Source organism: Chenopodium album, chromosome 15, assembly GCF_948465745.1.
Source record: "Chenopodium album chromosome 15, dcCheAlbu1.1, whole genome shotgun sequence".
Classification (NCBI taxonomy): domain Eukaryota; kingdom Viridiplantae; phylum Streptophyta; class Magnoliopsida; order Caryophyllales; family Amaranthaceae; genus Chenopodium; species Chenopodium album.
The window spans coordinates 52,545,936-52,601,674 of record NC_137848.1 but is presented as its reverse complement, the minus strand read 5'-3'; the positions used below and the strand labels follow the sequence as shown (position 1 = coordinate 52,601,674).

The window sequence follows — 55,739 nt, the reverse complement described above, 5'->3', positions numbered from 1 at the left end:
TGATGGACTATTAGCCGGGAGTCCGAGCATACTTCAATTTTGGTTGCCCCGGCCGCTTTACACATCCTTAGGCCGGCCAACAATGCTTCGTACTCAGCTTCATTGTTTGACGCTTGGAACTGAAACCTCAACGCGTACTCATACTTGTCTCCCTCAGGAGATTCACATATAATACCAGCGCCACACCCGGTCGCTGTTGCACTACCATCCACAAACACTTTCCAAACTCGGTCCCCGGCCGGCTGAAGATCAGGCCGTGTCATTTCAGCCAAAAAATCTGCAAAGGCTTGCCCCTTGATTGCCTTCCTTGGCTCAAATACAAGATCAAAACCTCTGAGCTCTAAGGCCCACCTGAGCATGCGGCCACTTGCCTCCAAAGTTGAGAACGGCTTCTTCAAGGGTTGGTCTGTATAGACCACGATTGAATGTGCTAAAAAGTATGGCCGCAGCTTCTTTGATGCCATGTACAAGGCCAGGCCAAATTTTTCAATTGGGGGGTACTTCAGCTCAGCATTGTGAAGTACGTGGCTGATAAAATACACTGGGACCTGATGGCCGTCTCTTTCAGCAAGAAGGACGGCACTTAGAGAGTGTTCAGAGATGGCAAGGTAGATGTATAGCTTCTCATTCTTGAGCGGACTGACGAGGCGAGGCAATGTATGCAAGTGATTTTTCAACTGTACGAATGCTTCCTCGGCCTCCTCTGTCCACTCGAACAGGGCTTTCTTCTTAATGGTTTGAAAAAAGTAACGGCACTTATCCCCTGATCTCGACAAAAATCTTCCAAGGGCTGCTAAACAGCCGGTCAGTCTTTGTACTTCCTTGATTGTTCTTGGAGACTTCATGTCAAGGACGGCTTGAATTTTTTCAGGGTTGGCCTCGATTCCACGTTGATCAATCAAAAATCCGAGAAACTTGCCGGACTCAACACCAAATACACACTTCTTTGGATTCAACATCATCTTATGCCGCCTGAGTTCGGCGAACGTTTCTCGTAGATCCTTGAGATGGTCGGCCGGCTCTTTTGACTTGACAATCATGTCATCAATATATGCCTCCATGTTCCGGCCGAGCTGGTCTCTGAAGACTGTATTAACAAGCCTCTGAAATGTAGCAGGGGCATTCTTGAGGCCGAATGGCATAACCTTGTAACAATACAACCCCTGCTCGGTCACAAACGCTGTTTTCTCTTGATCTTCTTCCCACAAAGGAATTTGATGGAATCCGGAGTATGCGTCCATGAAGCTCATAAGGGCGTGTCCGGCCGTAGAGTCAACCAAACGGTCGATCTTAGGCAAGGGGAAGCTATCCTTTGGACACGCCTTGTTCAAGTCCGTGTAATCCACGCACATCCTCCAAGTCCCATTCGGCTTTTTCACAAGAACTACATTGGCCACCCAATCTGGGTAAAAGCATTGCCGAATGAAACCGGCGTCCAGCAGCTTTTTTACCTCTGTTGCGGCCGCCTGATTCCTCTCTTCCCCGTGATTTCTCTTCTTCTGGCGGACAGGCTTTATCAAAGGATTCACGGCCAACTTGTGCGCGGCCAGGTCAGGACTTATTCCTGGCATTTCACCAACTTCAAATGCAAACACATCTTTGAATTCTCTTAACAGCCGCACTAACTCATCCCCAAGCAATTCCAAGGCTATAGTGCCGACACTAACCGTCCGTTCTGGGTGGTTGGAGTCAAGCACTATATCCTGGTGGCTGCCGGCCGGCTGGGGCCTCAACTCATCTGGCCGGCCGACAGTCATTAGTTGCTAGGCTTCCTCTGTCCTGGTCGCCTTACGCTTCTGGCCGACCTGGTATGCTGGGAGTGAGGTTCCTTCCTCCTTTACCTCGGACAACTTTGGGCCGCGTGCGGTTGGTTTCACGGCCAGCTGATTACATTCCTTGGCCATTTTCTGACTTCCTTGAATTGTTCCGATTTTTCCGTCTGACCTTTCAAACTTTAGCAACATCAAGTGGGGCACTATGACCGCCTTGGCTGCATTGAGAGTAGGGCGGCCAAGGATTACGTTGTACCCAGTCAACTCTTTTACCACAAGGAAACGGACGACCATGTCTCTTCCTTCCCCCTTCTGCCCGAAACGGATGGGAAGGTCAATCCGTCCGACGGGATGAATGATATTCCCCCCAAATCCTACTAAGGGATGAGTTATATCTTGGAGAGCATCTTCTGGGAAGCTTAAATTCCTCAAGGCAGAGAGACTTATGATATCGGCCGAACTTCCCGTATCAATCAATATCCGTCCCACCTTCAAATTTGCTATTTTCATTACAAAGACCATGGGGTCATTGTGCAAAGCTCTGACCTCGCCACGGTCAGCTTCACTTATGATCACTTCAGGAAATGGCTCGGCTTTAACAACGTCCATTTGCATCACATTTGACAGGTTTCGAGCGTCCTGCTTGATTCCTTTCATGGTAGGGCCGCCTGAGGCAAAGCCTCCTGATATGACGGCCACAAAACCTGAATCAGTGCTATTCCCATCATCTTCCTTGTCATTCTTCTTTTCGCTTTGTTGCTTTTTCTCGGACGTGTTGTCTGTCCGTTTGAAGGTGAATTTGGACTTGGTCACATAGGGTTTCAGCAGACCCTTGTCGGCCAACTTATCCAACAGTCTCTTCAAATTGATACACTCATTCGTGTCATGACCCACATCCTTGTGGTAATGACAATACTTGTTTTTGTTTCTGTACTGGGCTGAGCCTCTCAAAGGCTGAGGCTTCTCAAACTCAAACTTGTCTTTTATCTCCATCAAAATAGAGTACCCATCCTTGTTGAACTCATGCTGAGGCTCGTATGTCTTGGTTTTCTTTGACTTGGGTTGCTGGTCATCAGCTACCCAGATTTCTTTTCTTTTGTTTCTTTCTTTCTTTCGGCCGGCCGAGTCTTGCCGAGAAGATTGTTTCTTCTCAGCCCCCTTGGCCGGCTGTTCTGATTTGGTGAGCGAACAAAAATCCGCGGCCTCAATATAGGCTTCGGCCTCCCGCAATACACCTGCGTATGACCGAATCTTTTTCCTTACCAAATCAAACTTAAAACCATTATGCCTTAATCCCCGGAGAAATTCTGAGTAAGCCATTTCATCCGGAAGATTATGAATTTGGGCTTTTTCTTGGTTAAACCTTTGGACGTACGAGCGTAGTCCTTCATTCTTTTCTTGGACAATTGTAGCCAAGTTGAGACTTGTCTTTCTTGGTGGGATGTTGTATGAGAAGTTTCCCACAAACAACAAACTGAGGGTGGTAAAGCAATTGATGCATCCGGCTGGGAGGTTGTTAAACCAATCCTGAGCTACCCCTTTGAGAGTGGCCGGAAAGCATCTACACCATGTAGCATCATCTACACTTTGCAAGTACATCAGATTCCTATACGAGGTAACATGCTCTTCTGGGTTGCCCGTACCATCATAGGCACCCACTAGTACACTCTTCACTTTTGCTGGTTGAGGAGACGCTAATATGCCTTGCGAAAACGGAGGCGGCTTATCTCCCAAATTCAACAAACGCATCTGCCAATCAATGGGCTGAGGCTGAACGGACGTTCCAGCCAGGTAGGGAGTCTGGCCGAACATCTGACCATACGGCCCATTTTGCCCAAAAACTTGGGGAGTTGGTTGCATCCACCCATTGAGTACCTGAGGGGGCTGATATGGCAACGGCTGAATTGGTCGGGGAGTAATAGTATGACTCTTGCTAGAAGCAGCCGTGTTGGTGTATTGGGAGAAAGATTGGTTGGAGACTCCCTCCGGCATGGTTGGGGTAGAGGCCGTGTCAGAGTATGCGGCCCTCTCCCTTTGTTTGTGCCGAATGTAGTCCCTTGCATCCTTAAAACGCTGGGACGGTTCAGCCTCTACTCTTTTTGGCTGTCTGCCCTTCCCCCCAGCCGACTGTGTTTTCGCCAGCAGGTCAGAGAAATTGGTCCGAGGGACTCGGGGAGACCTTCCGTGCGGACGACGGAATGGGGTATTACCAGCATCGGTTGCATTGGTCTTGTTGTTGGCTTTCTTAGAGGTGCTTCCTCCCCCTTTGTGCTGGACAGCCGCTAACTCCTTGCGAAGCTTAGTCAGCTCGGCCATTAAGGCAGCTGGGGAAGGTTGTTCGGCCTCTTCAAATGAGGCAGTCAAAGGATTGCTTGAGTGTATGGTAGTACATATGTCCTCTACATATCCATCCTCGCCTGGACGAGGTCCAGGATTAGGTGCCTGACCGTCTATTGCCATAACGGACGAGTATCCCCACAGACGGCGCCAAATGTTTCGGGGTTTTTTGTGATTCCCTCGGATACTGGTCACGCTCTGCTGGCAATGAGACTCGGACACCTGCAAAATAACGAATATTCCGGTGTACGGAATATTCGCCTCCGACGCTCAAGTTAGTGAACGGAAACGGAAAAGGCTAGAGAGAGAAAGTAGAGAGAAGTTGGAGCTTTTTAATGCTCTATATTTATGTTATGTCGCCAACCATCCCCCTCCCATCATAAATGATTGGGGTATTTATAGGGGTGAGAACATGTACCCCTCTAGGGTTTATTACCCTAGAATTTCGTGACATGATTGGCTGCGCAATCAGAAGTCGCCACGTGTCGTAGGGGGCGCCGTTTTACGGCTTTCAAGGTTTTCTCGGGATTTGGGCCTGAGGTCATCAGGGCCCTTTTCTCTTTCTGATTTCAGCATTGGGGCATTTAGAGATGGCTGACATGTGTCACTATGACAAGTGGACACGTGTCACATTCTCATAGGGCCACGTGTCACCTGTTTATTGGGCCACGTGTCACTATGAGATTGGGCCACGTACCTGGGGTATTTTTACCCTAAACATAAAAGACAAAAAAAAAAAAAAAAAAAAAAAAAAAAAAACTTGATCACCAAAACCGTTAAATCTAACCTTTTTTAAAAAATTTCTTTGATTTTCATGCCAAAACATGTTCTCTAGAAGATTTAGGGGCCATTTTTGCTTAAAGCCCGGGTCCGATTTGAACTCAAAATTGACAAATACTCCCTCCGTTCTTTTATTAGAGTCCACTATTCCTTTTTTGGCAAATCAAAATTAAAATCTCATTGTTAGAATATTTCCCCTTTTAGTAAGTGATTCTTTACAATGTTGACCTTAGTCTCCTAATTTAATTCCCAAATTATCCTCAATTTTTACTGATTTTTTGTACCAAATATTTTTAATCCTCAATTTTCACTGATTTTTTGTGCTAAATACTAATGAGCACACTATTTATTCTCTTTTTGTTCTTTTTCTCTCACTTGTTATTTAATGCACTTAGGGCCTGTTCACTTCAGCTTCAGTTCAGTTCACTTCAGCTTTTAATTTCCTTCTTTCATAAAATATTCATTTCAACTTTATTCAGTTCAGTTCCAATCAATTCAGTTCAGTTCAGTTCAGCTCAGTTAATTAATGTGAACAAGCCTTTAATGTATTTTGGTACTTCCAATCACATGGTTTAAGCAATCCAAAAAAACCTTAATTCCCGTGAAAAATGAGAAATGGGACTCTAATAAAAGGACGGAGGGAGTAACTAACAAAAATGCCTCATTTTGTGTGTATCATGCAGATCGATGTATCAGTTAGTACCAAAACAAGGCATTTTCAATCATTTTTTGTAAATTTTGATTTCAATCGATCTAGAGCACAAAAATGACCCCCAAAACATCTATAGAACATGTTTTTGGCTTGAAAATCGATTTTTTTTAAAATGTTAAACTCAATGGTTTTTTAAACGAAAAGTGGTAAAATCTAATTATTTTTTTACTTTTATGGGTGGAAATTTAAAATAATTTTTTTTAGTGAAAATTCAAAAACTGGATCATTTTTGGGTGGTAAAATACAAATTTTTCTTACTTTAATCAATACGGTAATATTTAAAATTATTAGTAAATATATATTTTAAAAAGTTGATATTTGAAATATATATAGTGAGACAATTTTAACAAGTACCAATATGACTTATCTGTAAAGCACTAGTATTGGTCAAGTAATGTGCGTTAATATATGATCAAAAATCAAACTAGGCGTTTATAATAAATGGTGGGACTCGTGTAAGTATTGTTAATTTGTTATACTTCCTCGGTTCATTTAAATTGAAAAGTTTTGAAATTTGGATGATATACACGTAAGTATTTGTTTCCTTTTGATATTTATATTGTACTTATATAGTTTCGTATCAGTGTGCATATTTCAAAAACAACTAGACCAGTAGACCTGGTAATTTTGACCCCGACTCGATGACCCGACCCATGACCCGAAAATAGTGACCCGAAATTGACCCAAAACCCAAATCAACCCGACCCGAAATGGAATTGACCCGACCAGGACCCGAAACGACCCGACCCGAAGTTGACCCGAGACTCAAAGTTGACCCGACTCGAAGTTGACCCGATACCCAAAGTGATCCGACCTGTAACTTGAATTAATTGACCCAAATAGACTCGAAACCAAAGTGACCCGAACCAAAACTATCTTATACCTTAAATGACTAGATCTATATAAGCTAAAGACTTGACCTCAGCAAACCGACGCGAAATAGAAAAAAACGGCAATCAAACTGACTTAATTTTTTTTTTTTTTATTAATTTGTAATGTGTAACATTGTAAGTAATTTACATATTTTGAGCATTACTTTTCTCGATTTCTTCGGCCTTTTATCTCTACAAGTTATTAAAAATTTGTAAAAAGATTGAAATTTAACGATTATTCTACGGAGTTTGTTCATAAGATTAAAAAATTAACTAAAACTCGAAATAAAAGTCACAATTCTAGAAAAAAAAATAGTACAATAATAATGCATACATAATATAATGTTCAATACCAAATGAAATTACAAAATATTCTATAGTCAAACAATTACTATGTTCCATGAAAAAAGTTGTCTTAATAAATATAGTGAGTTTCTCATCAAAAAATAAATATATATACAGAGTTGAATTTAACCCAATGCATCGACCCGAATACCCGACCCGAAGTTGACCCGAAAATTGGACCCAAAGATTGACCCGACCCGAACTAACCTGCCCCGAAAATTGACCCGACCCGAACTGACTCGACCCAAACTCGACCTGACCCAAACTCGTCCCAAAATGTTGACTCGATACCCGACCTGACCCGATTATCAGTTGACCCAAAATCAACCCAAAACCCAAAGTGACGTGATCCGAACTTGACCTGATAACTTTTTGACCCGACCCGAAATGACCCAACTCATACCCGATCCGAATGACCCATTTGGCAGGTCTAAACACAAACCCCCCCCCCCCCCCTCTTTTTTTTCCCCTTACTGATTATTGGAAATATTTATGTTTGGTACCATGTATAATTGTACAAGTTATGTTTCAAGTAAAAGCTCAAATCATGCATGGCTGCACATTGATTTTATACTATGTAAATAAAAATTCATAACAGAGTAAGAGACCTAATTAAACATAAACTCTTAGGTTAGGCACTTAGGCGGCTAAATTTAGGAAATTCTTTTTTTTTACCCATAAGTTGACTAAAGATAAAGTATTGAAGTAAATTGGTGTTGATTAATAGTCGACCTAATAAACAAGTAGCCACGTACGGGCGTACGGCTACCCAATACTTATTCTAATTAAGAAGTGATTTCATTTATAAATGCTTTTCCTACTATAATTATACACCTTATGAATGGTTATTAGATCTATCAATTCATTCTTGATCCAAGCCGATTTTACTGAGAGAAACCCAACCCAACCCAAATGACTTAAAATAGACTCGACTTGACCCATTTATCATAATTCGTAATGATCCAAGCAATTCAAATCGCTCGAACCAAACAATTGTTAAATACAGGTCTGAGCCGTACCCGTCACAAGAGAGTGCAAGTCCACCACTTTACAAGACCAAGGAGGTTCCACCTCAAAACCATATGGCAATGAGGAGAGTAGCCCCTTAACTTTATATTGTGGTGGTAACTCTTGAATTCTTTTAATGTGGGATTCCATTACCACTACACTCCCTCTTTAGTTATTTAGCGTGGGACAAGAGAATGCTCACATGTGGGTTGTTCCTAGGCTCAACACTCCCCCTCACATGTGAGGGATCCATAATTTTTGGCCCAATATACTTTAGCCATTAAGGCCTCAATCGTGAGATCGTGGGCCTGACTCTAATACCATGTTAAATACGGGTCTGGGCCGCACCTGTCACGAGAGAGTGCAAGTCCACCACTTTAAAAGACCAAAGAGGTTCCACCTCAAAACCATATGGCAACGAGGGGAGTGCCCCTTAGCCTTATATTGTGGTGGTAACTCTTGAATTCTTTCAATGTGGGATTCCATTACCACTACACTCCCTCTTTAGTCTTTTAGTGTGGGACAAGATAATGCTCACATGTGGGTTGTTCATGGGTTCAACAACAACCAAAACAATCCGAATAATTGACAGGTTAGGTTAATGGTTATGCATAACATAATTGGACCTACAAAATAGTACCTAATACAACTATACAAGTAGTTCGTATGTAAGTGCGTCACGAGTGTTTACGTGAGACATGAGGAAAAGTATGCATGCATGGACAAATTATTGTGATGAATGTCACAGGCATACATTTGTTTTTTGTCACATACATTGTCGATATATGGAAGATGGGTCGTCTAGATGTGTCTTTCTCACCTAGTATCGCCTGCCCTACCTTAGCCTTTCTCAAGTTACCTCCATCCATAAAATTCTGGATTTATCGCCGTTTCATATACATTTATACTGTTTTATCCGAAAAGATAGATGCTTAATTATGTTATCCGCCTACTTTACTTTCTAAAAACAAATATATATATACGGAGTATAATGAAATGTCAAATAACTAATACTTGTACAACTAATTAATAGTTATTGTTAGTAGTTATAGTCGAGATTGGTTTTTATATTTTCATCATGCTCACTTGCATAAAAGTCTTCGAGACTTGAAGTTCTTATTGTAAATGAAGCATGATTCCCCTTAGCTTATACATAAGGCTATATATAGATTATAATAGCACAATTAACCTGTGTTGTCACTGTTGTGTAATTTCCTTGTCACGCATTAGCTCTGACATCATATCGTCCATCACGCACTCCAACTATGATATATATGTTAGTTATATGATATGATATATAGTCTCACACTTCACCGTCTTTTATGTACAATAGATGAAGATAATTATGCTTATATGTTTTAAAAAACTTATACTACATACAAAAAATGTGATATACTCCATAATTAATTAATAACAATACGATCATTTGAAATTTAGAAACTAAGAGAATAGTAAAGCCGCAATTTGAACAAGTCCACAAATAAAAATTTATTAATTGATTTGTAACATGTCATATTATGAATTTTATGATATATTAAGCACATGGTTTGTACCTTAAATGTTGGAACAACAAAAAAGTAATGACATGACTTTTTTTTTTTTTTTTTTTTGAAGGAAATAATGACATGACTTTTATTAATACGGAGTAACACAATTTTTCCCAATAATGTGATAAGAAAAGAATCAAAGATATCATGTTATGTTATATAATTTCTTTTTTTTTTTGAAAGAGACAATGTTATACTAGTTTTGTGTCCGTGCAATGCCCGGATTGTTTATTGAATTTTAAGATAAATTTTTAATCTATATGTCAAATTTTAAAATATATTATTGATACAAACTTAGTTATGAATTGATGTGCTTTTGTGACGATTTGCTATCTAGTAGGCATGTAATGATTAATAATAATGTTGGTGGAAATGTTCAATTTAATTTAATACATTAAAAAATATTAGCAAAAAATAAATTAAATAAAATAAATATTCAAAGCCCGTTGGGTTGACTCGAACCCAAAACTTAGGGCAAGGGTTGAACATTTCTTGACTCATAACCTAAAGTGACCCAATTCGAGATGACTCATGACGCGACCCTAATTGACAGATCTACAGAGTAATAAAATTCTATTATATTGTGAAGTATATTATTTTAACCGATTAGTATATATTATAAATGGATGTTTTACGCTTTAAACTACTTCGTTCGCTCAAAAAATATTATGATATATACTTGGCGAAAAGTTGTAACGCCAATTGTCGCTGCCTCGTTACCTGGCTAAAAGTTTAGCTTTATATATTAGTTATATGATAGTTTCGGCTGAGTGCCAAATAATTAAACAAAACATGTGGCAAAAAAAATCCAAATATGCCCCATTTAATGTTTCGTCAAAAAAATTATTAAGAAAAAAATTTGAGTAATATACTAGAATAATCACAATCAAGCTAAGCTTGGCTAATACATCCGACCATCCGTGTAACTTTGTTATGCATTTTGATAGGCTTATGTAGTTTTGTTACGTTTCAATCTTTAAGTCCATGAGATCGACATATATGAATATGATAACGTTATTTGTAATCCAAAACTTTATACCATTCACAATCCTTAATATAGGGGCTCACCCTCACCCTCCCCATCAATCCATTATCAAAATTAAATCAAATCAATGAAGGGATTATATATTTTAAGATTATATATGAAAATTTTGGACCATAATTATATTGTTGAGTTTAAATGAATTCTCACAAAATGGTCATGGTCATAAATTTAGCATGCAACATATATATATATATATATATATATATATATATATATATATATATATATATATATATATATATATATATATATATATATATATATATATATATATATATATATATATATATATATATATATATATACGGTTTAAAAAAATAAATAAATAAAATAAAAAAAAAGGTTGAGGACTTGAGATTTTGAGTCCACCTATTAGCTTCCCCTAAACTACTAGCTTCCCCTAATTGGAGCTTATGTGTGTCTATAAGATAAGAGTAACTTTTGTATACATCCGGTGTATATTAATTTACTGTACATCGAGGGTCATTTTTATCAAATTTAAGATCACTTTTACAAATTTTTGAGTAACTTTTATGAATAAAGCATAAATATTTCGTAATTTTCATTTATATCAGGGTAACTTTTATTCATATTAGTGTAACTTTTTCTCATTTTAAGATAACGTTATAACATATATACAATATTTTATTCTACATCCGATTTATTTAAAAGTTTGTCTTAAGATATATAGAGTGCAAGACTGGGAGTTGAGGGTTGGAATCAAACTAGCTAGGTTTTCACCCTCAATTAGTCATCCCAATATAATTAAAAATTAAAAAACGCATCAATGCATGTACAAGTAAAGTAATACTCCCTTTTTTTTTTTTGGGGGGGGGGGGGGGGTGTGTGGTGAGGAGGGCTCGAAACCCTCTTATAGGTCCTCTCAGCGCACTTTGGGAGGGGGGAATAAGGGAATCCCACCTCAAATTGCCTTTAGTGGGGTTTGATCCCACAAGCTCATGATTGTGAGATGTAAATCTTATCACTAGACCAAGCTATGCTTGGTATTATTAAGACATGCTTGTTAGGCAAATAATAAGCTTGTATTGGAGAAAAGTATGACATAATGCACAAGTCTCATAAGTTTCAATTTCAAATCTTATTAGTATACTTTGTAATATAAATGGAAAAATCCACCAAATTTATATCATAGTAACTGATTTCGCTTACATATGTGTAATTCATTTTATTGTTTATGCTATGTTATTATGCATGGTTAATTGGTTAGGTTATCTCTACAAACTTCTAAATTGCCTTAGCTGGTATGACAATAGATGTATGAGTAGCGTGTGGTCACATAAACAGCATCAAGATGAATATAAATCCGACACTCAACGTTCTTTGATTTTAGGCTTCAGCAAATTTAAACCATTTTTGCCCCCAAAACTTACAACAAAAGGGGATATGTTATTATCTTATTATAATTATGATACATGTAGTTTATGAGGACAACTCCATTTCTTTAAATCAGTAAAGTTACCAAGGAGGCAAGGAGTCAAGGATCACGTTAAAACCTACTCGTACAAATATAATGCGGAGTACTTCGTATAATCATATCATGTAATCTGTGTTATATGTTGTTGTATATATGTCGTATGATCTTTTATTTATTGATAGATTTGAATCAAATGTTAAATCTTCTTTAATTGTAATCTCTAATTGCTACACACATTCTTGATATGTTTTTGGAAGTCATTATTGACGATAAGTCAACAATTTTATATAAATAACTTCATCACTGATAAGAGAATAGTTAGATTATTATGATTTAGCTTAAAGTATTTTAATTAATTTAATTATCTGTTTAGTTTCTACATTCATTTCCTCAAATAAAATTAACTTGTTAAAAGCTATGTTATTGCAAAGTTACAACTTAATTCTAAGTATTTGAATACAGAAGAAGTACTCCATATTAGTTGGCTATATATGTTACTTTGTTCTTTTGTATTAATTTCTTCCCTCATATAATTATAATTTAATCGGAACTTGATGTAATAAAACAATCTTCCTTAATAGTAATTCCTCAAAAATAAAAACCTTTTTCTTATCTTCCGATTGCCTATTAGACAACTAATTACGTTCCATCTATCTATCTATAAAATTATACTAAAACAGAGGACACTCAACCTAAAACTGACACATGTCACTCTTACAATGAAAGTTTTCCTACCCAGTTACGAAGTACTACTTATGGTAATTTTAAAGTTTATTGCAGTATATTACTATGCAATCTAAGGGAATCTTTTTAGTTACTAATAATCACTAATCGATCTCATTAAATTGACAGTAAATAAATATATAGTCTATCTTATAGAACTAAATATGGTAGTATAAAGACTAAAAATATTTTATATCATATAAAATGATATCATAGATTTTAGTTAACAAAATTAGGCATTTGAAATGTATGTAAATTAAAAAGATTTCGAACAGTTATCTTATTAAAATAAGGGTTTTTTTGTCAAAAACTACCTAATTCATCCTAAAATTTGTGAGAAACTACCTAATAAAAAGAATGTTGTAAGAAACTACCTTATAAAAGGTAAAATGTTGTAATGTACTGCCTTTGGTTGAATTTCCACCGTTAATCTAATTTTAAGGCGTTGACCTACCTCAAAACACCCTCGAAACCACCACAGAGGTTGCTTTTCAAGGTGGTGAAGTTATTTTTGGGGTAGTTAGAAGATATTCCGAGTTGGCTAGGGTAATTTAATTTTGTGATTCGGGATGTTGATTTTTGGGGTTAGAGGTGGTGGTTTTGGGATTGGAGGGTGGTTTCGGCTTGGTGAAGGCAATTTCAACTAGGTTGTGTTGGTTTTGGGGTGAAAGCGGTGGTTTTGGGGGTGTTTTGAGGTGGGTCAATGGTGGATTTCCGGCGGAGGTAGTATTTTACAACAATTAACATTTTGTTAGGTAGTTTCTTACAACATTTTACCATATATTAGGTAGTTTTTTACAATATTTTTTTTATTAGGTAGTTTCTCACAAAATCTGGGCTTTATTAGGTAATTGTTGACAAAAAGTCCTTAAAATAATAGTAAATAATGTATATACTGTCATATATATCTAAATATATACAAGTATTATTGTATGATATTCTAATTTGCCGACTTTTGATTTTAGAATTTTTTTACAGAATATTCATTATTTGATTCGTCTAATATATATCTAAATATATACAAGTATTATTGTGTGATATTCGTATATACAAGTATTATTGTGTGATATTCGTCTAATAATATGTAGGGATATTATTAGGGATGACAATGGGTCGAAATTGACAAGACTCAGACTCGGATATTTAGAGGTGGATCTAGATCCGACCCAGATCCACTAGGTCTAAATAAAATATAAATCAGTCTCAAACCCAGATAAACTAGGTTTAGCAGGCTTCGATCTAACACGAGTCTTAATACGTCATTATGAATTTTTTAATCACTTATATTTTTTAAAATTTTATAAATATCCTATTACTTGTGTGACCTACATATAGATATATTAAACAATCTTGCTGCATAGTGCATATCAAAATAAACTTCATATAAATAAAGATACATTAAAAAAAATACTACTAAACATACAACAATCGACTTGATGAGAGTAGGAGCTATATATTAGGAGTCCGTTTGACTTGGAGCCCTTGGAGAAGTGGCGGCTATAGTTTGGAGTTAGGTTCTTTTGGTTTTTCTTTCATCTGATTCTTTAGATTAGATAACTTATGATTTATGTGATTTTATATATAAAAAAATATCTACAGGTTTATAGGTCAAATTTGAGTCGGGTTCTGAGTCTAAACATTTTAGACCCGGACCCATTGCACTTAGATTTAGATCTGACCCCGAATCCATTTGGGATTCATACCCTAAAATATGAGTTGGGTCTAACTGGCTCTAGGTCGGGTCCTAGACTCATTGCCATCCCTAGGTGATATATTAGATATATGAATGGGCATGACATGCATGAGTCATTCTTATTTAAAAGGTAAAAATATGTTAAGGCAATAAAACTTTTTATATGATTATATCTCTAACTTTAAATTTCAACATTGAATTAAAATTATGATACGCAATACAATGATATACATTATTGTTTTTTTTTTTTTTTTTGAAACCACTGATATACATTATTATAAATGAATAATAAAATAATATAAAAAATACAGAGTACCACTATTATGCGTTAAGCTAACTTTGGTTTATATCTTGTGAGATTTAATATTTGAAGTTTTGAACTATCAAAACCGTGCTAATATTTGAAGTTTTGAACTATTATGCGTTCATGATTTCATAATGAATCTTTGGATGCCAAAATGTTGGACGAGAAGCTAATGCTACTCGTGTTATTTTCTTGATTTTGCTGAAAGTGCTAAATACTTTAGTTAAACATACTTACACTTTTCACTTTCAATAATAAATAAACATACTTAAATATTTTCTAAAGCTAATGTTTTTGTTTTTGACACTCTATTGCTAATTAATGTTATTAAACATACTTTTATTAACAAGTAGATTATTACATTATTAACTATATATATCCCTTTTGAACATGATATCTATATTAGTCTAATTTTTTTTTTTTAATTTTTTTTAAGGGTATATTAGTCTACTTGTTCACTTCATCCTTAAAAAAAATAATATTAAGTAAAAATAAGTTCAGTTCAGTAAAAATAAGTTCAGTTCAATAAAATTAATTTCAGTTCAGTAAAAATAATTTCAGAAAAATAATTTCAGTTCTGTAAAAATAAGTTCAGTTCAATAAAATTCAGTTATCTTAAAGTAGAATTATAATAGAAAATCAATAAAAATAATTTCATTTCAGCAAAAATAATTTCAGTTCAGTAAAATTAATTTAAGTTCAGTAAAAATAATTTAAGTTCAGCAAATATAATTTTGTTTCAATAAAAATAATTTCACTTCAGCAAAAATAAGGTAAAGATAACGGGGCCTAATTCTTTCTAAGCCTAACACATTACACATAGCTTGTTCATATATAAATTGACGGCCCAACTTCGTACGTAAGACCTTACGTTTGAAATTCATGCATATTATTGACTAATTGCCCCACTTAACTTTCCAAATATAATTTGACCCACTTAATTAATTTAATTATAACACCTATTATTCATATGTAGTGAAATTGACATATATTGAATCTAGTCATGCATGATAACTGCAGATCCCAAATTTTAACTTATATTGAATCTTCAATGGCAAACTTATCGTCAAATTAACTTTTGATGTCAGGTATAGCTAATTTTCTTTGTAACTAGTTTGTGTCACAATGATTATTAAATTAACTCCACTTTTTAAAACTAGTTTTTAAAAATTAATTTTATTAATTACTAATCTCTCATCTTTTGGAAATTTTTTTCAGAAGGCAAATTGATTTGCTTGACCAAACTAATTGTATATATTAGCTCGCAAGTCCAATGGTCAATCTATAGAGACACTTAAAAATTACAAGCAAGTCTCAAGCTATATTCATTGGAGTTGCTCCATATACTTTCAATCGCAAAATCAATTTTTATTTTTTTATTTTTTATTTTTTTAAATCTACTTACAATCAACCAATTTTCTTTATCAAATTATGCATTAGTTTCTATTTACTTAATTTGACTCGAAATAAAGTATATGTTTGAGGGGTATTTATATTTTTTTTTTTTTTGTAGCTGTGAGTTTTTTTTCTCACACACACCTATATATTCGATTATAATTTTATTAGTGACTATATAATATTAGGTACTTTTCAATTCATTTAATATATAGCCGAATCCTTAAAAGTTAAAAGGGTTTAAGTGAACCATAACATCATTTAGAACTTTAGAAAAGATTTTTATTTTGGAGTTGATTGGTAAATGGCTTTTAATCATCAAGTATTTTTTTTTTTTTTTAAATTTTCAGTTGGTCAAACAGTCAAACAACTGAAATAAGTGTTCGGTAACTGACTTTTATGAAAGCTATAAAAAAAAGCCGATTTTTCCACGGAGAGCGAGATTGGCTTTTGACAATTCATTCTTAACATTACTTTTTTTTATCCTTTTGTTTCAATAACTAATTAGTAATAAAGCGCTTTCTGTGTGCCTAGCCATATTGTGTGGTCATCCAACCTGTAATTAAATAAATAAAAGGAGTAATGCTAGCTATAAGACTAAAAGAGTAAACTCTATATATGTTGACAGAGTAACCCCAACATTCATACAATACCAACATAGTAACCCCTATTATACTGACAGATTAATCCCTACAACACTAATAGAGTAATCTCTATTATACTGACAGAACCTCTATACTATTAATTAAGTATTTTTGTTTTGAAGAAATATTAATTAAGTAATTAACTCCTATATCAATAACAAAGTAACCCCATGGTGGCTGGCATTGTTTGTGAATTTTTAATAATTACTCGGTAATAATCAACAATTAATAACTAATGAATAATTAATACCTATGAAGTAATTAATGATTAATAATTGATATATAAAATACAGTATGTAACTAATAATTATTGTAATTATTATGGTAATAATGTTAATAGCTAATTATGGTAATAACTAATAATGGTAAAACTAATTACAGTATAATTACCACAATAGTGTTAATAATTATGATGGTTATTATACTATGGCAAAAGCTAACGAACGCCCCGGGGGCGTTGGATTAGCTAGTTAAAAGTAGAAAGATTAAATTAAAATAAACATTAATTACACCGATCGACGCGTGATTTTGTCATACTTTTCCAAATTAATACCACTTTAGGTAATATTTTTAAATTCTTATGCAACGCCCCGGAGGCGTTCGTTAGCAAGATCCTACTATTATGGTTAATGGTAATAATATTAATTATTGTTATGGTGATATTATTGTTGATATTTTATTAATAATTATTATTTCCCTATTATAGAAGTAAAAACCACAACTCATGATCAAATAAAAATATTCAAATACAATGTAAAAGTTTGAATGGTACCAGTATCAATAACTAGGGGAAGTAACGATTTTTAAACAAGAGAAAATATCCAAATGATAATAATAATATTAGTATTTCCAATCAATTTTATGTTGTATACTTGCTGTCAGCCACTCATCAAATAATATTTTATACATATATATATTTTTTATTTTTTTTATTTTTTTTTTGGACAAAGTTTTATACATATAATTATAATCACATACTCAGCTCGAGCGATTAGCTAGTACTCCCTCTGTTTTTAAATGCTTGCTCCATTTCTATTTTTTGCACTATTCATTTATTCTACTTTGACTAATATTTGTGATTTATACATAAGAAAAAATATAGTTTTGTGGGTACTTGTTGGAATTGTCACAATTAATAGATTATTAATTTTTAATTATTAGATTTTTTACTTACTGATAATTAAAGATATTATTGATAAAAGATTAGCATCGACATACGTGTCCAAGAGAAATGGAGCAAGTATTTAAAAACGGGAGATGCCTCGGAACTTGTTTGTTTGGATCCTTTCCACAAACTATCATAACTTTGACGAAATTAGACTTGATTTAATTTTTTAATAATATTGCTATCTTTTCTCTTAAAAAAAAAAGTATTTAAAAATGGAGAGAGTAGCAAAATGCAAAATAAATCCAATTTGCCAACCCTAAACATATCAATCATTTTACAATTACTTAATTCTGATAATTTGCCAACCCTTATGATTTTTCGTCACCACAAACGTCACTAGTCCAAGCATGTGCCTAATCACTAGATGTATATATATGTACCACATACTATAACTATCTACATCACATGCCAACAAAGTAACACATTCACTTACACTACAATCATTTTCCCAATCTCCAAGATTAGAGCACCACAACAAATTCATCACCTCATTATTTTCATACCTTCCAACTCTACTTGCCACACCAAAAATTTGTACACCACGAACTGCCTTTTATGGAGCAACAAAGGCCTCACTTCCTCCTAGTCACCTTCCCAGCGCAAGGCCACATCAACCCGGCCCTCCAATTTGTCAAGCGGCTCTTAAGGGCCGGGGCTGATGTCACCTTTGCCACCGCTGCCTCTGCCCACAAATGCCTTAAAAAGGCTACGGTCCCTGAGGGTATGACCTTGACCACTTTTTCTGACGGGTATGATGATGGTTATAAGCCTGGTGACGGAGATGCCTCCAACTATATGTCAACATTCCGCCAACGCGGGGTTGAGACATTATCGACACTCTTTGAGAAGAGTGTCGTCGAGGGTAAACCAATTACATGCTTGGTGTACACACTCCTCCTACCTTGGGCCGCCGAGGTAGCACGTAAGTTTCACGTGCCATCCGCGCTCCTTTGGATTCAACCTGCCACAGTTTTTAATATCTACTACTATTATTTTAATGAGTATCGTGAGGCTATAAATGAATGTGAGAAAGACCCTTCATGGTCGTTAGAATTACCAAACATGCCATTGAAGCTCAAAGCACGTGATCTCCCTTCATTCCTTCTCCCCTCCAACCCTTCCCTTTACACTTTCGTCCTCCCTACATTCCAAGATCAAATACAACAATTAGAGAATGAGGATAAACCAATAATCCTAGTGAATACCTTTGAAGCTTTAGAAGTTCATGCTTTAAAAGCTATTGAGAGGTTCACCTTAATTCCTATCGGCCCTATCCTTCCCTCCGCCTTCTTGAATGGAAAGGACCCCTCCGACAAATCCTTTGGAGGGGACCTCTTCCAAAAATCTAAGGAGGCGGATTACATGGAATGGCTAAACTCACAAGGAAAAAATTCTAAGGTGGTCTATGTGTCGTTTGGAAGCATCTCAGTGCTATCCAAGCCACAGATGGAGGAGTTAGCCAGAGCCCTAATACAGACCCACAGGCCGTTCCTGTGGGTCATTAGGGAAAAGGCGAGTCATGAAATAAATGAAGATAATAAAGAAGAAGATGAGTTGAGTTGCATGGAAGAGCTCAAACAACAAGGGTTAATAGTGCCATGGTGCTCCCAAGTGGAGGTGCTATCCCACCCCTCAGTAGGGTGCTTTGTGACACATTGTGGATGGAACTCGACTTTAGAGAGCCTAACATCAGGAGTCCCCATGGTCGGGTTTCCACAATGGACGGATCAAACAACGAATGCTAAATTGGTGGAGGATTTATGGAAGACCGGGGTAAGGGTTAATGTGAGTAAAGACGAAGAAGGTGGTGTATTAGTAAAGAGTGAAGAGATTAAGAGGTGTTTGGAGGAGGTTATGGAGAGTGAAGAGATTAAGGAGAATGCTAAGAAATGGAGAGGATTGGCGGTCGAAGCGGCCAACGAGGGTGGATCGTCTGATAACAACTTGAAGGATTTCATGGAAGAGTTGTTTAGTAATGTTAAAAGCAAAAAGATTCATGAATAATTAATAGTACGTCATATAATTATTGCATTATCATTTGTTAGCTTTTAATTAGCCCTTTATTACTAGATTAGTGATTTGAAGGAGTACCTACCGGATTATTAGCAAAATAGTCAACATAAATACTATACTATTTGTTTATTACTAATTTAATGTGCTTATTATATGCTAGTTAGCTGGTCTTTTGTATGTTGAAATGTTGAATGATGATTAATACTTGGTATCTAAGTCAACTAGTTGGTTTTCTGAAAGTAATGACAAATGATCAATTAAAATTACTAGTTTTAATTACATATATTTAATAATATATGTAGCCGTTTTTTTTTTAAAATGAATGTATGATTAATATCAATAACTAGTTGGTCTACTTTATTTTATTTTATTTTTTTATAATTTTTTATATATGTGCAAATTAGGCAAAAGATAACAAACAGTAAATTAGTAAGTATCATTAATTTATTATGGCATGAGACAGAGTAGTCTATTCCAAACAAAGTAGGACTAATATAGTACAAATTTGAAGATAAGAATCACTTGTATGTGAATGTGAATGAATATTCGAATACCGTCAATTATAGTGTTGGATGCAATTATTATTAATCGGTACCTCTTAAGATTTCATCAATAATAGACTAATGTAGTACTGTAAATTTTAACCCTTGTATAGGTTGGCTATATGTTGCTTTAGAATTTTCCAAAAGAAAATTGTCTGTCTAAAATAATTATCATTTGCTGAATCATTTTTTACGGAAGTTCATCTGATAAAATATGGAGGAAGTATATACTACGTATGCAAAAAGATTGAAAACGATGCTGCAAATATTGCCCACTTGTTTAAGCTTGGCAAAGCTATCAATTGTTCTAGTTTCTAACTTGCATAAAAGATTGCCCACTTGTTTTTACATGGCTAATATTGTATATGCCAGAAAATTTGGTAATATGTACAAATTTTAGGTATATGTACAAGTACTTGAGCTATGATTCAGTAATTGTCAGGTTGTAGCCTCATTACATTGATTGACAAGGAAGAATGTTCTATAATGACTCAAATGTGATAAACCCTCGGATATGTACCTTCCCACATGAATTGTTAAGAGGATCAAGATTACAGGTTATGAAGTTTTAGTATTGACAGGAAGTCATATTTGTGATCAGAGCATTCACTAGCAGAAGTTGTGGCCGGGTGCTAATCCAGGCCACTCGCTTATATGGTAACAAGGAAGAGTGAACCAGACTATTTATCTGTTCTGCTAGATATAAGCAGACAGGAAAAGTTATGCTACAAAAAATTGAAGTCGAGAAGATAATGAAGCTCACTTGCAGCAGCAAGCCAGCGATATGGTCACAACCAACGTCTGTTCAATTCTCTGGTTCTCTTAAGACAATCAAGAGTCTTAACTGTCCAAGGACCACGTTAAGGTAGCCTGTTAAAATCTAATTAGCACTTCAGTTGTTTGGCATGTATAATCTATCCATTTTCTGAGTATTAAACATGAAAATCGCAAATTCTGAGAGTTGCACTGCTGAAATACTTGAAATGAGGCATGTGAACACCATTACAATCTCATATTAACCAATGAAATTATATCAAATGTATGACTAAATTGCTAGCAGAAGCAGATTAGCACCAAGAATTTCTCATATAAACCTGTTTTATTAATTTGGGACAAGATTACAAAATAATATTCCAAAATTGATACAGAGTATCTCTTATTTTGACCTGTCTCACTAACATGAAGATAGCTGGTGGCAGCTCACCCGATTCCCTCACATGAATTCGGAGATCAAGCTCCTTTAAGCCAATATGAAACCATATTTCAGGGTCTTCCCAGCTAAAGTGACAGACTCTTGCCATTTTGGTATCTTTTCAGGCTATCCAAGCAGAGACTCTATCAACAGTACCATTTCTCCTGCTCTTGCAAGCTTGACTGATACCATACCAGCAAGTTTGACAACCTTGCGCAAGTTCAAAGAGATAATAAAACTCTCAAACAATGGCCTTAGAGGTGAAATCCCGAATTTTAAGTCCTCGGTGATTACCCTCACTACCAGCATCAGGCCATCAACTTCAAAACTTCTAGAGCGAGTGACCTAATAATATGACAGTTGTACTATAATATCCTTCTTACTACATATAATAATAAAAAAAAAAGACTCAATACACAATCATCTAAGGTTAAAAATTTAAATCTTATAATAAAAGTAGAATGTATACCAAAAATTAAATTAAAGGATATTTTGTGAAAAACTACTTTGTAAAGCATTTTTTTTGCGAGAAACTATCTAATAAAAAAAATGTTGTAAGAAACTACCTTATAGAAGGATAAGTGTTGTAAGAGACTACCCTTGGTCGAAAAGTTATCGTTTACTTTTATTTTCCGGCGTTGATCATATCACGCGCCAATTAGGAAAAAAGGAGGGAAAGGGTGAATTAAAAGTCACCCTTTACGCCAACAACTTTACGCCACATTTAAATTGAAGTTATTCTTCTTCTTCTTCACCATGAATGCCTTAATCCCATAAGTGGGATCGGGTACATGATCCAAAATGAGGACTTCCCAGAAGGTCACTGCCCTCCTCCTTTATCCAGGCTTAGACTGCTGGCGGAGTTATTTAAATTGAACTTATTCTATGTATGTAAAATTAATACTGAAGTAAGTCACAGACTAACCTTAGGAAAAACGAGAGTTTCTAAGACTGGTGAACGATTTAGAGATGCCAAAACGACTTTATCCCAGCAGTTACGATAAGAATAAGCCAGCTCTAGATATTTCAAATTATGAAACACTGGCAGCTTATCCTCTATACCACCAACATTTAGCTCCTTCAACCAAAGGTGCAATAAGTCAATCTCACATTACATAATATAAAATACATACTACATATTGTTTTTATATACTAACTCCTTTTGCAAATGAAATTTAATACTTCTAAAAAAAATAAAATTTTAAAATTCATGAGATCTTGTGCAAGATTCCTAATGAGACAATAAAAAAGAAATGGAGGGAGTATATAAATAAATAAGAAATCGGGGAGCAAAACTAGAAATTTAAACAAACCTCTGTCCAAATGCTGTGCAAAGATAAATGCTGAACATTATTGAGAACTTTGATAAGGCTAAGCAATACTTGTAGATCTTCAACTTGACCTAATGTCACAGTTGCAAAGGCTATTTGTGCTTCTACCAGCGGACTCATATTTGTAATAGAAAGCCGTATAGGTAGATTATCATGATAACCAAGGTACTCCAATTTAGGAGTATTGATAAGCACAAAATCAGTGTTGCTAAATTCATCATCAAGTTTATATATATTGCAGATGGTGTCATCATGAACAACTAGACTGGACCGTGGTTAATCAATCAGTTTGCATCGTCATTGTGGCGAGTTTGTTTATTGTAAGATTGGTTACAATGTTTCGGAATACATTGATTTGTAATTATATCTAGATAAGCCCTGTTCTTTTGTACTTGTGTGTGTGTGTTTTTTGCAAGCTTATTAGTTGGTTATGTGTACCTATGCTTGTTCTTTCCAATTTCCTTAAGTACCGATGCTTATTTGTCTTTAATTAACTTTTAACTGTCAGTTTTATAGTCAGGATCTTTATTTTATTTTTTGAATTGGATACTAGTATTATGATGAAATAATGTTCAACCCTTGGGAGTTGCAAACTTTTGTATTCTTACCTGCCTATGCGTGCAGAATTCCTCCTATGGAAGGTTAGCTGCTAGCTTGATTGGTAACTAAGTAGTATACCATGTATTACCATACAAAATCACCAATTAGCACATTAGTAATTAAATAATACAAGATATAAGTACATGTTGGCATAGTATATAGTAACGAAAATATGTTGTCTTGCTACCAATTGGTTGTTGGTGCAGTGGTGATTGAAACTGCACTTGGTAGGGAGAATCCATGTTCGATCCGCCGCAACAACAAATTGGGAGGGGGCTGGAACCTAACCACCCATAACTGATTTCCGAATTTGAATTAGCCTAAATGAAAACTTTCACTTATTTATTAAATATTAAAAAAAAAATGTGTTACAATATAAAACCTTATACGGAGTACTAGTATTACAGAAATATCTATCTTTTTCTTTTTTAACGCAAAAGAAAGATAATTATATTACTTGGCTAAAGCCATAACACTAATTACATCAAGCATCCTTAATTTGTACAATGAAAAATGATACTGTGCAAAATAAGGCCTTTGAGTAGGCAGAAATACATCCGTAAGAGTGCGGACTATAAAGTATAAACCCATGCTTAAACCCATGCTTATTTATACCAACCAAGACACCAAGTACTGCACATTGTTAACACTAGGTACCCCAAATGTATAATTCATCCATATCCAAAGAACTTCTCTAATTAGTTCCTAGCAATAGTTGCCACTCCCTCCAATTCTGATTCATATAAAGTTCTAACACATTTAGGAACTAAATAGTGGGTTTTATATCGCACTGCCATATCCTTTCCATAGACCGTGAGCTTATGTGCTAGTTCATTCTTCTCCCTAGGCACATGCTTAATGATAGCAACCTCAAACTTATGAAGCACTGCAACAACATCACAGACTGCTGTTGCAAGTTCGTGATGTTGATTGGGGCCTGAGGTCAATAACATTGTCTTTAGAGACTCTGCATCAGTTTCTATCTCAACCTTCTTTATTTGTAAGTCATCTGTTATTGATAGCCCATCGTTAAGAGCATATAATTCAGCAGCTAAGGGTGAGACAGCCTCGTACTTGCAAGAGAATTCAACATACCATGTGCTGATGTGCCATCAGACACCCTTATAACTCCCCCACCAGAAGAAATAGCAGAGTTCATCCAAGCTCCATCCATATTTATCTTGAGATAACCTTGCTTAGGAGCTTCCCAAATCATGCTTGAGGACTGACCAACATTCCTACCATCTCCTTGCTTTGGATCCTGCAAAACAGATTTATTAAATTGGTAACCCACAAAGAATTTAGTGAAGAGAGAAAGAGGAGCTATGCTTTTGTTCTCAAAGACCATTTCATTTCTCTGTAACCAAATGTGCCATATGGCTGTCAAAAAAAATCATTCTCCACTTCTTATCCAATCCTAAGTTGTAATTCCTCCAATTTGCATTCTTAAAAAATATAAAAATCAAATTTTGGAGGTTAATGGCATGTAAACAGAAAGAAATTCAGCAACTAGCAAAATAGAGTGAGCACAACTCCAACCAAACATTCGATGTTTAAAAGGAGCTTGAATCTTCCATAAGTTCGTCCATGAATTCAACTAAGTAGAGGGTATACAACACTCCTGTAACAAATGATGGTAAGCAGATTTTATAGTGAAATTTCCAGATTTACTTAATTTTCAAATTATGAAGTCCTCCATATCATGTCTTCTAGCCAAAGGAGTAGCCTTAATCATATGAATAACTGATAAAGGAAGTAGGTGTAAAAAATCATTTAAATACCACGTGCCATTTGTTCCTAATTATATAAGCTACATTCCAGTGACCCTTAGAATTTGGAACTTGACCATTAATAAGAAGAGTATACAAAGGAGCTTTCCCAATCCAATGATGATACCAAAGATTAATGGACCTCCCATTCCCAATTCCTATCCTTAAACCCAAAGCTAGTATGTGTCTTCCCTTTAAAATATCCTTCCATATTTGTGAATGAGAAACACTACTATTACAATTAAAAAAAAAGCAGTCCTCTTTAAATATTTTTCATTAAAAATTCGAACCCAAAGCTTAGAAGGATTAGTAAGCATGGTCCATCCTAATTTAGCCATAAATGACAAATTCCATAATTTTAGCCTCTTAATTCCTAATCCTCCCATTTCCATGGAATATTAGTTCGATCCACCTTATTCCATAAAAATTTTCTACATTGTTTCTCTATGTACCAGAATAGAACAAGGCAAACGACTTGTTTGCATTAAATATACCGGATATGAGGATAAAACAGATTTTACAAGAGTGAATATTTCGGCCATGTTATATAACTTTGATTGCCAACCTTTGATTTTATTAGAAATTTTGTCTAGAAGACCAAAGTAGCCTCATTTCTTCAACTTATTAGGATTAATTTCAACTCCTAAGTACCTACCAAAATAGATTATTTTTTAGTGTTAGAAATTGAATTTTTAATATTCTATACATGAAATTATTTATGAATTGTCGTTTTCCCATTGTTTATACTCCATGTAACGCTGTAAGTGATCAATGATGTAGCAAAACTTGATTTTATCTGTGCTCTTTATTGGCTCAGTCATTGGTCGACAAATATAAAAGCAATCCCACTTAATTACATACTCTACAAGTATCCACCTAACCTACGACCATATATAACTACCTTTAGTTGTATAATAAATATATGAGATTAGAATCATAACATCCCTCTACAAAATATTTTCCAAATGGAAGTAAGGCATCTTTTCTTCCTCCTACTCGCAATTTCTTCCGCGCAGTCCAGTATTGATGGTGAAGATAAGGAAGTCATGGAAGACCTTAAAAACTCAATACTCACAACCAACAACACCGGCTTCGGCTTCTCCTTCGCCGGAGATTATTGCTTCTGGTCTGGTATACAATGTAACAATGACAATAGGGTGTTATCCATCGACCTAACTTCGCGGTGTTGGAATATTTGCTTCAAATTGTTAGTGGTTAGTTAGCTCCTAATGTTAGTGGAGTCATAATAGTAGTGGGTTAGTTTAGTGGGGGTTAATGTTAGCATGATCAATGGTCATGGGATTATGTTCCTTATGTTTAATTATATTTTGCACTATATATATGTTGCAATGTAGTACAATTTTTAAATGGATCGAATACAACTTTTATTATTCTTTCCCTTCTCTCATCTCTATTTTATTATTTCAACATGGTATCAGAGCACTTAAACTTGACTTTGGAAGAGCTTGCAATCTTCCTCTTCAAATTTCATAACATCTTGCTAGATGTTTTAGTATTTTGTGATGCACATCTCATCACCCACACAATTTTGATGGTGCACATTATCACCAACATGATATTCTCGGAGCACTTCTCTCCGCACAACTAATCCTCGACATTTTTTTATTGATGCACTTCTCATCAATTACTTGATCTTGTTGATGCACATTATCATCAACTTACATTCAATGGAGCACATCTCTCCATTAACTCTCTTTGACATTGTCCTCCAATTGACCATGTCACCTTGATTACGACTTTCACACCTTCATGGGCTAAAAGTGAACCCATCAACACACCACACTAACCATTACTTCCATGGTTAAACACACAAAAAAACCACTAACTTATTATTCCTAATATTAAGCAAAGTCAAACTAACAACTTTGAAGCAAAACTTCCATTACTTATCCAACATAACCCCTTGATTCAAAGTTGCATACTCCCATTTGCAATCTGAAGTATTCATGTTTCCTGGAAGCAAGTGACTTAGTAAGTATGTCTGCTACCTGTTGATTTGTACTACAGAATTTCACTTCAATATTTTGTACTACAAATCGAATGTTCCCATTAGATGTGTCTACTGTAGAAAACCGAGCTCTTATTGTTAAGGAGTGTGGTGCCTCTGACTTATGGAATTTGCGTTATGGTCACTTACATCTTAATGGCTTAAAATTGTTGAGTAAAAAAGAGATGGTTTTGGGGTTGCCAAACATCACTACTTTGGAGTTTTGTGAGGGTTGTGTCTTGGGAAAACATAGCAAGAAGCCATTTCCGGTCGAGAATTCATGGAGAGCATATGAATGTCTTGAGCTAGTGCATGCTGACTTGTGTGGACCGATGAAAACAGATTCTTTGAATGGTAGTCGTTATTTTCTGCTGTTCACTGATGATTATACAAGGATGAGTTGGGTTTACTTCTTGACACTCAAGTCTGAAGCACTTGATATGTTTAAAACATTTAAAGCCTTTGTTGAGAAACAATCAGGTTGTTTCATAAAGAAGCTGCGCACAGACAATGGGGGTGAATTTTGCTCAAATGATTTTGATGCCTTTTGTGAAGAGCTTGGAATCTACAAGCAACTTACAGCACCCTATACCCCTGAGCAAAATGGCATGGCTGAACGGAAGAACCGAACCATTGTAGAAATGGCTAGAAGCGTGTTGAAGGCAAGAGGGCTTCCGAATCAATTTTGGGCAGAAGCAGTAGCTACAGCTGTGTATCTCCGCAACATCTCTCCTACAAAGGCAGTCATGAATCAGACTCCATATGAAGCATGGCATGATGTGAAGCCTCAGGTAAGCCACTTGAAAGTTTTTGGTTGTATTGCCTATGCTTTGGTAAAATCCACTCGTCATAAACTTGAAGATAAATCAGAAAAATGTATTTTTCTTGGTTATAGCTTGAAATCCAAAGCATATAGGCTTTATAATCCAATAAGTGGCAAATTCATTATCAGTCGTGATGTGTTGTTTAACGAGTCTGCTAGTTGGTCTTGGAGTTCTGATGAAGCAGGAAAACAGATTCCTTTTATTGATGATGGTGAAGTTCCTGCGAGTATTGTACCTAATGCTACACATGAAGGGGACAATACCACTACTCCTCCAGCAAGTCCAAACTCACAATCTGACAGCAACACAACCTCATCACCAGAGAGTACACCAGAATCCCGACGGAGGTTTCGTTCACTCGGAGAATTATATGAGACAACTAACTTTGCTCTCTCAGTGTCAGATCCTGTAAACTATGATGATGCTGCACAGGAACAAATATGGCAAGATGCAATGACAGAAGAAATGAGGTGCATACAGAAGAACAAAACATGGGAGTTAGTTGATCTTCCGGAAGGAAAAAATGCTATAGGCTTGAAATGGGTCTTTCGTACTAAATACCATGCTGATGGAAGGGTGCAAAAGCATAAGGCTCGATTGGTGGCTAAGGGCTACGCGCAAGAGCAAGGGGTTGATTATGATGAGACGTTCTCTCCCGTGGCTCGATTTGAAACGGTACGAACTTTTCTTGCTTTAGCAGTTCAGCTTGGTTGGCCTGTGTTTCAATTTGATGTTAAATCAGCTTTCCTAAATGGAGAGTTGAAGGAGGAAGTTTTTGTTGCTCAACCTGAAGGCTTTGTTGTTCAAAATAAGGAAAACAAAGTCTATAGGTTGCGGAAGGCATTGTATGGCCTTAAACAAGCCTCGCGTGCATGGTACAACAAAATTGATTCTTATTTTCTGGAGAAAGGCTTCGAAAGAAGTGAGAATGAGCCTACTCTTTATTTGAAGAAGCAAGGTACTGCAGATTTTTTAGTTGTTTGTTTGTACGTTGATGATATGATTTATATGGGGTCTTGTGAATCCATTGTTGCTGAATTTAAGTGTAGTATGATGAAGAAATTTGAGATGTCAGACATGGGGTTACTGCATTATTTTCTCGGATTAGAGGTGAAGCAAGAAGCTGACGGCATTTTTTTATCTCAAAGAAAATTTGCAGAAGACCTGCTGAAAAAATTCCAGATGACAGGGTGCACTCCAGCATGTACTCCTATGAATATTAATGAGAAATTATGTGCAAATGATGATACAGGTGCAGCAAATGCAAAGCTATATAGAAGCATGGTAGGTGGTTTGAACTATCTATCTCACACAAGACCGGACATTGCATATTCAGTTGGTCTTGTCTCTCGATTTATGCACAGTCCAACAAAGCATCATCTTGGAGCTGTGAAAAGAATATTGCACTACATAGCGGGTACATCCGAGTATGGAATCTGGTATAAGAAGGTTAATAAAATGAAGCTAGTCGGCTACTGTGACAGTGATTGGGCTGGTTCCATTGATGACAGAAAAAGCACATCTGGTTATGTCTTCACTCTTGGGTCTGGTGTTATTTCTTGGTCATCAAAAAAAACAAAGTACAGTGGCTTTATCTTCATCTGAAGCAGAGTATGCAGCCATAACTTCAGCAGCATGTCAAGCAATCTGGCTTAGGAGATTGTTAGCAGACTTCCTTCAAGAGCAACAAGGTGCTACTGAGTTATACAGTGACAACAAATCAGCAATTCATCTGACAAAAAATGCAGTTTTTCACAGTCGCACAAAGCATATTGACATCCGACACCACTTCATTCGTGACTTAGTAGCAAAAGGTGATATTGAAGTGAAATTCTGTAGTACAAATCAACAGGTAGCAGACATACTTACTAAGTCACTTGCTTCCAGGAAACATGAATACTTCAGATTGCAAATGTGAGTATGCAACTTTGAATCAAGGGGTTATGTTGGATAAGTAATGGAAGTTTTGCTTCAAAGTTGTTAGTTTGACTTTGCTTAATATTAGGAATAATAAGTTAGTGGTTTTTTTGTGTGTTTAACCATGGAAGTAATGGTTAGTGTGGTGTGTTGATGGGTTCACTTTTAGCCCATGAAGGTGTGAAAGTCGTAATCAAGGTGACATGGTCAATTGGAGGACAATGTCAAAGAGAGTTAATGGAGAGATGTGCTCCATTGAATGTAAGTTGATGATAATGTGCATCAACAAGATCAAGTAATTGATGAGAAGTGCATCAATAAAAAAATGTCGAGGATTAGTTGTGCGGAGAGAAGTGCTCCGAGAATATCATGTTGGTGATAATGTGCACCATCAAAATTGTGTGGGTGATGAGATGTGCATCACAAAATGCTGTAAAAGCAAAAGAAAATTTCGTCGAGATCAGGCATGAAAATCGAATAGTCATTGTAATCCAATTTGAAGCAAGGGGGTGTGTTGGAATATTTGCTTCAAATTGTTAGTGGTTAGTTAGCTCCTAATGTTAGTGGAGTCATAATAGTAGTGGGTTAGTTTAGTGGGGGTTAATGTTAGCATGATCAATGGTCATGGGATTATGTTCCTTATGTTTAGTTATATTTTGCACTATATATATGTTGCAATGTAGTACAATTTTTAAATGGATTGAATACAACTTTTATTATTCTTTCCCTTCTCTCATCTCTATTTTATTATTTCAACACGCGGTCATTATCTGGTCATCTCCCTCCGTCCATAAACTCACTTTCTTACCTCCAAACCCTATATCTTCATAATAACTCCTTCTATGGCTCCGTGCCTTCTCTGTCTAACCTCACTTCACTCACTGAAGTCGATTTCTCCGATAACAACTTCACCACCATCTCTCCCGGTATATTTTCTGGATTAACCTCGCTCCACCATCTTGCACTCTCCAATAACCCTAATCTGACTGCATGGGAACTACCTTCCGAGCTTATGGAATCCGTAAACTTGGTTACAATTTTTGCTCATGGTTGTAACCTTATGGGACGCATCCCGGATTTTCTTGGTTCCTTTAGATCGTTGCAGAATTTGAGCCTCTCCCACAACAATTTTACAGGTATGGTGTTTATGTTTTCTTACTTTTGTACCTTGTTTTTATTTTTGTCTGATAGCTTATCAATAGGGTTGTGGATCTATCTGATCACGTTAAGCTATTTGTAGATCTGATCATGTTACTACTTGCAGATCTGATCATGTTAAGCTATTTCTAGACCCGATCATCTTATCATTATTGCTTATCTGATTTCCAAATGCACTAGTATGCCATTAGTGTGGTCTGATCCGATATGATTTCCAATTTAGATCTGATCATGTTAGGTCCAGTCCAATTTTTTATGCCCAATCTTACTTTCAATAAATAATGATAATAAATAAATAGTTTTTCAAAAATAAATAAATAAATGATAAATTATACGGGTAATAATAAATAAAGATAAATATTAATGAACTATAAATTTGGGCTGGTAGTGCTTCTGTTGCGAAAACTGAGAGGTTTATTCATCAAAGCTTTTGCTGCTAACTACGGGGTGTGCTGTGCTTACAGAGCAGAATTTTTAGCTTTGGAAAGAGGTCTTCAGATGGCAAAAGATCTAGGCATCAGGAAGCTTTGGGTTCAACTGGATAATAAAGCATGTGTTGAGGCTATAACTGTTTTATTAGTTCGTCTGTTTCTTTTAATATTAGTCACTGTTTTAGGGAGGGAAATCGGGTAGCGAATAAGTTGGCTAAATTGGGAGTTAGTCTTGAAGATAGGGTGGTTTATTTCGATAATCCTCCAATTGAAGTAAAGCAATCTCTCTGGGAGGATGTTGTTGTGGTGGCCCTTCCTCGTTTTAGTTGTTTGTTTTTTGTTTTTTGTTTTGGGCTTTGCCCTCACTTGCGTAAAAAAAAAAAAATTAATCGAGTACGCTACTAACCATATATACATATACCTGTAATAATAATTTAATCTTACAATATTGGATAATGATTATCATACAAATGGTTGGTTTACTATTTTTTATTACTTTTGTGTTTTCAACATATCAAACTGTCTTTATTCTTAAATTCTTAAATGTAGCTATTTAGGTTGTTGTTTATAACTAATAACGTACATATTTATAAAAGTTAGTTTTATTATATTGCTAATGCCAAGCACATGCAATTATGCAAATACTATTTATTTATTTTTTATTTCTTTTGGCATACCCGAGTTCATTTTTGTTAAAAAAAAAAACCAAGGCCCATCAGAATGTCATATTCGGGCCTGGTTGGTTGGTGCTAGTGTGTTGTTTGATGGTTTCATAGAGAAGAGAGAAGGGTTTCTTTTTTTATTCCTCATTAAAAAACCAACAAAAATGAAAAAACTTTACCTTTCTCTTGCAGACCAGGACATCCGATCCATTCTAAAGATAAAATGATAAAATTACCCTCAATTTATTAAATGCCATGATTATATAACCTTTAGTTAGAAATTAATGACTAATTGCGTTGGTTTTTGTCATCTCTGATCCCCCATTCCCTTATCTCTTACCAAATGTCCCCTTATATCATTCTTTCCTTGATGCTGCAAGCAGGTACTATCCCTACTGTTTTGACTTCGTTACCCGACCTTGTCAATGTTGACATCTCCAGCAATAAACTTGAAGGTCAAATGCCATTGTTCCGTCCTGGAGTTACCGTGCTCGCATTCGGGAATAATCTTGAACCTGAGAAACATCATAGGGAGAAGAAGAGCAAACATGATAAAATTCTTCAATGGGTTCTGTTCTCTGCAGTAATATGTTTAATTATTTTGATGGTCTGTTTTTGTTTTGCCATGGCTAAGTGGTTCGAGAACAGACCTGTACACGATGTCGAATCTGTTGATGAGCTGCTAACCTGGACTGGCTCCCCAATCGAATATGACTTTGAAGTTTTGGAGAGAGCAACAGACAAATTTAACGAGCAGAAGGTGCTCGGGAGAGGCGGCTTTGGTGTAGTTTATAAAGGTGAATTACCAGATGGTACTTTGGTAGCAGTGAAGCGTTTAAGTGATTGTGGAAGCATATCCGAGGAATCCTTTGAATGTGAGGTTCATGCGCTATCTCGCACATGCCATCAGAATCTAGTAAAACTATATGGATATACTGCGTCACATGGTGGAATCCTCGTATACGAGTACATGAGCAAGGGATCTCTAGACAAGTGGATCTTCGAGTCAGATAATCGTAAAGGATTTCTCAAGTGGCCAATGAAGAAAAGAATTATGTTGGACGTTGCCAAGGGACTGTGTTATTTACACGAGGAATGTAATGATAAAGATAAAATATTGCATCGAGACATTAAACCATCGAACGTGGTTCTAGATGAGAGTTTAAATGCCAAATTGTGTGATTTTGGGCTAGCTAAGTTTCTAAGCAAAGATAAGAGTAGTACGGCAACTCAAGCAAGTGGTAGTTACGGCTACAAAGCACCTGAACTTGTTTATCAAGGGAGGTGAACAGAGAAGTCTGATGTATACAGTTATGGGGTTGTAGTACTAGAAACAGTGTTTGAGAAGAAAAATTTAGATCATCGTAATCGTAGCACTAGCCTCATTGCATTGATTAAATCCAAGGTTGATGTGGATCCGTTGTCTTTTATCGATCTCATTGATGACCTGCGTCATGATGATATGTTGAAAGAAACGCAACAAGTTCAAATGGTTGTGCAGCTTGCTTTATGGTGCTTGCAAATTGATCCAAAAACTCGACCTTCAATGTCAGAGGTAGTAAAAGTATTGGAAGACATGATTTGAGTAGTTTGATTACTCCATATACTAGAGTATACCTATAGCATCATCACATCAAGGTACACAATGTTCGGCTTCCATATTTACAATTTAAAAATTTATATATGTACTGTAGAGTGTTTATTACATAAAAAAATGGGAAGTACTTGAATTTCAATAACAAATAGTATAACAGTACAGTTTCACTTTTTTCATTGCCAAATAATATTTGAACCCCTGACTTCCCAACAATGTTTACTCGTCTTTACCAGTGAACCAAGGAAGTTATTGCAACATATCCTACTCAAAATATACTTATATCTAATTTTGGGGCCCCAAAAATTACAGGGCCCTGTGTGGTTGCTCAACATGCACCGCCCACCCGCCACCCCTGATTACATTTCATTAATGTTTACATTAACTAGTTGTGGTATTGTGCATGGGTTGAATACGCGGTTTATTTGTCCACTCTATGTGGTGCTTTCAACCCGATAATGAAATCTTTTTCTCCATATATATTCCTTTCTAACTCCTTTTGTGCATATTTGTAGTCCCTTTGGCTTTGTCGTCCTTTTGGTGTGCTTGTTAATCCTTGTAGGTACAATGGGAGAACTGAGGCTTGAGCATAGCAAAAACGAGTAAAAGAAGCCACCATCCCCTTGGAGCGGGTGCTACTCCCTGATGTTGTAGTTCTATCCATTTACTGCCCAAAGGACACTCCTACTGTATTCCTCGTCGTCTGCCTCCCCTAGTTTTAAAGGAGCGGGCATGCATTGGGCACTCCTCGCTCTTCAACTTTCTGCCGAGGAGCGGGCTTGCACTGAAGGAGGAGCAGGCACTCCTGGCCTCCCTGCTTCTTCAACTTTTTCCTCGGTTGAACTCCTGAGGAGCGGACACACACACAAGCCAAGGTGCTCCTGCTTGAAAACCTGGTTTTTAGGCGGATTTTACTATTGTAACTCTTTGGGGTTATAAATACCTCCCTTGACTTATTTTGTAATGATCTTCTTTCCCCTTAGCTTAATTGAACTTTAATAGAAGTTTGTTCTCTTAATTTCAACAACTTTCTCTAACTTTGAAGCTTAATTAAGTAACCTCTTTATCTCTTTAATTTTTGTTTTCACTTACTTTGAATCGTTAATTTCTCTCTTAATCTTGATTAATCATTGTTGCATGTTCAATCTATCTTTACCTTATCACTTCTCTCAACTTGTTAGATATTATTGTTAGGATGTTGTTTATCATGACTAGTGAGTAGTCCCTAAATTAGCTTGTATGTTCCCCTCGGATTGATCATTGGTTGTTAAAGAATTGCCGAATTGGTTTATTACACGTTAATATAATATAAGAATTGCTTTACTACACGTTAATAGATGACCAATTTTTGCTCATTTATTCACTACTACTTATACTTGCATTGAAAGACGAGGTTTAGTTATGAGCCTTTTCTTGTATGATTAAGCCAGAATTTTATCTTATCATGATAGTTGAGTTTGAGTGCTGTTCAAGAAGGCCATGTTGAATGCATGTCCATTCTATCACCCAATTTGTGTTTGTGTTCACCTATTTTATTGATCTATTGGTTTAATTGGTGTTGAATCTCGTTTCCCCCTAGCGTTTGTTTCTCATAGTTTATTCGTTAGCTTACTTTAGTTGTTATTTAGTTAGTTAATCAAAATTTCAATTTATGACCAAGCTTGTAGCGGTTTCATATTATTACACATTAATGTAATATATATATATCCTTAGTTATTGAAATTTTGTATTGAATAAATTGTCAAGCTACTTGAATCAAAAGTATTTTAATTGTAATTAGAAAGTGTAATTTTGTTATATGTTCAAGAAAGTGAATACTTCCTCTGTTTTTTTTATACTTGCAATACACCTTTTATCACGCTTTTCGATAAAGTGATTAAACTAGATAAATGAATGAATTAAGCTATGAAATTTAAACCGTAACAACTTAACCCTTTCTTCTTATAGGTGGTAAATAAATTAATTTATCTGTTTACATAGTCTAATATCTTCCTTAAAATGTGTGCCGAAAAAGTGTGTTGCAACTAAATAAAAACGGAGAAAGTATGTGATTTACTGTTCTCGTATGAGGGTAGAAATTTGAAATTTCTGAGACAAAAGGCAGGAATATTCCGTAAATCCAACCCATAAACATGCCGTATTTTTATACTCTTCAATGGCTGCGGCCCAAAATCACAAACAAATCATAGTAAAAGCCAAAATTATTATCTCCAACAATGAAAACTCGCGCCATTTTTCGGCAATGGCGGATTGAATCATACTGATCAAATAATCCCTAATCTTTACTTTCATCATACAAATTTATTCTTCATTAAAAATGCGATCTTTCCAATTCTATGTAGAATTTATCATCAAAATCAGCAATTTTAGGAGAGAGAAAGAGAGTTGAAGAAACTGCAAAGATGAGGGTACAACGTCACCATGGTTGGAATATTCGCCAGAATTCTTTCAGAAAATCAGTGAATAACTGTGGAATTCCATGAAATTTCTCCAATTTTGAGGAATTTTCTTATTTTTGGTTAGGTGATTTAGGGGTTTTGCTTTGCCTGTTACATGTTCGATGAAATGCCTCTGAGAATAGGGTGGAGCTTCTCAAGTATTAATTTTGAACCATACTTGGGTTTTTGATAAGAAATTTGTTGTAATTAGTAATGCTTGTTGTGATAGTGATGATTTGCTGTCCAAGGGGCTGCATCAAGGTGGGAAAGTGACGAGCTTCGAAGCTTCGAGGGTGAAGGAAAGGTGGTATTTGATGGTGTTAATCATGATTTAAAGTGATGTGACATTCTGAAATAATTGGGAGAATCATATAGTATTGATAACATCATAACAAGGAAGAGCAATCCTCATCATTGATGGTTGTTCATATTGTGGGGGTTGGCAAAGGTAATGGGAAATGGCTGGTGTTTGATGCATTTTCTAGGCAGCTTTACATGTTTATTCAAAGAACGCAATGCTTGGGTTTCAGGTTTCGGGTTTACGAGTGAAACGAAGGTGTGCAATTATGGGAAAAAGGGTTAACTATTAGGGAGACAATGTTATTTGTGGATATCAGTTTTTGTTTTAGTGCCTCAATATTGCGAATTTCACATGGTTTTCTTGAGCAGCATAAATGTGATTACGTAGATGATATAGACACTATTTTGTTAAAGAAGTCAGATGTTGGCACTGGTTGGCATGAACAGCTTGTCATAGTATAAGATAGCGGATTGATGTGCCACAAGACTTCTTGAGCTAGCTTATGGTATCATGTCTCCTTTTCAATCTGATTTGGTTTAATAAATTTTCGTCTGGGGGAACTTGCTAGTGATGTCAAATTGTGGTATAATAGCCTTAGGTTTCGCAAACTGATCAGGGTGCCACAAATATGGTCATACTGGTCGAATGAGATTGACAATTCTAGCATAATAAGTTGCCAAACTTGTAGAACCAGCCTACTTGTCAGGGTAGGTGCAAAAGGATGTGCACTGTCTTCTAAAGAGAGATTTGGAGGTGATTTATGTCTGAAAAGGCTCTGTATTGGACAGAAGTGAAGTTGTTCGAGGATGTACTTGGAGTAATGTGAGGTTGGAAAGTGGTTAAGGGCCAGAGAGATGGCTGCTCTGGCTCGGAGGGAGATTATGGCGAGCCAGAATAATTTTAGGACGGTAAGATAATAAATTTAACGGAACCATTGTTGTTGCAACTTAAGAGCAGAAGTCAATCTTTTTGTTATTGCTCCATCAGCTGTTGTTTAGAAAATAAGAAGATTGTGTATAGTTGTGGCTTTGCATACAATGAAACTCCAAGAGTTGCAGACTTATAAAGATGCTTTAATCTTTATATCCTAATTATACATGTTCTATTCTGTTACACAAGCTTAAAGAATCCTGCCTGATACTTTGTTGAATGGTTACTGGTCAGGTGATTAAATAAATGAATTAGAAGCCACAATTCTTGATTTTACACCCTACAGAGCTTCTTTTTAACAAAAAAAAAAAAAATGTTATTTTTATATATTGCATGTTGATATATTAAACAAATTCATGATGACTATGCAGAGTTGCAGATTGTGTCATCATGAACAACTAGTCTGGACCGTGCTTGGAGATAGACAAATCAATCAGTTCGCATCGTCATTGTGGTGAGTGTGTTTATTGTAAGATTGGTCACAATGCTTCGGAACACATTGATTTTTAGTTATATCTAGATAAAACCCTGTTCTTTTGTACTTGTATTTTTTTTTTGTTTGCTTGCTTGTTTGTTAGTTATGTCTACCTATGCTCGTTCTTTCCAATTTCCATAAGTACTGATGCTTATATGTCTTTAATTAACTTTGATATCTGTCAGTTTTGTAGTCAATATCTTTTTTTTTTTTTTGGAATTGGATACTAGAATAATGAGGAAATAATGTCCAATCCCCGGGAGTTGCAAACTTTTGTATTCTTACCTGCCTATGCGTGCAGAATTGCCTCCCATGGAAGGTTAGCTGCTAGCTTGATTGGTAACTAAGTAGTATACATCTAAGGTAAGCGTTTAGTGATGTAGTTTACACTATCTATAGCTTAGATATTGAAAGGGGAAAAAGGACCAGAGAGATGGTGAGCTGAGAGAGTGCCTTGGGATCATTTATATAAAGCCCCATACAATACGGCTTATTACTTCAGATTACAACTCTGATAACTACATGCTGGCATAGTATATTTGTAATAAAGATATGTTGACTTGCTGTTAGTGTGAACTAAAGACGAGCCTTGTACCTGACGAGATGTTTGGGCTTGGATCAAATGCTGTTGTGATCTGTATACTTGAGGCCTCAGTCAGTATTCCAACACACTATATAAAACTGGTAATGAGTCTGTGTCTAACGTTTAGGCAATGATGTAAAGCTAAGAAACAGATCAAAGATGTGATAGGATATTAGGATGGGCTCAGTATTTTCCGTCTGCCTGAATTCTGCAGTCCTACTAGTAACCGTGGCTAGAAGATCATAGTTTAGGAGCAGAAAACATCAATTATGTGCCTGGTCCATGGGTATTGTATTGCTTATAGGTTTTATTTTGAGTGTCAGGAGCCATCCAAATGAGCAAGAATAGCCTTGGGTACGTGATAATACATTCTCGTAGGCTGGACTAGGAAGTCATCGGTATGTGATATTCATTATTGCATGCTGTTTATAAAGTCTTCTAAAGGTATATTGTGTCCCGCCTAATTTGCTATAATGACCAGGCAATGTAAGGTCCCTTTCTACACGGTTTAATAATTGTAAGGACTAGCTTACTGATCAATCACAACAGCTTTATTTATGGTCAAGTCTTTAGTGTTCTTTGAGGGGCAAGTCGCAAGTTGCTCCAAGTACATAGCTAGTTAGTTACATATGTAAGAGATTTGCAATGCTTAGAATTTTGTATTTTTGGTCTCGCCATCTTGGATACTTCCCAAAACTTTACCAATACAGGGAAATATGCTTCCCAATCAATAGCAGTCGACCTATTAATTCTACTCAGTTACCAAGTCAACCCCATGCTTCTGTGTGTTAAAAAAGTAGCAATGGACGTTTGAAACACGTACTTTCTGGGTTACTTGACTTACTTCTCCCATTATATCCTCTTAATATCAGAATCGTAGAGAAAATTTACAAAGCATTACATAAATTACATACAAAAAAAATGGGTGCTCAAGCTCAATAGTTTATAGCATTAGTACTAGTGTTTATTTTGAATCTCAACACCTTATACTGTTTAAGTAGTCCGTTATTCCCCTACGAAGAAAGCCAACCCACCTACTACAAAGTGCTCGAAGCCATATGGCCCACACCCTATGTTACTCGGACACGCCATTTTTGGCCTCATACCCGGGTCAGTACGACCCGACACGGACCCGGGTATGAAATCCGTTCCGGACACTCCGTTTGGCTCTCGGGTATGGCATAGTTGTCTTGGAGCTTCAAAAATAGCAGGGAAGAGCTTCAAAAATAGCAGGGAAGAGCTTCAAAAATGGCGAACAGTAACACTCAACAGAGGAGAGAGGAGAGAGGAGAGAGAAATAAAAAATGAATGGTTGAGTCTTTTATTGGACCCACACTCCACTCTCTTTTTACAGAAATTTCAACATATGCTTTTAAAATTTGGCAGTATCAATAAGAGTTTTGGCAGTATTAGACTATTATATTAGGTACTTAGGTAGTAGACTAGTAGTAGTACTACTTTTCGTTAAAAAAAAAAATAGTATTACTATACAGAGTATATTATACAGTCTAATTTAAAATAAAAATTGCAAATTTTTTTATGGGGACTTGCTATGATTATCCTATTTTTTTTTTCTTTTATTGTCGTATCCGTACCCAAGTCCAAAGTAAAGACGGTGTCCCCGTGTCCTAAATTTTTGAAAATGACGTATCGGACACTCGGATCCGTACCAATATCGGATACCCGTACCCGTGTCAATGTAACATAGCCCACACCGTCAATCAAATGCGTGACAGACGAGGCCACTTGTGAGGCCGTAGCAGGTTATGTTACCCAGAGTAAAACTACACTAGGCAATATCGAATCCTTGTTTCAGGTGAAGAGCCTGAGCTCCCTCTTGCAGACTAACTTCCTGCCTCCTTCTACCCCTCGGAATTTTCTGATTTATGGAGGTCAGACGGTAAGGATCCCCTTCCCTTGTCGCTGTAAGAACGGAACAGGCCTCTCTGATGGCCTTCCTGTCCACACTGTTACCAAGGCTGAGAATGGTAAGGGCCTAGAATATCTGTCAGAAACCCTTTTTAGTCGTTTGACAACTATCCAACTAGTCAAGGACGTTAATAATATTGTAGATGCGAATGATGAGATTGAGGAGGGACAGAAGCTGTGGATTCCCCTGCCGTGCAGTTGTGACGATGTAGAGGGGCAAAAGGTGGTGCACTACGCACATGTTGCAGGATACTTCCAAGTTACGTACTCCGCCACACATGTAGAGGGGCAAGGTATGCACAGCAATGTGAAGGGGCAAGGGGAGGAGCAGTACGATGTTTCGGAGTTTACCCAAAACATGTTTCAATCAGGTATGCACAACAATGTCACGGAGCAAATAACGTTCTACAGCTACACACATGATGTTGAAAGGTCCAACCAAACCTTAATTTCAACAGGTATGTATAAATACAAAATAATTTGAAGTATACAAAATATAATAAGCACTGTGATACAATTCAAAATACTCCGTACTTGTTACAAAATACAAAGTATCACAATATAATTATAATGTCTGCCATTTGTCATTACTGAAATTAACAGCTTTAATTTCAACTTAAGGCTATGGATTTAAATTAAATACAAAGTATGATATCAGTGAGAAATTGAAATTTAGGGCAAAATCATGCATTTCTCGGTATTATTAAATGTTAAGCATTTTTAATACGGAGTATCAATTTTGGTTATGAGTTCCGAGAATTGGAACTTGGTGATCTAAACTAATCCTACTTTTTGATTTGCATACAGAATTATTTTTAGCAACAAACTGCTAAACTAACTTATTTTTGTAATTTGCAATTCACGTCATCCCTTTCATGGCTTTGCCACAGACGCTCATACAATTGCTGCTCAGTTTGGAATTAACCTCTGGACATTACAGAAACTCAACAACTTTTCTGTATCTTCAATAGCAGCAGGAAAAATTATTGATATTCGTCTTCAACCTCCGACTGCCCCTTCTCAAGGTATCTTTCTCACTCAAGTACTCAACGTATAGAGTTTTCTTAACACTTAAGTTGACATTGATAGAGTTTTCTATACATATATATGTATAGAGAATGTTGTATAGAGACATTGATGTTACTTCCCGTATTATTTACTTCCTTTGTTTTTTATTAGATGCATTATTCTTATAATTGCCAATCTTTAGAGTAGGGAGAGATAAGAGAGTAAAAATAAAGAGGAATTATGTGATAATGAGATATGAGAGAGATAGTGAAAATTTATTGACTTAAAGGGAGTGTGATGAATTTAAATTGAAACTTCAAGTGATGCATCTAATAAAAATGAAGTAGTATAATGTGGGCCATGTGATTGGTTCAAAAAGAAAATGCAGGCCCTTTGGTGGAGTAAGAAGGATAAAAGTGAGAATTTTCTTTGCGTTTCACTATTGATGCAACTCTTTCCGTGTTTTAGGATGTTATACAATATATTCATCCCTTATCTTTTAAGTTAATTATCATACGAAATATGCAAAATTATTCAGACAAATTGTTAGAAACTACCCACCTAAAGGTCATTTTGTTAATAATTACTCACTTAAAATTTTTTATAAAAAAATCACCCTCTAAATTTAAAAAGTTTGAATAGCACTACCCATTTTAGTTTTTCGAGAACAAAATTCGACAAGTGTGGGTAAATTTTATATTTTTCCTCCAGAACTTAAGCCTAAATGTTGTACTCCCTCCATCCTTAATTACATTCCTACTTCTCTCTATAATGTGAGGAATAAATGCTAGAAGTAGGAATGTAATTTAGGGACGAAGAGAGTATATAACAATTAACCTCATCTCCTTTACAACGACTCAATCTAAGACACAAAATTTTTAAAATTTCGCCAATTAAAGAAGGGAAAGTAATTGTGGTTTTAATTAAGAGATACGTAATGCTTCTAAATTGATGTTCAATTCACTTATTTTGGCTTCTTAATTGTGTGATTCACCATTTTGTGATTAAGTTTTGGAAAGAAGAACAAAAGTGAGCCCTACTTGCCGGATTTTATTGTCGAAAAACCAAAATGGGTAGTGTCAGTCAAACTTTTTAAATTTAGTGGGTAACTTTTTTGATAAAAATTTAAAGCGAGTAGTTGTTGACAAAATGACCTATTAAGCGGGTACTTCCTAAAAATATTTCCAAATTATTATGTTGCCCTCAATTTAAGGATCTGTTATCTTCATCTTAATTTCAGTTCAATTCACTTCATTTCCTAATTTCCTTCTCTCATAAACAATTCAGTGATGCTCTTTAGCTCAGCTCATTGCAGTTCCTAATTTCCTTCTCTCATAAACAATTCAGTTCAGCTAAGTAACCAAAACAGACCCTAAGTAAATCAAAACAGGCCCTAAGTGAAAACCAACTTCATAAAAAAAAAAAAAAAATTAAAAAAATATGGTGCGGACCAACTCCATTTTTATTTTACGGAGTACATGCTATGGTTAAGGTTAACACATGAACAATTATGTTAATATTATAAGTTAGCTGTGGCGCATAAGTAATCAACAGATACCCCAATACAAAATAAAAGGAAATGCAGTGGTGCATAAGTTAGCTCATGTGAGCAAATACTATGACTCTATGAGGAGATGAGAGTGTGGCTAGAAGAGTATCCTCCTTCTATATCTAATGATATTATGGTTGATTTACAAACCTTATAATTAATAAATTTTGGTTTACTTTGTAAAATTCATTTGTAGTGCAGATATGGTATGTAAGCCTATAGTCATGCTATAGTTGTACACAAAAACGCTCAATATTATTAGTAATAGGTATTGTGATCATTGCTCTACTCTAATTTTTCTGTTACCGTTGTTATTTTCTCAACAACAGTTGATGGAGCTGCAATGAAGAATCTGGCTTCCACACTGGGGCATCCATTTGGTTGGTCAGGTGCCAAGTTTTGCATGTGGCGGGGAGTAATCTGTGATAACGATGGCTTTGTAAAATCTATCAGTTATTCCTCCTCTAATCTAAGTGGTATTCTCTCTTCCAGTCTGAGCTCCCTCTCTCAGCTCAGTGGAATCTTTCTCCAACACAACCAACTCTCTGGTCCTCTCCCCTCCTTTAAGAACCTCAGATTTCTCCAAGAGATACACCTGGAATCCAACAATTTTATGTCTGTACCAATTGGTGCCTTTTCTGGCCTAAGCAGCCTCAGAATTCTGTCCTTGGACGACAACCTGAGCCTCCGTCCTTGGGGCTTCCCTGCTGAGTTGGTTAGCTCTCCTAATTTGGTGGGTTTTTTTGCTAGCAATGCCAATCTCATAGGTCCTATACCAGATATTTTCAGCTCCTTCACCAGTTTGCAGAACTTGAGGCTGTCATGTAACAACTTGACAGGGACACTCCCTTTTTCTTTTCATGGGAGTCGGATTCATAACTTGAGGCTCGATAATCAGCACATGGTTTATCTGGAACCCTTGATGTACTTGCACGGATGACCCACTTACATGAAGTCTGGCTACAAAAGAATTGTTTTACTGGTACCATCCCTGACCTTTCTAATTGCACTCTTCTCTCTAATCTAAGACTGGACAACAATTTATTGACCGGTCCTATACCAACATCATTATCCTTGTACTTAGAAAACATCACATTGCATAGCAACAAGCTCCAAGGCCCGTTTCCATCTTTTCTGAAACAATTGACAGGTATTCTAGAGAACAATTCATTCTGTAAGGATATTGCAGGGGAATGTGATCCATATGTATCGATATTACTAGAGGTTGCTGGAGCTTTGGGTTATCCCTTGAAGCTTGCTGAGGCTTGGCATGGTAATGATGTGTGTGACAAGTGGGAATTTGTGACTTGTGATGCCTCAAGGAATGTCACTGCAATTAATATTTCCAGGCAAGGATTCAGTGGTACCATTTCCCAAGCTCTTGTACAGTTGACATCTCTGCGTCAATTGTACTTGAATGATAACAATTTGACTGGTACTATACCAGATAGTTTAACAACCTTGTCCCAGTTGACAAAAATTGATGTCTCTAATAATGATCTTAGAGGGCAAGTGCCAAGCTTCCGATCCTCGGTGACTGTTTTGACCAGTGGGAATAGGAATATTAAGCCTATTACAAGTACTACCAATGGGACAACTCCGAACACCACTGCTGCAAGTGATAGATGATCTGGGAAGATGTCTAAGATTATACCAGGAGTACTTGTTCCCATGATTGCAATTGTTGGATTGGGGATTCTTGTATACATATATAAAAAGAAAACACACGAGGCAGAATCCAAAGAAGATCTAGAGCAATGGGAAAACTCGCAGCTGGCACCCGACTCTCAAATAAAGTTCACTTACAAAGCCTTAAAAATGGCTACCAACAATTTTGACATGCATAAGAAACTTGGAGGAGGTGGGTTTGATACTGTATTCGAGGGAAACTTAAGTGATGGATCCAAAGTTGCAGTTAAGCGTTTGGATCGTCTTGGGCAAGGAAGGAAGCAATTTTTGGCAGAGGTGCGGACTATAGGAAGCATACACCATCTCAACTTAGTGAAGTTGCTTGGGTTTTGTGTTGATAACTCGCATAGGCTTTTGGTGTATGAGTACATGTGCAAAGGGTCATTAGATAAATAGATCTTTGACATCAACTCGAGAGATAGCTTCACTTGGGATACCAAGAAAAAGATCATTGTCCACATTGCCAAGGGGCTCGCTTATTTACATGAGGAGTGCCACAAGAAGATTGTACATCTAGATGTAAAACCCCAAAATGTTCTTCTAGATGATGAGTTCAATGCCAAAATATCAGATTTTGGTCTAGCGAAGCTGATTGATAGAGATCAAAATTACGTAATGACTCAAATGAGAGGAACTCGAGGGTACCTGGCTCCTGAATGGTTAGGAAGGAAGATTACAGAGAAAGCAGATGTCTACAGCTATGGAGTTGTGGTGTTAGAAGTAATTTTCGGGAGGAAGAACTTGGACTGTTCACACCCTGAAGAAAGCACTCTAATAATGCAGGTGAAAAAGAAAGAGGAGGAGAGTCAGCTACTCGATCTGCTTGATACATGCAACGACGATATGCTTGACAACTATGAAGATATAGAGAAGATCATAAGACTTGCAATCCGGTGTTTGCACAGTGAACCAGCAGGGCGGCCTCCCATGTCAATGGTGGTGAAAATTTTAGAGGGTGTAATGATCCTCGAGGATATTGATAACTATTCTTTGACAAGCCCATTGATGACAGAAATTTCTGACTCTGTTCTATCAGGTCCAAGATGAGGTAGGCACTTGCCTAAATGTGTATCTTCCTTCTTGACAGCTTCTTGTCTAATGTTTGTGCTTGATTGAAGTGTATGATGAGATTCTATTAGTAGTGCCTATAAAATTCCAAAAGATATTCTAGGCTTTTTTTTTAGAACTTTTAAGAATATCAAGACTTTTACTCTTTTATTAGGCATAAAATAATGCATAATGTAGTTCCTTTACTAAAATATAATAAGGTGATTCAAACACCCAATCTCTTGTAAAAAAGGTGGTTATTTAAATATGAAAGTAAATGTATATAATTGAAAATCACAAGGACTAATAATATAAAAAGAAAAAAAAATACAAAAAATGTTAAATACAATCACAAAGTTTAATTAAAGTAACAACTCGATGCAACACCCAATTCACACAACCCAATTCACACACTGATTGTTATTTTAAATTCTTGTACAGTAATTTTATCATTGAAAAATTTCCGAGACAAAAGAAGTACTCCATAAGTAAATCTCATCCATATAAAAATAGAGGTTAACTATATCCAGTATCCACGAGACCACAACAATACTGTAATGGCTGATTGGTTGCGGCCCAAAATCACAAACAAAATTAAAACCCAAAATTATATTCTCCAACTATGAAAATGGGCGCCATTTTTTGCCAGCAATGGCGGATTGAATCATAGTGATCAAATGATCCCTAATCTTACATTTATCATACAAATTCAGCCTTCATAAAAATGGCAATATTTCAATTTTATCCTCAAAGTCAGCAATTTTAGGAGAGAGAAAGAGAGTTGAAGAAAAAACTGCAAAGATGAGGAGAGAAAGCAACCATAGCTGGGATTTTTGCCGGAGTTCTAACTAAAATTAATGAATAAATATAGAATTCCATGAAATTTCTCCAATTTTCTTATTTTTAGTGAGGTGATTTAGGGGTTTTGCTTTGCCGTTTACATGTTCGACGAAATGCCTCTGAGAATGGAGTTGAGCTTTTTAAGATTAATTTCGAACCATACTTCGGGTTTTGCTAAGAAAGTTGTTGTAATTAGTAATGCTTGTTGTGATAGTGATGATTTGTTGTCCAAGGGCCTGCATCGAGGTGGGAAAGTGACGAGCTTTGAAGTTTCGAGGGTGAAAGAGGTGGAGGGAAAGGTGGTATTTAATGGTGCTAATAATGATTCAAAGTGATATGACATTATGAAATACAAGGTAATATAATAGTGTTGATAACCAAGGAAGAGCTATCCTTATTGTTAATACAAGGTAGCGGATTAATGTGCCTCAAGACTTCTTGAGCTAGCTTATGGTATCATGTCTCCCTTTCAGTCTGCTTTGGTTTGTTGTATAAGCCTTAGGTTTCGCAAACTGATCAGGTGAAAATTTGGAGGCGATTAAGGCCTGAAAAGGCTTCATATTGGACAGATGTGATTATTTGTTGGAGGTTATACTCAAGTAATGTGAGCCTTGTGAGGTTGGAAAGGGATAAAGGACCGGAGATTGAGATGGTTCTCGAGGGAGGCTATGGTGAGCTGAGCTGAGAGAGACAGAGTTGAGATCAGAAGGGAGACAGCTAGTATTATGTCGAAATCATTATCGTTGCAAATTACCCCAGATCAGATGCAAAAATTAAAGCCTCATTGAGAGTGGAAGCAATCTTTTCTAATAGCCTCATCAGCTGTTGTTGAGACTTGAGAGGATAGGAGGAGAAAGAGAAATGACTTGAAATCGTCAGAACAGGTAAGCTGATAGTGTGCAGTTGTGAGTCCTTGGTTTTTTCCATCTAGAAATGCTCTGTTCTTGTTAGTTGATTATCTGCTTGTTTCTGTTCTTTTCTCAGGTACAGATGCTCTTTGTCTTTGCTAAGCAGTGGTATCTGTCGCTATTATAGTCTTCATATTATATATTGTTAATTGGTTATGTCGTCTTCAACTAATCGACTTGATAATTGTAAGGACTGTGAATCTATGATGGGTTTCACCACCATCTTTGACTCCTCAATGTTTTTCAAAGGGAAATTTGAGTCAATATACTGCACAATACACCAAATATTAGTCCAATTAATATACTTTTCAAAGTTGTCAGCTGAATGTAAAAAAAAAAAAATATATGTAGGTAGAATTTTCTATTCTTAAGTCCCTAAGATATTGCTAAACTGAAAACCACAACTCCACAACTAACGGTTCTAATATTGCAAAAATGAAGCAGATGGATGTTCCTGAGTGCTACATATCAATCTCTCTGATCCTATTCTTTGCTTCTGTATCCTTCGCCGCTCAACACTTAAATGATTCAGACTCATTGCCATCTTTCAAGTGCGTGACCAACAATGCTACATGTGAAGCCCTGGTAGGTTATGTCTCCCAGAACACCACTACACTTGCCCACATCCAATCCTTGTTTCAGGTGAAGGATCTGACCTCCCTACTAGGGGTCAATCTTCTCCCTCCTTCCACTCCTAAAGACTACAGCATAGTGGCTAATCAGACGGTCAAGGTTCCTTTCCCATGCAGATGCATCAACGGTACTGGTCTTTCAGACAGGATCCCCATCCACACTGTTGTTCGTGGTGATACTTTTTACTACTTAGCAACACAAGTTTACTCAGGATTGGTGGCAGCAAATGTGTCAAATCCTGAGCTTCTAGGATTGGTGACCTACCAGCAGATTAATGCTGTCAATCCAATGGATCCCTATAATATAACGATTGGGACGAAGCTGTGGATCCCACTTCCTTGCAGTTGTGATATTGTGGAGGGGCAGAAGGTGGTGCACTATGCACATGTGATGCCACCCGGGAGCACTCTGGATCAGGTTGCTGCGGAGTTTGGGATCACATCAGAAACTTTAGCTGGTGTAAACAACATAACTGAGCCTTCCAAGCTCCAAGCTGGTCAGGTCATTGATGTCCCTCTTAAAGGTCAAGTTCTCCAGAACCTTGCTACCCCTTCTGCAGGTGATTCTTTCAGTTTCCTATCTCTGTTAATAAAGAAGATAATGATCTAGTTTTTATTACTACTTGTTCAACAAAGCTAGCACCTCAAGAAATCAAGCCTAACAACTTAGTATGGTATAAGAATATTAAAGAATAATTATGAAATTTCAGAAAGATCAATACAGCATTTTCATGATATTGCTAATGAATTACTTAAACATCACTGCACAGTAGCTTGGCTTTATTTTAGCATTTCATTAGCAAAGGAAAAGTAGGTAGTGTTTGACAATTAATCATCTCAAAGAAACTTGATGAAGGAAAATTAGTTTCCAGTCATATTTTTCTTCTTCGGGGAAAGTATTAACAATACAAGTTTAGTCAATGTTTTTCCCAATAAACAGCTAGATCCTAGCTCTTGAAGTGTTCTTCCAAGATATTAAGGGGACACTTTACCGTAAGACCAAGTTTCTTTGTATCGATTATGGTTATTTAAAGAAATGTATCGATGTCTAATACTGGGTTGTTCATCATAATTTCTCAGCATATTTAGAGGACAAATTGGCCTCCTAGGACCATCTCTTCACAAAGCATATAAAATTGTTCTTGATCAAGAATCATAAAACAAAGGTCATCAGATTGTAATTTTGGCAGTTTTAGCAAGAATAAGACTGTATGTGTGACAAAATTGATGCATTCTTCTTGGTTTCCTAATCATAATTATTTGAGTGGTTTACATGTAAACGTAACAAATCACAGCTGCCCATTTAAAGTACTTTTTCTTACCAGTTCTAATTATTTATCTGTTTCCTTTCTTATTTTCTCATCTAAAGCCGATGGGGCAGTTCTGAAGAAATTGACTTCTACACTCAGTCCTGTATCAGGTTGGTATGGCTCCAACTTCTGCATCTGGTCTGGGATTATTTGCACCAGCAATGGCTTTGTCAAATCCATTAGCTTACCCTCCCGTAATATATCTGGTAGTCTTTCCCCTGATCTCAACTCCCTCTCTCAGCTCACCACAATCTATCTCCAAAACAACCAACTCTCCGGCCCTCTCCCATCCTTTGCCAACCTCAAATTACTCCGAGAGATACACCTTGACTCCAACAACTTCACTTCTGTCCCTAATGGCATTTTTTCAGGTCTTAAACAGCTTAAAACCCTCTCGTTAGATAATAATCCACATCTCAGTCCTTGGTCCTTCCCGGCTGAATTGACTGAGTCTACAATTTTGGTATCCTTCCAAGCTAGCAATGCCAATCTTATGGGACCTATACCAGATATTTTTGGCTCCCTCACCAGTTTCCAGAATCTGAGGCTATCATATAACAATTTGACAGGGTCATTGCCAGGTTCTCTTTATAAGACCCAGATGCAGAACTTGTGGCTTGAAAATCAGCGTAGGGGTCTATCTGGCTCCCTTGATGTTCTTGCAGAAATGAGCTTATTGAAGCAGGTCTGGCTTCAAGGAAATAAATTTACTGGCCCAATTCCTAACCTTTCAAACAGCACTGGTATTTTCGATCTACAACTGCAAAATAATTTATTAACTGGTGTTGTCCCAAATTCCTTGATGTCGTTGTCCGGATTAGTCAACATCTCATTGCAGAACAACAAACTCCAAGGCCCATTTCCAGCTTTCCCTGAAAGTGTCGATGTGACTCTTGGGACAACAAACCTATTCTGTAAAGATGTTCAAGGAAACTGTGATCCTCAAGTGACAACATTGCTAGAGGTTGCCGGAGCTCTGGGCTATCCTCTGAAGCTGGCTGAGGCTTGGCAGGGTAATGATGCATGCAATAAATGGCCATATGTAACCTGTGATGCCTCTGGAAACATCATTAGAGTAAACCTATCCAAGCAGGGATTCAGCGGTACCATATCTCCTGCTCTTGCAAACTTGATATCTCTAAGTGAGTTATACTTCGACAATAACAACTTGACTGGTACCATACCAGCAAGTTTAAAAACCTTGCACAGTCTCAAAGAAATAAACCTCTCAAACAACGATCTTAGAGGAGAAATCCCGAATTTTAATTCCACTGTGATTGCCCTCACTTATGGCAATAAGAATATTGGAAACAACACAAACAATAGCACTGTTAGTGCGAGTAAAAAAAACTCCTAAGAAGACTTCTAAGATACTACTAGCAGCATCAGCTTCAACTTTTTCAATTGTCTCATTCTGGGTTATGCTGTATGTATTAAAAAAAAGAAGGCATAACGCAAAACAGAAAGAAGATGTAGAGCAATGGGAGGGTTTCTTGCATCTAGCACCTGACTCTCCACTAAGGTTCTCTTATCACGCTTTGAAGACAGCAACTGATAACTTTAATGTGCTCCGAAAGCTTGGGGGAGGTGGCTTTGGGACTGTTTTTGAAGGAAACTTGAATAACAGGACCAAAATTGCAGTTAAGAGGTTGGATCGTCTTGGACAGGGAAGGAAGGAGTTTCTGGCGGAGGTACAGACTATAGGAAGCATACACCATGTCAACTTAGTGAAATTGGTTGGATTCTGTGCCGAAAAAGTACATAATTTACTAGTGTATGAGCACATGAGCAATGGTTCACTGGACAAATGGATTTTCAAGACTAATTCAAGAGATGTCCTTCCTTGGGATACTAAAAGAAAAATCATCCTGCATATTGCCAAGGGACTTGCTTATCTGCATGAGGACTGTCAAAAGCGTATAGCCCATCTAGATGTAAAGCCCCAAAATGTGCTTCTCGATCAGGAATTTAATGCAAAATTATCTGATTTTGGCCTAGCAAAACTAATGGATAAGGAACAAAGTTATGTTCTGACTCAAATGAGGGGAACTCGAGGTTATCTTGCCCCTGAATGGTTAGGCAGAAAGATCACGGAAAAGGTCGATGTCTACAGCTATGGAGTTGTGGTGCTAGAAGTAATTTTCGAGAGGAAGAATTTGGATTGCTCGCACCCTGAAGAAAGCACTCTAATCATGCAGGTTAAAAAGAAGATAGAGGAGAGTAAATTACTTGATCTACTTGATAAATGCTCTGAAGATATGCATCAAAACTTTGAAGATATAGAAATGGCAGTAAAACTTGCAATCTGGTGCTTGCAGAGTGAACCAGCAAGGCGGCCTTCTATGTCAACGGTGGTAAAAGTTCTGGAGGGCTCAATATTTCTCAAGAACACTGATGACTTTTCCTTGACAAGCCCAGTTACCTACGGAAACCCGACCTTGGAGCCTATAACAGAAATTTCTGATTCTGTTCTCTCTGGTCCGAGATGAGGCAGGTACTTGCCAACTGAGTGATCATTTATTTGTTGCATAAATGAAACCCTTCTGTAGGAAATAAGAAACGTTGTCAACACGGGCTTAATAGCTAGAGTAGCCGAAGTTTTTTCTTTTCAAATGGCAAGATACAGAATGCAACTCTGTAGGGAATTTAGTCATGCAAGCTCGCACACACACACACACACACAAACAGCTTTATCACATATTTACATGTTTGCTTATTATCTCTTAAATTGTAATATTATTTGGCACTGTATTAGTACTTAATTAAAGTATTCAACTTTGGTAGCTGGATCATCTTTATAAATATCCAAGTAGGAAAATAGTGTGTTTTCGATGAAATGCTGATTGATAATTTGATGTTTTCATTGTAAATGTTGGTCATAAGTATATTGAGTAAAGCAAGATCATAAGAGGGCAAGGTAACTCATGACATTGCTACTCCAAAAATAACCTTGGAGAAATCTCAGGTTCCTAAATTTTCTTTTTTTTTATGTATTGATACATTAAAATCTCTGAAATCTGAGTAGCTAGGAGCCTAGGATGCAATATTGTCATGCAAAAGCAACTTTGAATAAATAACTGCAGTTGTTATATGGAGAAGAAATTCGACCTTTTTATAGAAGTAAAATTGAAGCTAAATGTTCGTTACTTTTAGTTATATTCAGTAGGAAAACTTAATCTATCCATCCGCTGAAGAGGATGCCAGTCTACTAACCAATATGGTAATAAAGGAGGCTGATGCCCATCAGTTATCGATCTGCTTGATATATACAGCGATGATGTGCAGGAAAATGGTAAAGAATCAGAGCAGATAATGAAGCTAGCTATATGGTGCATTCACACTGATGCAGCAAGAATACCTGCTATGTCTACTGACTGTAGAGCTTATCAGTGTTTATTGCTACACCTTACTAACAATGATAATCAAAGGCTAATTCAAAGTCACCAATAACATCTGTTCTCTCCGGACCTCGATAAGTAAGTATGTCCCTAGTCCTATAGTTAAGTTTGTTTTGCTTTGTGACTATATCTATTATCAAAATATCAATGCATATATATTCTGTAATTAAAACTCATGCGTTCATCATCTTACATTAGAGAGTATATCGCGTGCATAAAAGGCTAGTAAAATTATTGAAAGAAGACTAATTTAAAAATACTTTTCATGACAACATATGTTTTTTTTTTTTTTGAATACTGATAAAATATATTCAAAGTCATTATCTAAACAGTGCTGAAGTTAAGCTGTTGTGATTATTATGAAATGAAGATGATTATACTTAACCCTTCCTTATTTCCATTAAACTTATTTTGATAAATTAGTAATAGATTTTGGACCAAATTATTTTTCATATTTAAATATAGTTTTAAATTGATAATTCGTAACAAAGAGTGAAAACCGTGACATGAGATCTAACCTAGTTTACTACTAATATCGTACTCCAAACTATACAAAAAGAAAAGAAAAAAAAAGTAGTAAAACTACTTATTCTAAGTACTAAAGAGTAGTGTATCCATTATTTGAAAATGCTCCTAATATGAGACCCGCCCCAATCAACTAATTTGATAATCATAACCGAACAATGAAGAAATTTGATCATCATCTACACCAATGAACATATCTGATCACCATTTACACCAATGAACATATCTGATAACCAAGAGTAATTTTTAGTGTTTGAAAAAATCTTAGGTATACTATTTAGATCTTCTATATGTTATACGTACTAATATTACGGCGACAGAATTAGTTTTATTACAAAACTAAAATAACTTTAACCTAAGCTAAATTAAATAACGTTACATGAAACAAACCTTGAATTAAAATATTATTGTGTTGTAAAATTTGACACTTCTTAAACAGTAATACAATGATAATTCTTCATCGTGTTTTTTTTATTTTTGGACTTGTTGATGATTAGTATACTAATGATGCGCTCTAATTGAAACATCTGACAAAATTGATATTGCATATTATTGTTAAACACATAAAATACTTTTGGTTTTGAAGTTATTTCTTTCAAATCTTTAATTAATTTTTGTCTAATTAAAGAGGAATTAAAAAATCAAATGAATCAAAGCGAGCTGTTCATTATATATAATCTGCCCATTTTCTGTACTTCAAACATGTAAATTGCAATTTCTGAGAGTTGCAGTGCAGAAATACTTGAAATGAGACAAGTGAGCATCAAGCAAATGTCATATAAACCAATGAAAACATAAAAAATTTATGTCTGAAATGCTAGCAGAAGCCTTTTTTTTTTTTGGGACATCGAAGAAGCAATTTATTAGCACCAAGAAAATCTCATATAAACCTGTTTTATTAGCTAGAAATAAATATATATTCCCAATCGATGCAAAGTATCAATCAATGAATCAAGCATGGGACACCGTTAAGCATGCAGCAAATTCAGGTCTACTTAATTAGCATTCACTAGCTCGCTCCATTAAACCCACACAAATGTTGATGTGGCGTATTTATGTCAATGTAGGACACCATTTTTGTCCATGTGTCCTAAGATCTCGTAAAATCAGACGGAGTGTTTTTCTATGCTATGTATTTAGGTGAGTCAGATACGCGTATGTGTTAAATACATAAAAATATACGACAGTTGAATGGTGTATACGTGCTTCGTGGCCCAAAATGACATGCTAAGATGAAAAGAAGGTGTGACATGCATGGTGGGGCAAATTTGAATAAATATATTGAAAATACTTTTTTTTTTTTAATATATTTCCAACTAACACAAAATCATGGAATAAAGTTTGAGAAAGAGAATTAATGATGTAAACAAACAAACTGATAAAATAATTTATACTCTCTCTGTTTCATAATAATTGCAATAATTTGACTAACATATGTGTCAGTTTACAACTTTTTTTTTTTGAGGGGATGTGTCAATTTACAACTTTGATCATAATATTTGTAATTATACATTAATAGGATGTATAAAAGGTTGATATTATGAAAATATAAAAAAAGACTAATCCAAAAGTATTTTTCATGGCAATATATGTTATTTAAATACTGATAAAAATTATAGTCAAAATCATTATTTAAACAAAAGTTAAATTGTTGTAATTATTATGAAATGAAGATGATCAGTGTAATACACAATACTTTACCCTTCCTTTTTGTTTTTTGTTTTTTTTTTTTTAGAGAGTTTTACCCTTTTTTATTTCCATAAAAATTATTTTGATAAATTAGTTTGTCTGCCTTCCAATCACTTTATAAAAGTTTATACACTGAGTAAAAGAAATGGTGTAAAAAGTCAAATATTGCACAGATTTAGATATGGAGAAAGGCTAAGCTTTAGTCACATTTAATTGGATATGGTTTCACAGGTTTGTCACTTTACCTGTTGAAATAACAATAAAACAATTGGTGTAAAAGCTTAATATGCATGATATATTTGATATTTTAATAATTAAATTAAATACGAATCCATATCCAAGAAAAGATGTCTCTTTTACGAGCAAAACATGGTGCTTTCAAACTAAAGTTGGGCCAAAGATTATGAAAAGACTGTCATTAATTACATTAATTTGTACTTAAATCACATGAACCCCATGATTACTATACGAATAATTAAGAATTGTACTAATTTAAGTTATTTTTCTTTACCAATTATGGTACAGGATATAGTTCCATTTAGCTTTGTCTAGCTGAAAACTTGAAAAGTATAACTAATTTATTAATGAGAAGGAATTAATAGAAGGATTGCTTTTAAGCTTGATTCTTTATTTAGCAAAATGCTCAGTACTGGATTTAAGAAAATAT

General features: G+C 35.9%; 4 pseudogenes; all 4 read left to right on the top strand.

Moving 5' to 3' along the window:
* The first annotated feature begins 18,091 nt into the window (after positions 1 to 18,091).
* On the top strand, positions 18,092 to 20,072 carry LOC145582578 (UDP-glycosyltransferase 75C1 pseudogene; annotated as a pseudogene).
* A 12,498-nt stretch (positions 20,073 to 32,570) lies between these two features.
* Positions 32,571 to 45,899, top strand: LOC145581431 (receptor-like kinase TMK4; annotated as a pseudogene).
* A 2,036-nt stretch (positions 45,900 to 47,935) lies between these two features.
* LOC145581430 (lysM domain-containing GPI-anchored protein 2 pseudogene) lies at positions 47,936 to 48,964 on the top strand (annotated as a pseudogene).
* Positions 48,965 to 49,377: 413 nt separating this feature from the next.
* Positions 49,378 to 52,038, top strand: LOC145581428 (receptor-like kinase TMK4 pseudogene; annotated as a pseudogene).
* Positions 52,039 to 55,739: the final 3,701 nt, after the last annotated feature.